The sequence below is a fragment of the Marmota flaviventris genome, chromosome 11, assembly GCF_047511675.1.
Source record: "Marmota flaviventris isolate mMarFla1 chromosome 11, mMarFla1.hap1, whole genome shotgun sequence".
Lineage (NCBI taxonomy): Eukaryota > Metazoa > Chordata > Mammalia > Rodentia > Sciuridae > Marmota > Marmota flaviventris.
Genome location: NC_092508.1, coordinates 35,588,182 through 35,660,270, shown reverse-complemented (window position 1 = coordinate 35,660,270; position 72,089 = coordinate 35,588,182). Strand labels below are relative to the sequence as shown.

The window sequence follows — 72,089 nt, the reverse complement described above, 5'->3', positions numbered from 1 at the left end:
CTAGTGAAATATAATTTTCCCGAGTTCCCCAGAGCTGTTAGTTATTCATGCATTATCCCCTGCACCTTTTACTTTAAATAATTAACCACCCAGACAAAGACTGGATTCTATTCTTTCCTGCATATCTGGGAAGGGAGAAATGGAGCCCTTTGGCTCTTTACTTCAATATTCTCAGGTAAATTCAGGCTAACAAAAAGAGTATTCTGGCCATTGTCTGCAGTTTTACTCACAGCTACATGCTGAATAGAAAAGGGATCAACTACCCACATTTAAAATATTCATAATTATACACTCCATCCTACAAGGAGCACCTGGTTGCCGGCAGATGCCCAGGGAGAACTGCACAGAGCTGTCAGCTCTTACTCTGCTGCGGAATCCAGCCCCTTTAGAGGCAGAACAGTGGAGTTCTGAATATTCAGACTAGATATAAACTTGCAGTGCATATATACAGTGAAGGAGCCCACTCCCTCTCAATCTTTTTACTGGCAATGCATTAGGGATCCTGAACATGCAATAATTAATTTATCTCTTAATATAATGAGAATGATAGGCATGCACATTAGTGGATTAGTCACCTTAAGTCTCACTGCATACAGGCATAAAAATCAGCCTTTGATTATACCATTCAGCATAGTCATGACAAATCGACTGCAGGATAACAGAGAACATGAAGATGATGGAACGTTATGGCTCATGACATGACCCGGAACATGGCTACGCAAGTCTCAGACAATGGATGTTCCACCCCTTCCTTTATGAGACACATCATTTAGTGCAACACTTTTTATTACATCAAAGGAGGCGCTACATAAAAATGTCAGCAGCATCCAGTTGACTCATGGAATTGAGAAGTGTGCATTAGCTGCCGATTTAAATTAATTTTGCTTCTTGAACCATGAAAAATAGTTCTTTGAACAAGAATTCATGATAAATACACATGTGTAAAAGGCCTTTAATCATAATTATTTTAAATACATAAAACACAGTTTAAGACTCTCAGCCTCATTAATTTCTTATGGTATAAAAGAACAAAACAAATGGTAAATGAGAAAAGTATAAGTCATAATTTAAATGTATTATGCATGGTCAGTTAGCTCATTAAATGAAAAGATCCTCTGTAAACTGTGGGCAGAAGATTTCTGAACTACCCAATGACAGAGAGAAATATTACAATTTTCTTGTAGAGAACCAAAATTTTATGACATTGAGATCTTAAAAAGATACTACATAAAATTAAAACAACAGAATTAGAAAAATGGAACTCATCTTGTAACACCTTGGGCTTCCTCTTTCAGATCATTAGTTCTTCTTTTCTCTGTCATATTCCCACATTCCCAAGATGTACCACACAGGCAGAACTGAGTGTCAACTGGCCTGATGTGCAGCCAGACACTGGGCTCTATGTCTACATGTGGGCTCTCCTCCTCTCCTCCGTGCTCTGAATTACTGGAGGGTTTCTCTTCCACTCTCTGAAGCATGTGTGTCTCACCAAGGCCTCTAGCACACCTGACCCTTCTTGGTCTTCTGGTCTGATTAACACCATGTCATCTATATGATGAGTCAATATGATGATGCTCAGATCATTTGATGACTTGGACCCTTCAGATTATGTTATGACAGAGGGAGGGAGAGTTAACATAGTAAGAGCTTGAATGTGTACTGCTGTCTGTTCCAGGTGAATGTAATCTGCTTCTGCTCTGGCTTCTTGCTTCTGCTCCTGGTAAAGATGGGGAAAAACACACTTGCCAGATCTGTGACCACACACCTGATTATTAATAATCAGTAGTATTAATCTGCCAGGTAAAAATCTCTCTGGCATAGCAACTGCAATGGAGACTACTACTTGGTTGAGTTTACAGAAATTTACTACCATCCTCTAAAATCTGATTGGGTTTTTAAGGGGTTGAAAACCATTAGTTTAATGGGAATATCATGAGGATCATTACACCTGCTTTTTAAGGCTTAAGAATGGCACTAATTTTTGTCACTATTTCTAGACAGAACATTGCTTTTTTATTTATTTTCTTGGTTGTGATGGAGAGGTAGAAATGGTTTCAAATGCTTCAACTTGACTTCCCCCTATGATAGTTCTTTTTTTTTTTATACCAGAAATTGAACTCAGGGGCACTCGACCACTGAGTCACATCCCCAGCTCTATTTTGTATCTTATTTAGACACAGAGTCTCACTGAGTTGCTTAGTGCCTTCTTTTGCTGAGACTGGCTTTGAACTCACTATCCTCCTGCCTCAGCCTCCATAGTTTCTGGGATTACAGGGAGTGTGCCACTGAGCCTGGCATGATAGTTCTTAACACTCAAAACAAGGGATCAATGGGAGGTAGTGAGGGGTGCAGTGTATCTTGCTATTCAAGCATGTATATTCCAATGACACATTTGGGGACTGGATGATGACCATTGGGTGGCAGGTTAATGGCCCAGTGCATTCACCATTGGCTGGGCCTCAACAAGGATTCTATTTTATGACTAGCCCCATAGATCCCCACTCTAACAGGAAGGTGATGATAGCCCTTTATCTTCCCAGGAAACAGTGCTCCCTTGGATCCTGTATTCAGCAGTACTCACGAATGTCTGAATATTGCCTATTACCCAGTGTATAGTCATCTGAGTAAATAGCTATTAGGTCCCTTAGGGGAAAATATAGATGAGTCATTGCTACATATAGGTGCCATGGTGTTCATGGTGTTGTAGGTCCTTCCTTCTAGAGATCCAGCTTCTACTTTAGTGGCTCTTAGGTCTGACAACTGGCTCAGATCTAGACAATGGTAAGGAATTGTGACTTTCTGTGGGGGTGCCTGCCCTGAGCTTTGATTTCTTTTAATTGTATAGACTCTGAGATTCCCTTGTTGGTGGTGCATCTGTCTTGCTGTGTTCTATTAACTACCTCCATGGATCTACGTGGGTCATATCACCTACCGTTATGACCTCTGCTCATTTTAATTGCATCACACCTTGCTTCTGAATGTTTGAACACCACCATCGGGTTGCTATAATTTGGGGATCCCATCAGCCCTATTGCAAACAGGAAGTCCAGTTCTCTAATGGCATGGACCTGGCTTACAGAAGACAGCTACTGTTGTGCTTCCCCATGACAGTGGTCCCTCTCTGATGTATGTCTTCTACTTTAGATCAATGGAATGTCCTCTGGACTGTCCTTGGAGCAGTCAAACATGGTCTTCTACAGCTTTTTATAATATAGCCATCTTGCATGTCCTCATTCTTGGCCCTTTTTCACCACAGTAGTTCTGGCTTTTCTGCTTCACTTAGTATGGGTCATAACCTTCTCAACCTTCCAGGAGTCATCTTAGCAGTGTATTAGCATGTGTAAAAGTGGCCTTGTTAGGGTGTTAATCCTGGTCTACTTCAGAGTTCTATTATCAACATTCTGTTCCTCATCCAAGTGCACATTCTATCCTTAGGACTCCATGTTTGAGGCCAGCCTGTGCAATGTGGCACAGACCCTGTCTCAAAATAAAATATAAAAGAGCTGGAGGTATAGTTCAATAGTAGAATGCCTGCCCAGCATGGGTGAAACCCTGGGTTGGATTCCCAATACCACAAAATAAATAAAGCCAGCATCTTGGGGTCCAACTCCAAAATTAGATTAAGTGGCTAGATTATTTGGCCAGGTCCTGCAACTCTTTTGTTTGCTCCTTTTTATATTCGTTCTTTCCTCCCTTAGCATGATCAACACTTCCCTAAACAGATCTTGTGGCGAGGAGAAGTATTGGGGATAAATCCTGAGAGTGCTTTGTTTTGCAAAGGGCTTCTGTGCTGTTTTTAATCAAGGGAAGAGGGGCAGAGTTAATCTTGAACAAGAAGTAGTAGACATGTTTCCCAATTCAGAGAATTCTGAGGAATTGGGGTCTTTTCTTGCCCAACCAGGGCCTGATCTTGACATAACAGATGACATTCTGGAGGTGCGGATCCAATCATTTCTGGAGTTCTATTGTCCCTGGAGTTGTGGTCAAGAGTAGTAAACCTTCAGGACCTTCAGTCTTTTTATATGTTCCTAAGTAATTCCTCTCACATTCATAACACCTCTTAAATTAGTAATTAATAATTCAAAGCCTTTCATTGTCTTTCTATAGTACATGGCATTACACTCAACAACAGTCATTCAATTCCATAATTCTTTTTTTTTTTAGTTGTTGATGGACCTTTATTTTATTTATTTGTATGTGGTGCTGAGAATTGAACCCAGTGTCTCACACATGCTAGGCAAGCGCGTTACCACTGAGCCCCAACCCCAGCCCCAATTCCATCATTCTTACAGTCATACCTCCTTCTGAACCTCACAGACTTTTGAGATATTTAAGAGTTAATTCCCTTCTGTCATTAGCCCATCCATGTGACACTGTTAAAGTTTAACAATTTCAATGCTACAGAATTCTTCAGAACACTGAAGATCTAAGAGTTCTACCTAGGAGCAGCAAGGGTTTTCTTATTGTCAGCTAACCATAGAGGAATGCAGCTCCGAAATCACATTTCCTTGTCTGCTTTCTAAAATCACTTCTGATAACAAATGTTTTAGGTCTAGTCCCCCAAGAAATATATTCTCAGATTGCAATTGATGTCTTGAAGAAAGTTTATTAGAAAACATTCATGGAAGACACCTATAGGTCAGTGGAAAGAGTAAACTTAAGCAGAAGGAAAAGCTGAACACAACATTGAGACAAAAATGACCTCTGCTAATCTCCCATGGAGTTCTTGAGATGGTCTTAAATGGCTTAGTCCTCCAGAGTTGGCCCAAATTGAGGCAATGATGCTCACCTTTGTTCCTTAATCAGTAACTTACCTGGAAATAGATGAAAACTTGAGTGAAGCAATTCCATTAAGGCCAAGGGCAATTCTTGGTGGAGACTCTGTTGCAAACTCTCAACAGCCAACATTCCCAGCAGCTTGGAAAATGAGTGGCTTGAATATGAAGGTGAGTGACTCGCCACAACCAAAGTATTCTCTACATGCCCAGATGTAGATCACAAAACTGAGGCAAAGAGAGTAAAATTAATTTTCCATTGGGCACACAGCCCTTGAGCAATTTGAATCCAGAGATTTCAACCTAGGTGCATATGGATCTAAATCCTCTAGTCTTTCCAATGAATCATGGTGTTTGAAAGGGCACAGTCTGTCTCTGATTAGTTGCCCACCAATTCTGGGGAAATTTCATCTTTGTCCACACATTATTTCCAAAGAGATTTTAATATCCTTTTTTTAGAGAGAAAAGTTGAAGACAGTCTTCAAACAGTAAGTACTGTCAACACTAGGTAGATCCTAGTCTTCCTTTTCTAATCTAGGTATCTGTGCTCATGTTCTGGTTGCTGTCAATAATAATATCACTGAATAAAATCTAGTCATCCTCTACTTTTCCTTTTCTTTCCACAACCTAGTTTAGAAATTAAAAAAAAAAAAAAAGTTTGGGGACATAATAAGGAAATGTAGGCTGGAAAGAAGAGAATGACACTTCTTGAGGACCTGACATGTACCAGCCTCAGTTCTAATCTCTTTTGTATGTTTTCTCCTTTGTTCCCCAAAACAACCCAATGAACTAAGGATAACTTCCAGTTGATAAAGAACTAAGGATCAGAGTAAGTCGTTACAGTAGTAGGATCCCCAAGAGTCACAGCCTCTTGAAATCCTGAGATAATGTAGGAAAGCCAGAAACTAATCCTCCCCAAAGAACTCTAGATTTCCAAGCTATATCTATCACATAAAGAGAGCAAGGGTACAGATGTCTACCCACTGGCTTTAAGAAGCCCATTTTAGCCAAGGCATGCATTTCGGTTTTAACCACATTCCTCTACTACATTCACAGTGCCAACCCTATTGTCAACATTTTCTGTCAAATGGAAAGGAAGCTACCTTTTATCTCATGATGTGTCTTGTCCCACATACTGAAAGTTTCCCACATATGCATGAAATTTAATTAAATATCCAGGCATCATGGGGCCACTTGAGTCTGTGGGAGGCCATCCTCGCACGTGATTCGAGTTACCTCCCTGGCTGGGCGAGAGGAGCTTAAACACAGCTGTGTCTGAGCCTTCCCCACCCTTTCCCAGGTCCGAGGGCTTGTCCGTGCAGAGGCATGCCTGGCCACTGCCCTGAAGACCCAATGGTCGTCCTTGACCTTGGGATGCTGCCCCTCTTAACCTTCATCGGATGGGATTTTCCCTGGAGTTTTTTGTTCCCTAATAAAAGCGCTCTCTCTCTCTCTCTCTCTCTCTCTCTCTCTCTCTCTCTCTTTCTAGTCTCTTCTGTAAACCTCGCCACTACATTAGGTGGCTGGAGGTGGGAGCTAGGAGAAGCCGTCTAGGAGCTGATATTAAAGGTAATGAGAGTCTGTCTCTTTAATTTAAAACTCCCTAGTAATTTCTTATGAACTGAACCTTCTTTCATGAAGCCCACACTGGTCGAGTGGCAGATGAGTCACGCATTCTGTCTCCCATTACCAAAATTGCACACAACCAGTAATTCAGCCAGGCAAGGGCAAACTAGGAGTTGCAAGAACGTATTCTAAGATCAAAGATGCTATACCTACTCCATGGATACATAATGGACTCCACCCAGTATGTGGTTCAGATATTGAGACTGATAATGCCACATATAACACCAAAGATACAGGAAAGTTTGTCATTCATTGTGTTCCTCAGTTTTATCCAGAAAAGCAGAATTAAAAGGATGTGTTTATGTGGATACGTACACACTATTGATAGATGAGAGATCTATTTTAAGGAATTGGTTAACACAATTGTAAAAGTTGGCAAGTTCAAAATCAATAGGGAAGGCCAGCAGGCTAGAGACTGGAGAAGCATTGATACTGCAATTCAAATATAAAGGTGGTCTGCCAGCAGAATTCTTTTTTCCTTAAGAGAAATATTCTTTTTTCCTTAGAAGAGCACTCTTTCAAGGAGATCAGTCTTTTTCTATTAGGGGCTTCCACAGATTGGATGGAGCTCACCCATATTATGGAAGGTAATTGTCTTTGGTTAAAATCTGTTGATTTAAATGTTAATCTCACCACCACCACCCTTTACCTAAAATAACCTTTCACAGACATATCTTGAATAACATTTGACCAAATAACTGGATAGTGTAGTCGGGCCAAGTTAACATATAATGAGGCTTTCTGGAGGAGGAAAGATGGTTCCAAAGAAGACCCCAAAATGGTTCAAGAGAATGTGTAAAGATTCCTCTGTATACACCCAAAGGACTTAAAATCAGCATACTATAGTGACACAGTCACATCAAGTTTATATCAGCTTACTTCACAATAGTTAAGCTATGGAACCAGACTAGGTGCCCTTCAACAGATGAATGAATAATGAACGAATAAAGAAAATATGGTATATATACACAATGGAATATTACTAAGCCATAAAAAAGAATTAAATAATGGTATTTGCTGGTAAATGGATGGAACTGGAGGCTATCATGCTAAATAAAATAAGCCAATCCCAAAACACCAAAGGCCGAATGTTCTCTCTGATATACAGATGCTAACACTCACTAAGGGAGGGGGAAGAATAGAAGTTCAAATGGATTAGACAAAGGGGAATAAAGAGAAAGGAAAGGAATGGGAATAGAAAATACAATAAAATAAATTGGACATAACTTTCCTACATTCATATATGAATACATGACCAATGTAATTCCACATCACGTACAACCAGAAGAATGGAAGTTGTACTCCACATATGTATAATATGACAAAATATGCCCTATATTCATGTGTATCTAAAAAGAGCAAATTAAAAAATGAAAAAAGGACACTTTATAAAAGAGAATGGCTTAGGGATGTTAAGGTGGCAGGGGCTTATATGGTTTGAACTTCCCTTCACCACCAAAGGAGGAAACACCCAGGCTTTCTGACCTGATGTCCAGATATGGGGCATAGGGAGGAGGAGGTGCAACTTGGGAAATGTCAGCAATTGGGTATCAGAATATGGAATCTGACACAAAATGAAATGTAAATTCCCTTCAGTTTAATGAATAAGAAAATATGAGAGAGGTAGGAACTAAGAGGAAGAAATAATACACAACATATATTTAACTTCAGACACCTGCCAATTAAAACAGGAAGTTCAAAACATCTTTGTGGCTCTAACTGAAACTATCACCATTCATAATGGAGAATAACCCAGGATATCACAATCTGCAGGTGGAATATGGACAGGTCTAGACAGTATGGGCGTTATCTCCCTAATACCACAATGATTCTTGTCCTCTCCATCTTGAGAGCATTCGAAAGAGCAAACATCTAATATCCAATGAGCAAAAAAACTTGGGCACGTGGGATAAACAAAGAAAAAGGGACCATCTCCACATAGTGGGATTACCCAGAAATCTCCTGAATATTCTTTTAGGAAAACCTTTTAATATGATTCAAATATCAAAATCTAGTACCCTTCATTCCAAGTGCCTAGGAGCACCTGAGAGAACTTCAGGCCTCTTTAAGCCATTAGGAGACTAAAGATCTGCCTCTGAGGGAGCCAGGAGGGTAGTGGTGTCAACAAGCCTATAGATTAAGTGACAAATCCTATTTTCCCAGCAGAGCAAACTCAGAATGTTCCAAGTAATTCTCCAGGCATGATATATTTCCATTAAAGGCAATGTCCACTGAATGTGGGATTACAAAAAGAAATCATAGATTTTCTAATAAATGCCTCAAACTGCCAAGAATATCTGATTCTTATATTTTTTTTCTTTGTGGCTGAAAATAAATATGTTCATTGCTTTATAGTTTCAGGAAACATTTCAGGAAATTATGACATTCTAATGTAATTGCAAATTCTTATGACAGACAATGAAACTCAATGACTACAATGCTCCTGAGTAAAGAAAGGCTCAGGGTTGCTCTCTCAGTAGACACCAAGTAGCAGGTAAATCTTCACAGACGTTTTTGCCAAGAAGGAGGACTTGGTCATGTGCTATTCCATCAGATTATACTTGAAACATCTGCTTAGTCTTAAAATACCACTCCAAGTTCCACCGTATAAAAATTGGCAGTAAAACATTTAATACAGCCATGTTTTCCTTATTATTTAAGTAAACAGATAGCAAACTGAAATGCCCACTACTATCTACAAATCAGTTACACAGAATGAATGAACACTTCTTTTACATAAATTGGCTAAATCAGCTGGGTAAAAGACTTATTAATATTTGCTCAAGCAAAGTTTTAAGACTAAAATTATGAAGTTCAAGTATTTGCAAATATTCTCACCTCACCCTAAACACCTTCGAACTTGATGGTGTTAGGTGCAGGACAGGCTGAACTAAGTTGTCTGCAGGGCAGGCTGAGGTTAACCCATGCACTCAAACACCCCTCTGTCTGGTTCTTCATCACCTGTTTGCCTCAAGTCTGAACACTCAACCCCACTCAAGGCTGAACACTCCACCTTCACCCATCTGGTGCAACGGAAACCCACATCTGACCCCTGCCCCATCTGCTTGAAGGCAGAAGATGACACCCTTAGCAACTACTGTGTGGTCCAATCACTGTATGCCAACAAGGCAGCTTGCAGACCCAGAGACCCCATTAGATTTTGGCTATAAAAACTCCCTCCTGCTGGGCCCCCCTCTCTTGCTCTCTGTGTCCCTCTCTTGCTTCCGCTCGCCCTTGCTCTCTCTTTCTTCTCTCTTTCTCTCCGCTTTTGCATGGCTACAATAAAGCAATGATCGCTCCAAGTGTTGTGGTCACTTTCCTTTCAGATAGAATCTCACTTCTTTTTGTATTTTTCTTAATTGGTAAGAATGATTATTTCAGATATTAACATGATGTCTAACTGAATTCTAAGTATTACAAGACTATTGGAGTCCACAGTTTCCATTTCTAAGATGCTCCTTCCTATGGCATCTATTTAACAAATATTTACCACATTTCATCAAAGTTAAGGTACACATTTTTCATATTTTAATGTCTCTGAAATCAGAGTGTGCTATTACCCAGGTGTCTGTCTTGAAATGTTATTATATTAGTTTTGTATGGCTACTGCAACAATTGACACAAACTTAATGCCTTAAAATAACACAAATTTATTACATTAGATGCCATTCTGGCATCCAGAAGCTTTAAGTGGGTTTCAGTGGGCTACAATCATGGTATTGGCAGAGCTGCTTTCCCTTATGAAAGTTCTAGGGCATGATCTGTTGCTTCACCTCTTCCAGCTTCCAGAGGCTGCCCCCTTTCCTTGGCTTATGGTCTTCCTCTTCCATCTTCAAAGTCAGCAAGCAAGCTGAATTCTTCTAACACTGATCACTCTGACTTCCTGCTCTGTCTCCTTCTTCTGCACTTAAAGACCCATATGCTCATGTTAGCTGTGTACACATTTTCCTAAATAGCAAAATATTGCAACCATCTTAATTAAATTTAGTAATTTGGCAGGTATCCCCAGGATCTTCATTATAATTTAATATTGTTTCCATTTTTTGGAAAAAAAATAAAATAGCTGGCGTAAACACTAGAAAAGATGATATAAAAAAACTATACCTTTCCAATGGTAATATAAATGCATGCTCAGGAGACCTATAAAAACTTCATATTAAAAAAAATAAAAGCTTTATAGTTAACAAAATTGGCAAGGTAGCTGGTATAAATATCTAAATATCGATGCTTTTCTCCCCCCTTAAGTACCTGCAGATGCAAAATGGGAAAATATTATTGTAGCAGCAAGCAATAAAATACTTCAAATAAATTTTCCAAGAAAAATAGAGGACTTGTATGAAGAAGACATCAAATAAGGTCTGGTAAGTGAAAGGACTATATCAAATTCTTAGTTGAGAACACTTAATTTCATTAAAGTGTCAATTATATCAATGTAATGTCATTTTGATTAGAATTTCAGCAAGGTTTTGTTTTTAGGGGGATTGAGAAGAAGATCAGATACTCTTATATTAACATTTTTGAGGAACTGTGTAAAAACAATTATACTTTGTGTATAGCACAAGAAACAGTGGATAAAAAAATAGTGATTTCATCAGAGATGATATACAAAAGGGCATGGGGATATACTAATGTACAAAGAGATATCATATGCAGGAAGCCATCCATGAGCTGTGTGTGTACTGACCCATATGTGAACTGAGTCATGTTTGAGCCATTAGGCAGGGAAGCCTGGTTTGGGGAACTCCCAACGGGAATCCACTGGTTTGAGAATGCCCCAATTCGCCTGGCACCCTGTCCTAGCTCATGGCTCAGGTGCAAGCATAGCCTCTTGGAAATGGGTGCAATTTGCCAGATGCCAATCAGCCTGTTTACTGCAGGGCCCCTGATACACCAAGAAGCAAGCACTGAAACAAGACTTCTCCCACTGAACCCTTATTCCTGCCTTCTATGTACTTCCCCTTAAATAAAGAATGGGAGCCTTTTTCAGTTGTTGGGTTCCAGCTCCTATTAGGACTGGATGACCCATCAGAGACTCCACTTTTTTGAATTCAATCTCTGGCTCTATCTTAATTTCTTACTGATAATTTCAGACTTTTTATTTTCCCAGGCAGCTCATACCTCCTGGGCAGGAACCTTCTCTGTCGGGGTGCTGGTCACACCATTACTCATAATTTAATAAAAAGATAAAAATCTAGTAAATGGGCAAGGATATGAATAGGTAATTTTTAAGCAAATGCAATCTTTCAACAAAATATTCTTTAAACACATTCAAATTGTTAACCAGAAAATTAACTTATAGTGGGGAAAATGCAAATTACAGTAACAATGAAATTTTACTTTACACTTAGCAGAATGGCAAAAATTAAAGAATTATACATAATTTCCATTCCTGCAAAGACATGGGAAAGATATGCACAAACGCTTAGCATAAATATTATGTGTTAAAGACCTTTTGGAAAGTAATATGGCAACTTCTATGAAAATTTAAAACACATAAAATATCTTTGACCCTGTAATATCAAATTCTTGGACTCTATTCCATAGACATAAGAACACCACCAGTAAGTAAAGACATATGTATTAAAAATGTTGAAGAATTATTCATAGTAGAAAAAAATGGAAACAAATAGGTTAAATAAATTTTGGCCCATGTAGAACACGGAATATTAAGTAGTCATTAAAGGAAATAAATACAAACTACTGTATATCAATTAACTTTTAATTATTTCCATGAAATTCTGCTTGATATTTATATATGTATACATTGGTTTGTATATAATTGTATGAAAATAGATAAAAAATAAAAGGAGACAAATCATTTGTTAAACATCACTAGGATGAGGAAGGAGAAAATGGAATCTGGAACTCAGCAAAAAAAAAAAAAAGAAAAATAAGATTTTACTTTAAGAATGTGAAATGTGATCCAATTATATGCTTATGTAAAGTTATAAACTTGTATGTGTGTATACAAATTTTTTAAAATAGGAAAATGTGAACATCAACTATTGGATTGTGATTGAAAAAACATGCAACTGAATTGAGACCCAGGGGAAAGACAACATCATAAAGCACTACAATTTAGTCACTATGGTAACTTGCAAAGTATTTTTGCAGAGCTGTTCTCACAGCTCCCACACGTACAATCAAAACAAATATGCTAAACACTAAAATTTAAAGAGAATTGGTCATTTTATGTGTTGTATTAACACATTTAATAGTGTCATTGTACATAATGTGAAATTTATGTTAAATCCATATAATATTATGCAGTCAGGCCATCTATTTTTGTTTACTTTGATGACTGTGGTTTCCAAAGGATTAATAGTATAAAGAAAAATTTTGATGCTATGACATAAAGTGATAAGAAATATAAGCAAATATAATGTGCCCCTTTCAAATACATAAGTTCATATATGTGTGTATATACCTATGTGTGTACATACATTTGTATATGCTAGTCTATACTATATTTGCATATACTATCACCTTTTAAATCAGGCCATTTATATAACCTAATTTCCATATGGTACTGAAAGAACTGGCTATGTAACCTCCTTTAGAAGGTAATAAGTAGAAAATGTGAAGTGCTTTCCATTATGATTTTTTTATTTTTCCTCCATTGAATTTTATGTGTTAAAAAATTTCACAGTGAATTTGTTGAAAAGGAAAAATCTAAAAATGGTAGAAGATGGAATTTTGGAAAAATTATATTTTTTCTACCACATTTGATGATGAATCAAATTTCACTGGAATGTTAAGCTCTAAAGCAATGATGCAATAAGATGTCACAAAGTAATAGTTCTTTCAGTAAATTTAAAAATAACTGATATCAGGTTTTAAAGTACTTTGAAGATTATTCCTTATCAGTGATCTTACTTTTCTTCATCTAAACATGGTGTTCCCTTTAAAGTCCCTGCCTCATTCTTCAAACGTTATTTCCTCCTTGGAGAAGCCCTCCCTGAGTCCATATAGCAGAGGAGTTTTTTGCTCATAGCTACTATCCACATTTGCCACAGGTGTGTATACTCTTTTCCCTGCTTGGCTGTGAGCTCCTTGACAAAAAAGCAAGGCATGGTCAGTTCTGTACCTTTTTTTTTTTTTTCGATGTTGATGGGCCTTTATTTTTTCATTTATTTATATGTGGTGCTGAGAATCAAACCCACTGCCTCACACATGCTAGGCAAGTGATCTACCACTGAGCCGCAACCCCAGCTCCATTTCTGTACCTTTTGTGCCTGACTATACACATGCCTACAACTGCCCATTTATGTATTGCTCATTTCCTATTTCTGTGTTCCTGCCCATTTTATGCATTTTTTAATATGATCACACTTCTTGTTGATATGTGTTTCCTATAAAACTACCTTATTTCCCTCTGGTGAATTCTTATCTCTACAGTCCATTTATGCTCAGCACAGAGACTTATCTCCTTCTCATGTCCACGCACCACTTCAAACTGCTCTCTAAATTACTCCATATGGACACATTTTGTATCCAAGGAAAGATCCTAAACAGAAACCATGGGGATGATTTTTTTTTAATTTCCAAATATTTTACTACAAAGCACAAGTAATTTAACCATCAGAGTTGGTTAAATTAAGGAATGGATCTTTTTTTCCATCTTTTTAAAAAGATTTTCATTTTATCTTCAAATAGGTTATAAAATTGATAATTTTCTGACTTGTATTAAGGGATTGGTTGGGAAGCACATGCATAAAAATAAAGACTTCAGAATGCTTCTGGAATCATACAATGGCCAGAGAAGACCCTGCAGAGTGTCCCTGCAAGGACTCAAGTTCCTTCCTGCAACTAGAATCAGATCTTGATGTGGTAGTCATTTATTATTCTGAGTTTTCCTAGCAGACAACTCAACCTTTCTCATTCAATTCAGAACATTAATCTTTGTCACATTTTGCAGATATTCTCATGACCCATTCATGTCGTAGTCCTCTAAGACCCTGATATTCTTGGAGAGTCAACAGCAATGCTGGTACATATGGAATTAACATCTCTAAATACCTATAAGTGTCTCTGTACCCAAAGTTCCCTTAGAAATACAATGAGATGGTCAGAAATGCAAATAATACATGAGGCTAAAAATAATAATAAAGTAGGTGAGGCAAACAATAAGCAATCTAGGCAAGACAAAGGAGAAAAAAATCCAACATATAATTCTTGTCTAGTCCTCAACAGAAATTCTCTGAGAGTTAGTTTCAAATTTCCTGGGAATAGATGAGGTGAGGGACATGACTTGAGAAGCAAATGGAAATAACCTAAACTATATAAAAATATTCATCCTTGTAATAAAAGGTAACAAAAGTGAAAATAAAGTCATAATTTAAAAACATAATAAAATTACAAAAACCAAACTGGAAAACAAAGAGAAGATAAATATATTTTGAAGTTGGGTGCAATGCATTTATATAGATATTTTGCCCTTGACCACAAAATTTTATCCATTCTTTAGATAGTTAGGATTGAATCAGAAACACAATTAAAAGTCTCAGCTAATTTTTTATATAGACATTTTCATTTTTTAAAAAAAGTGGAGTCTAGTATTACAATAAATGCACAGCATACATGAATGAAGGGAAGGTCCAAATGGCTTTTGGACTGATATCCCCGACCCTGAACATATGGCACTGACATCAGGAACTCACCCTTGGGCCAAGACCTGGACCAGCTGTAATGTGAATCTGCTGGAGAAGTGGAGAAAATTCCTGTGTTACATTAAACTCCAGTTTCTTTCCAGACCTATTATTTTAACAGATACTCATTATATGTGTATTTCACTTCATTATCATTTTTTTCCTGTACAAGGTTAGTTCAAAGTGTAGCACCAAAACTTTATAGAAAAGAGTGACATAAAGAGCAGGATCTGCATCTCTAATTATCCTAGTAGAAGATCACTTTTCCATACGTTGATGTTCAAATGAGTCAGCACCCCAGTGGATTCTGACATGTCTTAGATGCATAGAAATACTCTAAATTTCATCATTGAAATTACAGGTGCCCTGAACTGTGTAATGCTGGATGAATAGTAGTGGATATTAATCTTATTAATGTTATCTGAGTACTGGTGTGGAAAAATTGAGAGCTAGAAATTCAATATATTTCTAGTGCTTCTCAGAGGAAATGAGCAATTTTTGTTCATAATAGTGGGCTGGCTACATCTGTTGAGAAGAACCAATGTTCCTAACAAAGTATACAAAAGATTAAAAATATAAAAAGCATTGTGGCCAAAGCAAATATTTCTCATCTGAGGGGAAAAAAGAGTCATGGACTATGTGAGTAAGTGGTGGCCCAAAGATTCCAAGCTTACCAGATAATGGCCACATTTTCACTTATCTGTGGTGGAAACACTTGCAGTCTTCAATGAATCCAACCTGAGGCTAGTAGTCATTTATTATTCTGAGTTTTCCTAGAAGACAACTCAACCTTTCTCATTCAATTAAGAACATTAATCTTCGTCACATTTTGCAGATATTCTCATGACCCATTCATGTCATAGTCCTCTAAGACCCTGATATTCTTGGAGAGTCAACAGCATGTAGGGACTATGTAATCAGATCAACTGGAGGTCACATTCTGGCTCTACCACTGTAAGCCATGTGACCAGAGCAAATCATTTCAGTTGAGCATCAGTGTCCTTAATAGAAAAAAAGAAATAATAAATTTCAACCTGCATTACAAAATGCAAACTGCTCAACCCAATGTCCAATAAATGAGGCACTCAAGAAATGGTAGCTAATAAAATTATATTTCCAGGATGGTATCTGATGGAGAATAAGGAATCCTTTCACCTTAATAATCTTGTTGGTGTCCTTTATTCACTTTGTCAAGTCAAACCCAACAGCCTAATACAAGGTGAATTGAGATGGGGGCGAGGGTTTGCCTGGCTTATTTCAGCTATACTGGCTGCTTTGCTTTCTTCCAATATAAAATCACTCTGTTTTTTCCATCTTGTCTCTGCTCAAAGGGCATCTTATCAATGAAACATTTTCTTTTTTAAAAAATACTTTTAGTTGTAGATGGACACAATACTTTTATTTTATTTATTTTTATGTGGTGCTAAGGATTGAACCCAGTGCCCCACACATACCAGGCAAGCACTCTACCACTGAGCTACAACCTCAGCCCCCAACAAGACCTTTTCTGATCATTACAAAAATGTCCTTCTTATCTTGCTTCACACTTCTACATGACACTTAGCAATACCCATTGGTGCTTCTATTTACTTGTTGATTGGGGGACTGTCTCCTATCACTAGAAAGCAGGTTCCTTGAGGGCAGAGGCTTTGCTTTGTTCACTGCCCATCTCTTCAAACACTGCCCAGCACATAGTAGATCCTCAATAAATATTTATTAAGTAGTTTTTTCAAAAAAATACACTGTTTCCTACTAAGTAATGATATGGAAGTATCAGAAGGCTGTTACCTCTTCCAAACTCCCTGGAGGATCTCCTTCAAGGAGAGGGACCTTCTGTGCGGACCTTCAGGCTGAAAAAAATTTAAGGAATATTTGTGCCTCTAACCTACCAGTGGGCTGTGTGTATCATCACACTTGTCATTCATATTTCTTTTACTTGTTTGGGTGCCATGTCTCTTAATTTCAAATTCTTAGGGAAAAAAAAACTCTGCCATTTCTATATAATTTTGTACAACCATGACATTTTACCTAATTTAGTAAATGCTGACGGGTGATAGATTTTGTTATGTAAAATATGTAGCCCTCTTAATTTGGGACTTAGAGGCTACCTTTACATTCTAGAAATGTACACAACAGTTTTGCAGAAATTATCTATGTCTTCCAGAAATTTATGATATTAAAAAGATACAACAGAGCTAGGTGCAGTGGTGCATGCCTGTAATGGCAGAGGCTCAAGAGGCTGAAACAGGAGGATCACAAGTTCAAGGCCAGCCTCAGCAACTTAGCAAAGCCCTAAGCAACTTAGTGAGACCCTATCTCTAAATAAAAAACAAAAAGGGATAGGGATTGGATGTGGCTCAGTGGTAAACTACCCCTGGGTTAAATCTGAAATAAAATATAAATAAATAAATAAAAAGATACAATAGAACATGCAGATGTGGTTAGGCTTTTAAGATTTTAAATAGGAAGCAAAAAAGTTTTTAATTTTTTATTAGTTATTATTCATTTCTTAATGATCTTACATATGTTTATCATATAATGATAAAAACAATGCAAAATAGCAGAATGGTTAAAGAAAGAGCAGAAAGTTTGCTTCAAATTGCTATTTTCCTGAATATTAAATAATGAACTTAAAAATACTGATAGTCATCAAAATATATCTTCAACTGAAGCATATTTCTCTGCCAAATGGTAGCATAATTGGAGTTAAAATATGTGAACTGTATTTATAACACTCACAAATTATATACTACTTAAAACTGACTTTATTGGATTACAATTAAGAAACTATTGACCTGGACTTTGAGTGCACTTGGTTTTAACTTTCAACAATCAACTCGAGATCAATTGCTTCTTCAAGTCAATATCTAGATTTTAATGGATAATTGAAGATTTCAAAACATATACACATAAGCTGATTAGATGTGATTGGCATAGTCCCTGTTGTAAATTCTAGATCAATGGCAAATTTACTGATATTACAAAATTTGCTCATGCAGTGGTTTCCTTTTGTTAAGAACTACCCTTTAAAAAAAAAAAAAACCCAATCAACCTACACCAAAATGCCCTTTCTGGCTCAGAAAACAAGCATATCTTTCAATGTCTAACCCTTTACAGAGTCATCTGCATCAAACTGTAGGGCTTTATGCCTTCAGCCCTCACGACTGACCCTAAACTGTGAGATCTAAATTTTCACAGTAACATGTTCTCCTTTGCAGCTTCTCAAAGAACTGACCACCAAATCATCCTTATAAGAAAGAAAAACATAAAAGAATCCCACATTTTCTATTATTAAATAGTAGAATCACAACCATAATTATACCAAAAGCATTATTGATATATAATATATATGCTTATAAGTCACACAATAATTTCTAATGAGAAATATAATATTGAATAGTTATAAAGACATTCTTTCAATTTCATTTTCAATATATGCTCATTAGTAATAGTGAAGGATAAATCTCATTTAAGTAGAAACAAATCTCAATATACAGAATGAATGAACCAATTTATACCGCAGGTGAAATTCCACGAGATAATCACATATTTATTCTAAGAAGAAAGCTACATATTCTACTGTCTGGGTAGGAATACCTGAAGTTTCATGCTTCTGAGTGCCTGAACTCATTTTTATTTACAAAAAAAATTCACACACCCAAAATGCTATTTTAAAATCTAAGAAATCTGTTCTGAATCTCATTTTACTATTTAATAGAGCAGCTGAAAAATGACTTAAAGATGTGGCCATATGGTGTGAAAAATCCAGAATCAAGGAAAAGAATGAGATACTGTAAACACGTAAAAAGCAATAAAAGGAGAGATCTCTGAGCTCAGTTACTGAGAATCTGGTGATGGAGACTGTCTCTTATTGATTACATTTGAGGACACTGACTCACTGGTGTTTTCTAAAACATGAATTCTGCATCTCAAGTATCTGAGAGATTCAGCTAAGTCTCTTTCCCTCAGCCTGGAATTGTTTGCACAGAAAGACTCCACAGAATAAATTACTGAGGCTTCCAGCACAGCTCAATTAGCTGAATGAAGCAGGGAGAGAAAAGCTCCAATCTGGTAGCCACAGAATCTGGCATAATTTTTGCTTAAAGAGTTTACAAGTGGATCATGGGGCATTTAAAAGACAGTCTGAATTTCAGAGTAAAGATAACTGCAAGAGGCATGAGGAGCTCAAATGAACACTTTTCCCCAGTGACGCCTCCATAGGAAGTTAGGTGTTTGTATACTCAAGACATTTTATGTGTCTTTATGAGGAATTCTGAGGTTTCCACTCCCATTCACCCTGTCTTACACATAAGATGAGCCAATCTCTCAGTTCCCTAGAAGCTCCAAACAGTTCTTACTTTAACCGTACTTCATGCATGCAACTCAACTTCATGTAACAAAAACATAAGTCAGGTGATAAGTGATTAAACTATCCACACCTAGAGAGTGAATAGTTTGGCCTAGTACCAGGGCTTTGAACTTGGTTATCTGTATGTTAATTTATTTGAAAAAGATTTTCTGACACCAGGTATTGGAATTACCAAGGTTAATAAAACAGTCCCTGTTCTCAAAAGAGTCCAGTTCACAGTCTGGTGGGGGAAAACTGCCTTGCAAACAAAATTTATAATAAATGAGTCAAATACTCCAGCTAAGCTGTGTAAAGTTTTCAGAGAGGGCTCCTCAGTTGGGGAAGTGCTCTGGGTTCTGCTGAGTGACAGTGTACCTATGTCCTCAGAGTCATTTTTTATTTAACTTTGTAGGAGACATACAAATGTCTTAAAGGCCCCAGAGACATTTCCCTCATTTCCTTGAAAGTTCAGTGGACCCTTCCCACCTAAGCCTTCCTCTTAATTCCAGTGGTGAGTGGCAGAGAGGAGATCAGAGAGGGACTTCTGTGAAGGTGGCTTACAGCACACTCAGTCTCTGCCCCTTGGTCCTTCCAAACCACTTGGTGACAGGACAACAATAAAGGAGGAAAAATGCTAACATTCTTAGGGTTTGGTTACATATTAGCAACTGACTGTTGCCCTCAACCATACACAATCCCACACTGAAAAAGTCAGTAGCTGTGGAAGCTGGGAAAACCACAACACAAATGCTGAAAGCCCCATGTTGTACCAGCAGCGTTTTCTTACAAATAGATGACATCCTCGTCAGTAGCAAGTGATGAAAACACAAGGAATGACTGGAAGATAGCAGGGGTGGGCCTGTGAGGGAATCCTGTAGAAAGGGAAGAGAGATTTGCAACAGCTGAGAGGAAATCCTGAGAAGCCAACCTCCAAAATCACTGAACCCACTTTTGGTCCAACATTGCCTCGCCTGCCTGGGGGATTTGGCCTCCTTCCAGTGGCAGTGCCCTCGTGTGCTACACTGAAAATAAAACAAAGGACACCATTCATCATATTTTTCAACAACTGGTTTCTTTTTTAAAGTTTGAAAGAAAAACTTGGCAATCATGAAGCTGAGTTTTTTATTTTTATATATTTTCTTGTTAGTGTCAAAATAAACTAGAGAAGAAAAAAAATAGTCCAATGGTAAGAAAAGGAAAATACACAAACCCGTTCAGAGCTCAGTTGGCCACACACTGCCATCCGACTAACACCAAACCGTGGAATGCATCGCTCTCAAGTTCTCCCAACCCAGAGAGCTGACTGCCTTCTGCTTCTGTAAGATGTGGCTACTTAGGGAAATTCAAATAGGCTCCCAGTGTTAACTATGCTGAATATTTACTTTAATCAAAGTGACATTTCCCAGATGGTGTCATCCAGAAAACCTCATCTGAAATGAGGAGTATAGGAGAATTCAGTTGTACATTCCAGGGAAAATTGAATGCAGGTGTTCCCCCATTTTAAGATGAAAATACAAAACTATGAAACAAATAAGTTTATGACATGAATGTCCCCTCCCTATGGGTATCTGGTACCTGGAATGGGAACCAGCCAAGCCACATGAAGGTGTGAATGTAGAAATGCCATCTTTTGCCTTATCAATTGTATGGCCCTAACACTCCTGGGTGGGTGTTAATTCTGAGACTGAAACTTTTTAATCACCTATTCAAATGGTAATGGTTTGTCATTTTAAAGAGAAAGCTCATGCATACTTGCTTCTAGAATGGTTGATAGATACCTATTTCTTAATATTTATTTTTTAGTTGTAGATGGACATAATAACTTTATTTCATTTGTATGTGGTGCTGAGGTTTGAACCCAGTGCCTCACGTGCGCTAGGTGAGCACTTTACCACTGAGCCACAACCTCAGCCCCCTAGATACCTATTTTTAATCATTAATATTTGAGATATAACTTTCCTGGTATGCAACTTCCCACCCAGATACACTAATTCTTTGTAGTTGCACTAGAGATTTGTTTGAAAAAAAACAGAAATTCTATTTCATATAATTATCATGAGAAAAGAAACAATTCCTTGTATTTATAATTGTATATACTACAACAACACACTTATTCCTGCAGCCCAGAGCTTCTGTTTTGAAGGAGATGACTAAGAACTCCAACCTTTGCTTATAATTTTATGCTTCTAAAACTGGAAAGATTTCCCACAAACTAGTTCCTGGCTCCACACCTCTTTAATCTTGCATCTCCTTTACTTCTTACATACTTCTCATGCTGGGCACCAGAGGACACACTGATTTGTCATACCCCTCCAGTTCTGCTGTGTGCATCACAGCACTGAGTGAGCCATCACTGAGGGTGAAAGTAGTATTTCTGGAAGCCATTCCTATACTAGAAGAGCTGGCAAGTATTTAAGTACACATGGAAGTGACTATGAACCACATAAATATATCCCACTAAAACCTAATTATCCTCAACTCAACTTCTCCTTTATCTAAGTCCAAAAATGTCCATAGCCACTCCCTGAACCAGCTACATAACTTGTGGGGCCCAGTGCAAAATGAAAATGTGAGTCCCCTTTCAAATTACCCAGAATTTCATGACAGTAATGACAGTACACTGAACCAAGCCCAGGACCAAGTGCTACTGCACAGGCTGCAAGGACCCTGACTGCTCCAATACCACCTGTCATGAAACAAAATATAATGAGACAGAGGTGAAAGACACAACAGTTTCAATAAATTGTGCCTAAAATATCTTTCTTTTGCAAATTTAACGAAACCATATAATTATGTGAGCATATTACTAAGACCTATAAACACATTATCCAGATCTTACAAAGTCTTTATACAAATGAGGGTATCTACAGTTTACAAGTCATTAGCATAATAGTAAATCTGCTCCTGTGGAAATATAATAAATGTTCAATAAACACCTGGTGATGACATTTTGTCATCAGTGACTTTACAGCCCAGTCAGAAAAACAAACAAGAGAAGATAAATACAACCCTGCCATGCCTCAATGTCAAAGCCCAAAACCATAACTGCATAAAATGTGGGGATGAGAATTCAAAGTAAAAGATATGACCAACTGTCTACAGTTGCAGCCACTTCTCGGGTATTGGCTGCATAATCCAAATCCATTCTGGTCTTAGCTGCAGTGTGGGCCCCACTTGGAGGCAATTTTCCTCCCTGATTTAAATACTAATGGGGACCACTCTAATCCTGTGGTTGACTTGGCCCTTTAAGGATAGTGGGAGTCATTCCAGGAATCTCTCAATTAGTTAAAGCAAGTTTATGGCTCAACTCAGGGAAATTCAGCTGGGAGAGACCTGAGGGCATGGGTTGCATCTTTCACCTCGCCACTTGGTGAGACAGGATTGTGTCTAGCATTGCAGAGTGCACAATCCTGAGGAGGAAGCACTACAAAACTAATCCAGGGAGAAAGCTATAAAACTAGATGCTGACAGGTTTTCTAGGTATGAGAAGAATGAAATAAATGGGCAACAAAATCAGTAGTTAATAATTATGGAAAAGACAGATCTGGAAGAAATTTTATTTTTATTTATTTATTTTTTTAATATGCTTTAATGAGACATTGCATTTTATTTATTTATTTATTTTATTAGTTGCTCAAGATAATACAATGATCTTGACATATCATACATTTGATTCAAACAGCGTATGAAGAAATTTTAAATGAGGAAAGAATACTGAAGTATTAAGGGGGTGGGAGATCTGAGGTCTGGAAGAAGTCCTGGGATCCTGAGGTGGGGTCTCCTATAAGAGGGGTAGGTAAATCAGTCAAAAGTACAATTTTTAACTGGATTACAAAAAACTAGAGATAAAAGATGCTCAGGCCTAGAAGAGCCCTGGAGTATTGAGGACATGGGTCCAAGAGCATTAGTTAGGGTTAAGGCAGTGGTAGAACCTTTTAGGATACGAAATATGGTAGGAGGGGTCTCCTGGTTGGCCCAGTAGGCTAAAAGAACTTGGACAATTGCATTACTTTATAGTCACTTACACGAGAGGGTTAAGAAAAATCAGGTAATAGTTCCTGATGATTAGTTGGTACTCAATTAAAGACAGATACAAACAGTGATGTCTAAAGGGTTCACTCAAGAATTTTTGGTACCATTTTATCTTCCTTTTATCCTTGCAAAATATTGGAGTGGACACCATGAAGGAAGATGAAGTACTAAACATAATTTTTGGAAAAACATAGTAATATTTATCAATTACCAAAAATCCATTACATGCACCAGAAATGACAGTTTTATAACAATGGGTTACTGTTAAACTACATCATTTTCAATTATTACTTTTTTCAAAGCAGTTAGTCTTTCCTCAGGGAAATACAGGTAAGGAATTAGGAAACAAAAACTGGCTGCAGATGGGATTTGGGGTTTGCTTAGTAAAAGCTGAGAGGATGATATGCAGAAAGGTTGGGTAAGGTATTTGGCTGGGGGCTTCCCACAGCTAAAAGGAATCAGATAGATACCTGACAGATGAAGAAGACTACAAAAGGAAAGACAAGTAACAATTACAGGGATTTAAAAGACAATTTTTAAAATGCATAGTTACATTAGTCTTCATTTTGAATGCTAGAATAAACTCCTACATTAAAAACACTCATTGGAAAACTCTATCCGAAAGGAGGTGCTGGGAAATGAAACTGATCAAATTAAACTCTTCTATTGTGTGCATGCATGTATGACTATCCAACAATAAATATATATCATGTGTGATTATAATATGCCAATAAAAATTAAAATATAAATATTAATTAAAGTTCTAAAAAAAAAGAACCATCAAATGGGTATCACGATGTGTCCCACCCTTACTTCAAGTCAACACTCAGCTCTCTACTAGTTGAAATAGTAAGAATGTCACAGGGAACACAGAATTTGACAAAATTAAAACAGATAAGATAATAAAGTGCTAATGAGAAGAAAAAGAGAGTAACCATCAATGGTGATGCTGTAGTTCCACTGGGAACAATGTTCATTCAGCAAATGTTCTGCCTTCTTCTCCCTGCTCTCTGTTGTTCAGTTGATTGGTTTGTTTCTACAGGACCCACAATGGGCCCAGTCAAAATAAAACAGAAACCACATCTAGTACTTCAAAAGAAATAACGTAAAAACTGCTCAGCAGCTGCTGGAAAACTAAAAAAATAAAAGGACCATGACATTTTAAAATAGCTGCAGCAAGAACTACCCACTACAGCTGAAGAAACAGAGGCTGGTTTCTCAGAGTCCAGGAGGCTCAGTGAAGAGGCCTTCGAGACCCGGGGCTCAGGCCTCTGAGGATAAGGCACTGCTCAGCTCATGCTGGGGTTTCTGAGGATCATGACAAAGCCAATTCTGAAAGTGTCACAAAAAAAAGTTGGAGCCTGGAACCAAGAGCTACCATCAGGGTGAAGAACTACTGCTGAGTTGGGGCTGTCATAGACAGTAACAGCAAAAAGCAAGCCCCCTTCCTTTCTCCAGCCTGCAGCCTTCCCTGTCTGGCACCCCACATATGAGAGCCGAGCAGAAAACTAGTTGGCTAAGAAAAAATGTGGTTTGCAGAGTGCCAACATCAGAAAGCCGAGTTATGGAAGAGTGGGTGCAGAGCTGAGAGACAATAGATTGAACATACACAAGAAAATTGCAGAAAGAGAAATCTGTCCCGTGTTTAGGTCTGTTTCTCACATCTTAACTTATACTAAGCTAATTTGTCTCAAAACATTACAACTAGGGACAAAGAAAGTTGGCAGAATAATCCAAAGACAGTCTGAGTTCCACCCCAGCCATGCTCACTGGCACATTTGCTTACATTTTCAAGAAGCATTCTAAGAGATTGCTGTTATGTCCTAATTGTTCTTACCTACAAAAAATGGGCTCCTTGGAAGCCATGTGCAGCTTGCTTAAAACAATAAGCTTTTCTAACCCCCAAGCACAACGTACTCTGGGAGCATGGTCTGGATGCTTATCAAACAAGTTCCTGGGCCATTCTCTGAAGTCTCTGGGCAAGTACAAACAACAGAGTCAAATAAATGCCTTTAAAAGCAAGGCAGTGGAGCACGTACCCTGTCAGTGAGATCCTCATATTCCCACAGAGTAAACAGTAACATGAGAATATTTATATGAAACAAAACTGTCTATCAAGCCTGCTTTGGCTCAGCCAGAGGGAATGATAAATTCCTTGCAGATCTCTCATAGAGTGGTCCTTTGTTGACCACGGACGCCACTTCCAAGACAGTACAAACCAATTACAGAACAAGGCTTTTCATTATGTCAGGGAATGAAAATATTACCCCCCATTTTGTTTTATTTCACAGTTATATTTTACTTACCCCCCACCCTGGCCTTTTGTTGAAATATTTTAATTTATCATGAGACAAGCCAAATTTAGGTTAGAAACAAATGACACCCCCCACCCACCCATACACACGCAAACAAACCTTATCCCCCTCATAGTCTAGCTTCTTGCTTTCCTTCTCCCTCTTTAAAAAAAAAAAAAAAAAAAAAAAAAAAAAAAAAAAACTCAAAGCTAAAGTTTAAAGTTGGGTAGAACAAAAACACTGAAGAGTTGATTCAAGATAAATTTTATTTGTCCACATGGATGTGGGCCTATCCACAACTGGCACAAGTCATGGGCAAAGTCAGCTGGCAGGAGCGAGAGGTGAAACCAGCTGTGAAGCCACACACCATACAATGTCCACTCTGTGGCAAAATGAATTTTTAAAAGTACTGAAGAAACATGTGTACAAATCTGGTCTGTTTCCAAAGAGACCAATCTGAGGTAAGGTTGACATGAGTCAGGGTAGAGGTTTGCTCACTTGGTCAGGTTTCCTTAATCTGATGGGATAATCCTTCCTGGTTACTGCAGATCCCGCCCAGCTAATTCTGCCAGTTCATGCACAGCAAGAGCTGATGATGCCATGCCCGTCCATGGGAAAACCTCAGCAATCTACAGCTGGTTCAGACTTCCTGGAGTACCATGATGGAAGGATGGGGAATCAGAAGACGAATGAGACAAGAAGTATGATTGTGCTGGTTTTGAAAATTATAATAAAATAGTAAATTATTGTTTTTAAGTAGTTGGATCAAAGGCCAAATTTTATCAACTCTATTTTAAACTAAAACCCCATTCTAAACCAAATTTCATAAGTTAACAGCGGAATCCATCATAATAGATTCAAAAGAGAAAACAGTGCTCATATATTTGTATACATTAATGAATATTAGAAATTGGCCGACTTTTTATTTAGAAACTGTGGATTCAGTGAAATTACCTTATTCAGATGTTTGTCTTTTGTTTTTCTTAACTTTTTTGGAACAAATACATGCTTTTTTTTTCTAACTATGATAATTATATACAATATAAATTTTATCATTTTGATCATTCTTAAATATGTAATTCAGTATAAGTATATCCATATTGTTGTGCAATCACTACCACCATCCATCTCGAGAGATTTTTTTATCTTTTAAAACTGAAACACTATACCTAGTAAGTAAATGTATGGCTACACATAGGTCTCGAGCAAAGCCAGCAGTCTGGAACACAGAGAAAAGAACCTGGAGAGCTTAACCTTGGTAACTGGAAAATTAATCCACCTCTCTTACAACCCCAAAAGAATCAATGGCATCTTATGCTTTTATCCCCTCTCTGCCATTCAATACAGATGACTCCAAACTGAAGAAAAGTTCTAGAATATATTAGCAAAGACTACTACTAATAAGTTTCATTTTTATGTTATAGTTTACAAATGTTTATTGCCCCCAACACAGCTCTTAGTGCAGAAATTAGTTTCCCTGTTTCATAAATAATGAAACTGTGGCTATGTAGGGGATAAGAATAAGGACCAGAACCAAGTCCACCAACCCATTGTTCAGTGCTTATTCTGCTGGGTCACGTGGCTTCTGTCAAAGCAAGGAGGAATGAGGACTTATCATTTCTCTGTCATGACCCATCAGATCTCAATGGACAGCATTTTCCTTCTGCACCAGAGCAACTAATATTCCTTAAATATGAAAAACACACCTAGTCCATCATTTTTTATCTGTGTTGTAATTGTATAGAAAAGAAGATACAAAATCACAATTCTGGAACAGGGCAAATGAAATCAGACTCAAATGTAAGTTAAAAAATATTAGATCATCAGATCCTATAAAAGATTTGAGTTTGACCTCTTTTTAATCCCTTAAAATAGACTTGTATGTTGTGCTCTTTTTAGAGAAGTTCATTATCAGTTTTGCTAAAGAGAATTAGTAGAAAAATTAATTTCTCTGAGATTTAAGAACAGAAAGCATTTATACTAAAATGTTTCAAATACTAAGGATTTATGTAAAACTGTTGGAATCAACAAGTAGCTTCTTTTACTTCACAAAGAAGTAACATGTTTTAGTTTGTTTCAAATAAAATTTCTTCCACTAGTATCTTTCTTTCTGTTTAGAAGTACTCAATTTCTAAACCTTTAGACTTTCCATTTAAATTACAAAAACAATAAACACTTCCTTGAAGTTATGCCCAACACCACCATGCTCTCTCCCTACATAAACAATAAAAACCTGGATAAATCTGGCTTATGGAGTTATCTCTGGGATGAACAATGGGTCGTTCTAAATGTAGCAAAGCCAGAAAGGACAATCATGCTTTGAAAGAAAGATTTTATTTTATAATTGCTCCACTTTTTAATCACTTAGTACATGATTTTCATAAATGCACATTTTAAAAAATTGACTACTCAAAAAAAAAAAAAAAAAAGAGTTGAGTACAGAACTTGGGAATACAGAATTCAGGAAAATCAGGCTGGGAGGGTAGGGCACTTGCCTAGCATGCACAAAGCCCTGGGTTCAGTCCCAGCAATTGTAAAACAAATTGTTCAGGAAAACCAAATTGAGTCTATTGTTGTTGTTGTTGTTATTTCATAAAGGTGGCTCAGCAACTATGGCCACCTTACTCAGGTTATTCAAAATGGCATCTAATGTACTTGACACAGAGCAGGCTCTCACAAAGTTTTGATGGTGACTAGAAACATCACAGGTGATTATGGATGATCTACAAGCATTTGTTATTGTTGTTGAGGAAATAATGCTTCCAATTTTTCAATACGCAGATGCAACCAAGTTCTTTGTATCTTCCTCTGATCTTCATTGATCAAAAGTAAATTTTGCAATGATTGATACGTTTCTTTAAAATTTCAGTGAAGCCTTAGATTGATCACATGAAAACACCTTCCCGAATCTTCCAGAATTCCCCAATATTTTCCTTTATAGCGTATTCAGCACAGTTCTTGCACTCCGGGGGTGTAAATCCAACTAGCGCTCTTCCTATGGTACCAATTCCCTGATTACTTGCCAACTTTTTAACTTGAGCTTCTATGTAATGTGGAGACACATAAGAAAAACGGTCTCCAAGAACACTATAAGTCACATATTGAGAGCCTTCTGAGGTGTCTGTAGTTTCTTGGTTTTCAAAACTCTCTACGTTGCAAGCTATCTCAATTTTCCCTTCATGGGGAAAAGCCATTGCTTGGACACCCTTCAATCCATGTGCACTGGATCCTCGAATGGCATGAGCTATCTCTCTTCCCACAGACAAGTCTTGAGAATCTATTGTAACATTGCAGTTCATCACATATGGGCTGGCACCAACACCTAAATCATTAGAAAAGCATCTTAATAGAGCAGAACAAAGGTCTCACCTCAAAGATTCAATTCTTCAGTCAATTTTAATCAAAAGAGTGTACTTTACTTGGTTTAATTTTAAAAGAATACAAATATTCCTCATTTTAAACTCCAGGATTTTCCAAAGGTCTTTTTTAAAATAATAGGCATTTGAGCTACAAGCAGAGAATTTTATCTACTCTAAAGTAGCAGAGGGATGTTTAATTCCAGAAGAAGTAAGAAGAGCCCAGGCTTTCTAAAATAACAACAGAGAACAGAAAGCACAATTATGAATTCAGTATCATCAGCTATATCAGGCCTTGGCTTTCACTCATCTCCACCGCCATCTCCAGAGACTGGAAGTCAGTGTCACTCCTATGGGTCTCAGAGACAGGAGTAAACCATACTTCTGTACGTGCCACTTTCTTCCCAAATGCCTGCCATCATGGATTAAAATGAACCTCCACACCAAATCTTGATTAGGAAAAAGAGACAACTGAGAAGCAACTAACGGCCTCAGGATTGGGAAGGGCAAATGGACTCTGGTGTCTCAGATGATGTGAGTTTGGAAGGGTTTAGAGTGCCAAAGACATGCTCATGCCCTTCTTTTGCACAAACTATTGCAGGCAACTCTTTCTTCCATCCCCAGCTTCTTAAGAGACTGGGGCTGTCACTGCCAGCCAAAGCCCTGTTACTCTAGAGCTCAGGGGCAAATGTACTGCTTTTCCCTGCCTCAGGGATGGTGTAGCTCACATTACATAAATAGCTCTCCTCTAATTATAGTTTACATTATAAGATGGACAACTTGGTTAAATTAGCATTGGTATAAAAAGCTTAGGTTTGCAGTTTCCTCAATTTGGGGGAACCTTACATTTCTAAAAGCAACGTTGACTACGGATTGATGGGGATAAAAAGCTGACCTCATCTTCAGCATATGACAATTCCTTAGCTACTATTTCAACATTATTTTACTGATATTGCTTTTTCTGGCTACTTTCAAACTTATTGCTTATTATTTCAATATCCATCAGAGAAGTGCTTTCTGTGTTCACTCTCCCCTAGACCCTGGTGGTTTGGGGGCTTTGTTGCCTAGCCTCGCTGCCTCATACTAATAGACATTTTTCAGAAAATCAGCACACGGAAACCACATTTCATCTTTTTCCCACACATGTACATAATGAAACATTTCAACTCCCAAGGCTGGGCCTCTTTCTACTGGGAATTCTGCAGGAATGAATCAGATTACAGTATTTCCCTATAATGCTAATTTCATAAAAATTAAATTTCCTAACAGTCAATACATCTTTCTCTTACAATCTCATACATCAATCATTTACTCTAAATATCTTTTAACTTTTCACAGAGTACAACTAGAATTTTTTGTTGATACTCATTAATAGAAAACATCCAAACACTGTTTTTCTTTCCACTACCCCTCAATAGGTAATGTTATAAATAGTGCCATTTCCTAAGATCTGTTACACACACCTTCTTCTGACTCAGGAAGACATTTTTACCACAGTTCTAACAAACAGGTGCTGCTGAAGAGTATATACACAGGAAAAGTATATACAGAAAAGTATATACATGAGGGGCTGGGGATGTGGCTCAAGGGGTAGTGCACTCGCCTAGCATGCGTGAGGCACTGGGTTCGATTCTCAGCACCACATAAAAATAAAATAAAGATATTGTGTCCACCTAAAACTAAAAAATAAATATTTTTTAAAAAGTATATAAAAGCATACATATTCAAAATATATCCCTAGTCTAGTGTACTTTGCTATTCCATAGCTTTGATAGGCCAAACCAACATTGAGAAATTCACATGAGGCTTGTCAACTTTGGGAAGCAGGTCACTTTCAAAAAATATTCCTTCAGACAGACCCAATAGCCTCATTCCATACTTCTGTGGGACATTACATCTCTACAGACATGGTATTCTTCCTGTATCCACCCTGAAAATTCCAAGGCCTTTTTTTTTAAACCACTATGTGACTAGTAACTGTCCCTTTTTAGTAGAATTTCCAAAGTGATCATCCCTGATAATAAGGTGAACTCACTACTCAAGATAAATCATTAAAGATCGAACAAGTTTAGATGTTAAGAGGTAAGCACAAAGGTTCCATAAAGAATGCATGTATACAGTGCCCTAACCTGATTTACCTGAATAAAATAAACTCTATTTTTAAAATTCTTTCAACAGTGTAAACTTCATTATTTCTTAGAGAAATAAAATGAAACATCAGAAATAATTAAGAGGCAAACAAATAACATAGTCATTTTTTTCACATATGCTCTTGATATGTATATTTTAAATTCTATCAAACCTCATCTACACAAAAATTTTATTTGGTTTTATTGCTATATCTCACTCAGGCAGTGAACAGAGACAGTTAGTGAATCTGAGATGTTGACTTAATCAGGGTGGCAGTTTTCTCTCCAAGGGGTTATGAGGCCATGACCCATTTTTTTTTTTTTTTTCCTCAGGAGGGAGGAGGCAGAGGAAGAAAGAAAGAAAAGAAAATGTCTCTTTCTGCCCAAATTCATGCTTTTCCAATTTCCTCCACTTAATCTTTCCAAGTCAAAACCAATATGGTGATCCAATTATACCGAATCAAATTCTGCATTTAAATCCAGCAGTCCCATTGACCTTATTTAAATGCTAAATTTGATTTTTTATGTTAATTTAAACCTACTAAGAAGGTATTTTAAATGAGAGAGATAATTAATCCCAGCAAATCGAATTTCTAGTTAAATGTCATATAATTAAAGTAATTCCATTTTTTGCTCTAAAATTAGAAACCTGATGTGAAAGTTTGTTTCTCAGTTTGCGGTTTCGCTCCTCTCCTGCCTCCTGCAGATTGGCACTCGGCTGCTCTGGTGGCAGCATGAATCCCCTCACTGCAAGGCTAAAATTCCAATTTTATTCCAACGCAACTGTCACAACGCCCTGAAGCAAGCTAAAACAAGGAAAGAATCTCTGGTATGGTTTCACTTTCCATGTGTTCTTTAATGAAAAATTTATCATTCTAAATATTGGTGTTTACTCCTAGTTAAATACTTTTTTTTAATCAAAAAGAAAAAGAAACTGAGATTCAGTTGCTATTATTTCACAGAGAAATATAACAGGCCTGATGTTCTCCTGACAATTCTGTTATTTTCTGGTGTGGAAACACTGTATTTACCATATACTATATGGCTGGTGATTCAGATATTGTGGAGACCTTATGGTGAACTGATATAGATATAAACCCTTTGTGCCAGATTGTTTAAGCAGGGAAAAAAAAACTCAGATGCACTTAATTAACATCTGATGTGTAGCTTTTGCAAACACAAATGCAATATTTGTGTTTGAGCACTGACAGTAATGACTGTGAACTATGCTATTAATGTCTGGTTTAAAGATGCTTGTGGTAGGACCACGTCTGGAATAACACAAATAAAAAACTGTATTCAGACAAAACAATAGCAAGGAGCCCACTCAAAAAAATGAAAAAGCAGCACTCAGAAGAAATACATGTATTTTTTCCCCTTAAGATCAAAATTATTCTCAAAAATAGTTCCAGACACTTATCATTCTCAATCAATCAAAGGTGAAAAAATTCTATGTATTTCACTCCATAGAAATGAATTTCAGTTTAGGAGGTCAGAAGTTGCTCACGAATATCTTCAGAAGTCCTATTTATTGTATCAAGCCCCTCTTTGGTGGCTAGTATTAACTCATGCACAAGAGGAGGTAATGTTATAGGTACAAATATTTGACAATTTTTGTACTTGAAAAGAGATTATAGATTATAATTTGTAGATTATATCACAGTTTGAGTAAATAGATTCTCTTTGACCAATTCAACTCCCTCATTAATTACTTTTTTTCCTGAAAACCTGCTGGCAGGTTGCTGGGTATAAAACATGAAGAAGGTTAAAATAAGGTAAAATTCTTGCCTAACTGTGGTATTCACTTTAGATTAACAAGCAGAACAAGACATTGGACTTGGACCTCAGGCTCAAAAATATAAACAGTTATTACACCAAAGAAATTAGTTATCATTACATATTGGGACTTTAAATTTTTTTTAGAACATGCACTAAAGAAAAACCACAGCTGAAACTGGACATTTGATGACTAAAGCCATAAAACAAACATAATTGCTAAGTCCAATGCCCCCATAGCAGGAAGAATGCAGGACAGTCATCCATGTAGCTGAACCAACAGAAAGGAAAGCTAAGAGAGAACAGTGCAGTACAGGGATGGGAAGAGCTCCCTGTGGATCTGAATTCAAGTTCCACCTTGACAGGACACTGTCCCTGCTCAGCTGTCCTGCAAATGACTACGATGTATTCCTGCTCCAGGAGGAGGTATAAACCTCAATTTTTAGACCTTAAATCTTTCAGAGTCACAATAATTCAGAAAAGTTTTTTTCAGAACTGGGTACACATTAACGTCATATAATGAAGCCAGACCAGATGAGGGGACCCCCAGGTGACCTGCCTGCTCCCCAGTTTTTCGACTGTATGACAATGCCCTTTTGGAATTCACGCAAAATCTAAGTCATCATGTGTCCATTGTAGATTAAACACTTAGTTGCATACTGAGACCTTCATTTCCATTATCCCAAACAGATTTCTGGTAAAAAAAAAAAAAAAAAAAATCAAAAAAATAATAAAAATAGTCTTCTTAAAATTAGACTTATTTTAAAATTAGGAATTATTTTCAAAGACCAGGAGAATGTTTGGTGTGGTGCAAATTGGATTATTCAATGTCCAGGAAAGTGCCTGATGATGCATTTATTATTTATAGCAGAAAGAAGTAAGCAAGGGAAGCTTCTCAGTAAGCCATTTAAATAACTAACAGAAACTCCTGGTTCCAAGATGTACCAGTTACCTCCCTCTATGATTCCTGAGGCATCAGACGAAACTACAGTTCAAAGAATTTTCCCTGTATTTCTAAACAGTGATGCCAAATCCAGGCCATTCATACAATATATCAGACAGCAATGTTTAAATTATCCCATAAGTGCTTAGGCTTTCTAAATATGTATGTATAAAGTATTTATTTATAGAACTAAAAGTATCAACTATTACTACTTTGCCCTTATTTATGTTCCCCATGAGCTGGCCAACTACAAACTTCTAGAAGGAATTTGGCTGAAAAGATTTTGTGTGTTTGGCACTAACTAAGGGTGTTAACCATCTCTGAGCTCACTTTTTTCTCTTCTGTTTATAATATTCTTCAGGAACTTCAAAACAGAATCCTGTATCCTTATAGATTCTGCTTCCTCTTGGGTACTGTCACTGGCATGTTGACAAATTGTGTTCAGTTGTTAGCATCAGTCATATCTATTAAATTTTTTCAGGAAAAGACAAAAACAATATGTTTAGGTTCTTCTGTTTTGGTGAGTGGAATGGAAAAATATGTTGGAAAACACTGACATAACAAAAAAAGGTTAGAAAAATAGATATAAAGCCATTAAATTTTTTAAAATAAGGGGAAAAATGCTATTACTGGCAATGAAATTCATTGAAAAATTTGGATGAATAACACTTCTACCCTACTGAAACAAGAGTTATAAATTCTATTTCAATGGCTATTACTTCAAAAGATGAAAACAATTTACTTCTTTCTAGATAAAATGTTTCTAAGAAAGAATATGTGCAATTAAGGTAACCTAAGATTTCAGCTGAGTCTTAAATTCCAATGACTATATGTTTTGGTGGATTATTAGAAATGAATTATTCCTTCTTAAAGCATTTTATTTTTCTTCTACTAGCACCCTCCCTGAGCCTCTTAAATAAGGGCTGAATGATGGTCAACTCATAATATTCACGTTTCTTCTGCAAACTCATTTTTTACTTTTGGTCAGCATATCTTGGTGAAAAAAGACATCTGGGAAAAGATTTCTGTTACTTTTCCCTTCTTATCACTAATTATATATCAAATCTAATCTGGATAAATGCATTGAAATGTAGCTTGTATAAAATTAACCACTGATAAGCCTTAATAATTATCCTTCAAGGAAAATGATGGCAATAATCAGAAGATTGATTTAAATATGTCATGAAAATAAGCTGGAAAGTTTAGAAATTTAAAAATGTTTTTCTAATGCATATGTGATATAAATTAAATACATAAACATATGTATTTTACAATACTGAGATCATACTATTTATACCATTTTTTTATGCTTTGGCCTTGACACGGGCTATTCCCTCTGCCTAAATCTCCTCACATCTCCAATGTGGGCTATTGGACTCACTCCTTCCAGTCTGTGTTCCATATACTGATTGTACAATGAGGCCTAAATTGGATCACACATTTTAAAATCATAATTTTTCTCACCGAAGAATTTGTAATGCCCTTGTTCTGTTCCTTTTTTTCCTTCTTTCTTTCTTTTGGCTTTAACACTTATTACTTTTTAAAAAACTATACAATTCATTTATTTATTAAGCTGTTTATTTTCTGTCTGTTTCCTTACTCCTCCCCCAACTACTAAGTTCTTAGAGAGCATATGAATTCTATTTTGCTCACTGATGATAATGCCTGGTAGTTTACTGAATATGTATTTGTTGCATCAATTAACTACAAATTCTCTCTATATTAGATTATATTTTCCATGTCTAAAAATTCTTCTAAAACTTAATTCTGGAGAATATGACATAGCTAATCATTCCCAAATAACAAACATTTACATTGTTTCCAGAATTTGCTCTCATAAATAATGCTTCAATAAATACACTGATGCTTAAGTACTGATACCTTTTATTATCTCCTTAGGATTTATCACTAAAACTGGAATTCCTAAGAGGCAATTTTTAGAGCTCTTGGTACATTTCACAAACTCACTTCCAAAAAGTTTATACCAATTTACACTAGCATTGGCAGAATGAGTGTCTCTAACTACATCATCACCAGTACTAAATATTACCTTTAAAATATCATCTTTAAACATTTTTGTGCCAATTTTGGCATCTTAAAGTTTTAACTTGAGATTTACAGATTTTGATGAAATTCTGCATGTAAATCACAGATAACCATGTGGAATAAAAATAGAGAAAAATCAGAAATCCCCCTGGGTTGTCCATTTCAAATCAAACAATATAAAATAGGTAATGATGGAGTACAGATACTGATTATTCCAACCACAGGTAATCAATCAACAGATCAGACTGGAAGCAATGTTCACCTTGATTTAAACAATTATATAACACATTTGTTCTTGGGAGATTAAATATGAATAGGGATGATATTAGCATTTGGTCTTAAACTCAGATGTGACATACAGATCAGTTTAAAATTCTTCCCAAAACTTATTCTGACAGCACAACAAAAATAAGAATTGATATGTATGCTGAACCTAAGGCTAAAACCAGTTCTGTACTCTAACACCAGAATACCTCTTCCAAACTCTTGTCCACTGACTGTAATCCCAGCCCACCTGGCACTGAGCTGACTACATTTGTGGTATAATTCCTTCAGTCTTTAGGAAGGCTCAAATTAGAAACCAGGAAATAGATTTCTGAAAATTTAGTCATAAAACTTACACATCTCCATTTGTGAGACAAATCATGGAAAAATATGTCAAATTGGCAGAGAGCAATCAGTTTCTTCCTTTTTTCTCTAACAAAATACTGAACAAAAAACATCTATAACAACATTTTTATAAATCTCCACTTTATTGGGAAAGAAAAATAACCCTTTAGTACTACTGTGTTGGGCACTTAACAGACATTATTTCAACTTCACAATATTATAAGGGAGACACTAATACAATGTCCACTTTATAGATGTGGGAATTAAACTTTTCTGAGATTGAGAAACTCTCCAAGGTCACACAGACCAGGATTTGAACTTGGCTTTAAAACCTGTGTATTTCATTGCACAGCTCTAGGTGATCATATGTATTATTTATTTAAGAGCAGAATTCTGGAGTTATGTCTATGTGTAAATGATTCTGAAGGCTTTGGCAGAGCTGTGCCATAAGAAATGTGTATCTTATGTTCATCCTCCTGCTCCTGGGGTATTTGGTATTTTAGTAACTGCTAAGGTATTAGCTAACCACCCAAATCTGACCCAACATGGCTTATTTTGTGACATTTACACAAGATTTTTTAGATGAAAGAATCAAGACTCAAAAGACCCTAGGATAGTGGAGTGCAGGTAACAGGGTCAGGACTTTGCTTTTTCTAAGGTAATCCCTATAGAATGAGGTGGGGGGTGAAGGCCAGAATGTCAAAGGGAGGCAAAAGTTGATAAGATCCAGGGGAAACAAATACCTTTCTCTCTGGTATTTCTGCTCTCTTGTTCTAGAATCCCATTGTCTAGAAAAGCTTTGCTCCAGGGTGCCGCTAGAACGGACTTGCAGCTGTAAGCACCAACTTGGTCATGCTAGATGCCCAAGTACTGAAATATCTTCCTACCAGCTAGAAGGAACCTTGACCTAAGTCCGCACTCCCTGTATCTCCCGAGTATCTTCATCACACTGGGGACACAGATCCACAGTCAGAAGAGATGGGGCCTCTAGGATCCTGACACCAGATCTGCATCCATTCTTAGTCTCAGAGGTCATGTTGCAGGGTTTGCTATATATCTTTGATATTCTCCCTGGGTGCCCCATCAAATACCTGACAAGAGCTTCAGTAAGGCTCACTAGTAAGCTTATGAGTGCCTAGTATGGAACAGAACTGAAAAAAGATCCTCATCAGGTACAAGGAGAAGCCACTAATGTAAGTAACTCTCCTATCATTATAAGGGCCTGACCAAACAAGGGGTTCTCAGGATGCTATTATCATGAATAGAAAAAAAAAAAACAGAACAGAGCTAAGACCACACTTAGAACCTGTTACACCACATCTTCGGGCAGGTGCAGCTCCCAGGTCAGGCTCAAGAGCACTGAAATCCCTCCTTGTGAACCAGCCCAGCTGCTTCCTTCTCTGAACAAGACTGCGCTTCTTAGGCAGGTCTGCTTCACCAAAGAGAAACACACTGCAGCCAGGAACGTGCAGGACCAGGTCCTTAGCGAGGCCTATAGCATGAGAAATATTAACAAAATCAGGCCCAATAAAATAAGAGAAAGTATTTAATTTTTGCTATGGTAGTAAAATGAAATTAACAAAAAAATTATCACTTTAACCACTTCTTAGTGTACACTTCAGTGGCATTAAGTTGCATACTGTCGTGCAGCCATGACCACTAATACATAGAATTCATACAAACTAAAAAAATCAAAGTTTGAGCATAATTAATTTTCCCTCTACATTAGTCCCATATAAATGTTTTCCTCTAAGCAAGGAAGCTTGAATTTCTAACCCATTACAAATCTAATTTCACAAAGAAAATGTATCACTTAGATTAACAAAATCAGGGCTTTCAATTTTGAACACTTTTACAATAGTCCCAATTTGTATATGTTATGAGGAGATATAAAAAGTTAAAAGCACAACAGCTAGATCTTCATTGTCTAATATGGTAGCCCCTGGCTACATATGCTATTTAATTTTAATTTTTGTTAATTGAAGTTAACTAAAATTTAAAATTAGGGGTTTTTAGTTGTACTTGCCACATTTCAAGTGCTCAATAACTGAAGCTCATGGTCTTCATATGGATCATTAATGTCATCACTGAAAGTGTCATTGGATAGCTCTGGGAAGATACTCTGTAAGGAATCCTAATACATAAACATAATTGGAGGCTACTTCAAAAGATAGAACATTTTCAATCTTCCTTTACCATTCTTTTAAACATTTGGATTCTCTGTACCTGACTTAATCTTCTTAATGCACAATGAAGAATTTTTCTCCTGTTTTTTCTAGATTTCTAGGTCCTTCAGAGGACCTGTGCTTACAGCTATCACATCTTTCCAAGGGGCTAATTACAGTCCACTGGCAGCAAGTATAGCAAAAGCATACATCTTTCTGTCTGATAATGTAAAATGTAGGTACTTAGGGACTTTGGGTACAGGCCTTCAGGGCAGCAGGAAAGTGGGACTTCTTTATTTGGAGGTACTTCATGGGCCATCAGAGTTGAGATAGGGACTCTGTCCACAATAAGCACAGGAACCTTCCCAACAACAATTTTAGGATTTGTTATTTGTCCATTTGTTTCTAGTGTAGACTGCCTTGTTGATGGAAGGAATGAAATGTGAATGACACTAAAAAAAAAAAAAAGGTTTTGTACAACTAAAGGCACAAAAAATCTTGGGAAATGTTCTTTAAGTCAGCAGAGACTGCAGCATTGAAAGCCCATGATGTTGTAGACACCATGAAGCTCAAAAAAAAAATCTCCTAAATTTATTTTAGCTTAAGTCATTTGTGCTTCTTTAACATCACTTAAGATACTAAAGGGCCACAGTTCCTAGGGGAAGGAATGGGGACAGAAGCCAGGGACACAGTCAACTGAGGTTAAGGAATTACAAAATAATGTTTAAGCACTTAGCTAAATTGTTCCTCAAATCTGGAATGGCAGTGGGAAGGAGGAGGTAAGAGAAATGGGAGAACATAAGGAGAATTAAAATGTTAAGTCATCTGAACATCTGACCACTATCCAAATGTTTCTGGTCACGTATATCTGCTCCAACCAAAACTTAAGAATGACTCACACTTTGGCTGCTACAGTAGCCTAAAGCATAAAATACAATGCCTCAGAGTCTCTCCCACTAAATACTCTAACACGTTTTCTGGCTTTGACCATCCAGGTCAGCACCTTTATCTGGAGCTATAATTCTGGAGTACTGTCTATGTTTATATAGCCCAGAATATCTGCTAAGGAGTATTCCTGAAGCTTGGCTTCTAAAGGGCAAAGCACTGGGACATATTTGCAGTAGCAACCCCTACCTGTCAGCAACTGGTGGGGATTGAGGTCAGGGGTAGAAGAAATAACATATGCATTTAGGCCAGGATTGAATACCATAGGGTTGAACACCATTGCTGCTCCTTAATAGCTATTAGGATCTTAAACAATTGACTTGACATCTCTGAGTGTGAATTTCTCTGTCTGTAAAATGGAAAAGAAAAATAGCTCCCTCTGAAGCACTAAAACATTATCTAGAATTTTGTCAATTAAAAGATAAAATAAATGTTTATCCTGCTTTTCCTGTATGAATAGTATTTCAAAGAAGTCAGAGGGCCCAAATTGATGAGGAAAAAAATTTAAATATTTTTAAAACCCAAGGAATAAACATAGAAGTAATGATAGAATCAGAAAACCAGCATTTTGCACCCAAAGAGTCAAATTGCTTTAGCTAAAGATTAGCAGTGGGTAAAAATCTCCTGAAAAGTCCACTAGGAACTTTACAATGGCAGACAAAGGCAATTTTTGTTTGCATCACCAGAAGTGATATAATCAGACATGGTAGCCTACAGATAGGATGCAGTATGAAGCACACAGCCTACCTTTGAAAAATTCTTGCCCAAAATATTAAACTTCAGACCAATCAAGTCTCTAAAGCTAACTTATATACAGGAAATGTGAAGGATGAAATTAAATTAAATTACACTTAACATTTAAATACACTATAAAGAAGCAGACAGAACTAGAATGTGAAAATTTTATAGGACAACTGAGAGAGAAAAAACTGGAAGGAGATTGGTCTTAGATTAAGAGATTTAGAGACAAAACGATCAATGTGATGTGTGAACCACATTAGATCCAGAATCAAGTAAACCCACCACAGAATGATGTTTGCCTAGATTATATACTGGGTGTTGGAAGGTATCAAAGAATTATAATTTTCTTGGATGTGATAATGATACTGTGATTATATAAGAAAATATTTATATTGCAAAGAATATGAATTATGTAGGGAGTAAAAAAACATGATCTTTAGAATTTGCTTTAAAAATATTTAATAAAACCAAAGGAGAAAAAAAGAGGAAGATTAAAGGAGTGGAAAAAATGATGAAAAATAAAGAAAAAAGAAACAGGTCTTTGAATGGATAGAGAGATTAAGGCTGGATGATTTCAGAAAAGCATCTAGCTCAATGCCTGATCCACAGCAGTCAATCAGTAAACACTAGCTTCCTTTTCCTTCTTCAAGGTACACCCCTGTTCTGGACTGTGAATTGTGAAAACTCTGAATATCCCCCTAGACTGGCATATTCCTATTTTCCAAAAATACCCAGATATTTTAACAACACCCCTCTTCCATGTTTTCTAATGAAGCAAGAACATGATATATTTCATTATTCTCCTTACCATAAAGAAACAACCAGGGCTAAAATGATATTTAGGCAGTATAATAAACTCTTCACACCCAAGGAAATAAATAACATTTGTGTTCTTAATGATTTCAACCTTGAGGGCCTACAGCAGGTAGATATTTGGAATTTTGCTGAAAAGCAAAGTTAGACAGATTGCATTTCAAAGAAATATATTTATTCAGATGATTGTTTATTACCAAGTTATTTTATTTGTGGTATACACTGTATATTCAAAACAACTAGTTTTAATTTTATCATGTGGTTTTCTCAATGTGCCTATGTATAACTTACACCTTTTTTCAAATATCCACATCATACAAATCAAATTGCCTCCTTAAAGAAGATAAAATTTATAACTACTTCAAGGTCAAGTCTGTGGGAAACCCAGTCTCCTCAGCCTTTAGGTAAGTGGTGGTATTATTCCAAGCAACAGTTCTGTGCACCTTTGCTGAAAATCCACTGATGATTGTAGCTCTCTAAGCTGTTCATCCCACCTCCCCCTGCAGCAGAATCAGATGTTTCCAAGCAGGGACTCCAGAACTAATCCCCACTTCATATCTATGCTCTCATCCCACTGGAATTCATTTCTTCCCCTTAGAAGTTCATGTGATATCTTAGAGCTCTTATTAATTTTTATCAATAGCAACCCATCTAATCTGTTTATATTACATAGTTAATTGTGAGATTTTGCGTCCAGTTCTAAGTTCCACACTCCCTGAAGAAAATAGCTATAATTTCTCACTAACCATTTGTTAAACCAAATAAACTGCCTTTGATTCCAGAGCAGACAGAAATGAGAGTAAAAGGTCATTATGGTAATGAACGAGAACTGAGTACACATATCCTAGTTAGAAACTATGACACCAACTTTCCACCATTGTGTTCCCATTGATGTGCTGCTCAGTGGTCTGATCTACAGCAGTCAAAGCTACTTGTACCTGGGATACTGGATCCACTTGGTCTTGTCAGACAGAGGATACTTTTGAATCTCTTGTTCAGAAGGAATACAATGCCAACAGATAGTCTAGAACTAGGCAAAACAAAACTGCAGCTTCCTAAATTGCTTGGTATTAAAAGACTGATTTTATGAGTTTCTCTTCCATTTTTAACAAGTTTTTCCCACCACTTAGTAGTTCTAATCTTTCCATTTTCTCTGGTTGTATTTTGAAATGGCTGATTTGATGACAATACTCTCCCCCCATATGTATGCCTTCATGATTGGTTGGCCTTACAGACTGAAAAAAAAATGATTTTTGAACATTTCCATACATGTATATTTAGCACTTTTAATTCTAACTTTAAAGACTAAAAGTCAGTTATATTCCTCTTTGCAAAGAAGAATCAATGCAATGAGATATTTCTCAATCCAATGAGAAGTGTAAGCCTCATATTCTTAATATGAATGTCTTCTAAGTCTATGATAGATATAAGTGGCTGAAATATGCAATCGTAAAAAAAAAGGACATGAAGACAATAGTTAAGAATTTGCTTAATTAAATGTACCTGCCTGTCATACTTCAGCAGCCCACATTTCATATTGATAGTGGTATTTAATGCTATTCTTTTTCCTTCTGCTTTTGTTTCTTTCAGTAGCACTTTAGTCCTACTGGTATAAAGAGACTTGAAATTTAACTGTTAAACAGAATTGCAATTCAGCAGCTCAAGGAACATAACTTATAAGCTTAGTCTTCGCTTAGTCTTTGAACATTCTTGATACCAGCCAAAATGCACAACTTTGAAAGAAACCTCAAGTCTGTCACTCGCTTTCTCTAGGAATAAATCTCTTTCCTCTGATCTGATGCACGAATATGTGGTTTGTCATTATTATTCTTAAACAGAACTCCAGTGATCCTCGAAAAAAGTATCAAATCTTCATAAGCACATAAGAGTATTTTCCAACCTCTTGCACCTCAGACTCAAATCAAGTAGAGGGAAAAAAAAAAGCACAAAATCTAAAAATTAAACTGGGTGCTAGACTTGAAATCTTATAAGCATCCTCTAGTTTTAGTATAGCTCTCTTAATATAGCCAAGTTTTTTGTTTAGTTGATTTTTTTATTTATGTATTTTTTAATGAGAAGGGGGGAAATTCTCTTTCAGAAGTGATAAAAAATCTCTCAGATGGTGAAACAGATAGCCCTAAAAAGTTTTTGCCTAAATCCATACACATACCTAAAATAAAACTGGCCGATTAATCTTGCTATAGTAGTTTAAAAAGAGTGGCATTTGAAAATACAGTATAGCAGTGATGCTACACTGTCTAATTAAGTGCAGACTAGGAAAAATTATTCTTAGTTTAGTGTATGGAAGGGGGGTGGTGAAAATTTCTCTCTTTGCAATTCAAAATTATTTTAAAGATAGAACATTTCTTTTCCAATGTCTTCATTAAACAGAGCTGTTAAGAATTGTCTCCCAACCATCCCCAAAGACTACAAAGCTAACCAGTATTCACCCCATATGCTCGGCTTTGAAGTGTGAAGCTGTGACCATCCCACTAGACTTTTACACCACCATCAAAGCCATCTCATTACGCCCAGTGCTGAGAGTTAAAGCGCGGGGCCGTACCCGCTCCAACACAAACACTGCATTAACAAAGCAACCACAATATTCCTCCCCCACATCGCTAGAACTTGAAGAAATTTTTACCATATGTACACATGCACGAGATACAAAAATTTATTGTGCTAGAACATCACTGAGAAGTACATTAAACATGCTGACTAGAACTGGATGTTATTCTAAAGGACTGGAAAAATATAAAATGCAGCTGATCTTTACGATGAAAGAGCAGAAACATTAGGCTGAAATATGAGATCAAGTGCAATTCCTAAATTGCATTTCGACTGACACATTCTGTTGCCTGTTCTTTCTTGAAGTAGCAGAAAATCACTTAAGGGGGAAGCAGAACTCTATTGCACATCACTGGATGCTACTGTTTACTTTGTCATGAATCATTTCAAAAAGACAAATGAGGTTAGATATAATGATGTACTGATAGCAACATTTATGATTCAAAATGCTTGCATCTCTGAATTGTCCATTTATTATTGGTATGGCCGTAAAAAATAAAATGCAAAGAAAAAATGTATCAACTATTATAGTAATGAGGTCTGGATAAGCACTTGATTGATCTTCATGTTAAAAAATATTTTTAAATGTTTAAACCTACCAATTTCATTCCTTTGTATCTGCTCTAGCAAAAGTCTTGCATTTATGCACAAGAGCTATTCATGTATATTCATTGCTGCATTATTGGTACCAGGAAAAATTGGAAACAATCTGAATGTTCACAATCAAGAAAATAGGTAAATGTGATATATTCATACTATGATAACTATGCAGCAGTTAAAAGGAACGAGCTAGATCTATATGTAATTCTATGGATAGATTTCCAAGATATCTTACTGAATGAAAAATGTATAGTCTGATACCATTTGTAATACAAACATACACAAGCAATTCTATGTTGGATTTATGGGTATATGGTAAGCCCTCCATATTGAAAATATATTCTGTATCTGCAGTTTCAACCAACCATGGATCAAAAACTGCATCTGTATTGAACATACACAAACTTTTCTCCTTGTCATTCCCTAAACAATACAATAACTATTTACATATCATTTGTTTTGTACTTGGTGCTATAAGTAATCTAGAGATAAACTGAAATATATAGGAGGATGTCCATAGGTTATATGCAAATACTATGCCGTGTTATATAACAGAAGAGAGCATATGCAGATTTTGTTATCTACAAGGGGTTCTGGAACCAATCCCCAGTAGATAATGAGGGACAACTATACATAGATAAGCCAGTAAAAGCCTGGGGAAAATTCTGGATTGAGGGATACTATACTTAACTATAATTTGGCAAGTGCTGATTCAGGAAACTAGGAATGAGAGTGGTGATCAGAGGTGAATTCAAATGAAAAACTAGGAACTATCCTCTGTCTTCATTATAAAGAGAAGAATTATGTGTCCCAACTCCTAACATCCAATATACTTTCATGGAGATATTGATATAGATAAAGGTATTCATAAAAGTAAATGGTATATTAAGACTTTGGAGCATATTATATATACATGTATATATATACATATATATATATATATATATATATATATATACACATATATATACACATATATATACATATATATGTATATATATACATATATATATGCAATATATAGCATATTATATGTATGTATATATATATATGTTTATATATGTATATACATATATATACACACACAGTATTTTTCCAGGAAGCTTATTATTTCTTTATAGGACATAATGCTGATGTTTTTACTACTTTCTGGTATGGTATCATTTATTTAGAGAATAGCATTTTCCTGAATGACTTATTTAATTTATACTGTACTCAGTAACTTATTTTAATTTGTTCTATGGTCTAATTATTTCATGTACAGATTTCATGGCCCCTGCTTTGTTGTGGGAGGATATTCTATTATACTTCTCTGAGTCACAAAAGCATTTCCTATGGGAAACAGAAGCATAACAAGCATTCCGATACTGTGTGGATATTCACAAACACCTCTCCATTTATCTTCTCTGAGATAGATGCTGAATATCATTTTGCAAATAAGAACTGATATGGGATAAGCTATTTGCTACAAAACTCAGAATTTTAAAGCTGAAAGCACTCTGGACACCTCCTGCTCAAGTGGTTTTTAACATCTTGACTTGTAATCTCTTTTCTCAAAATGAACCTTATTTGGAATATTGATACATAAAACAGACAGGGATCCCCCCCCACCAGTCTTTATGGTGAAAGGGAATAGCTTGGGCCCCAACTGTTCAGCACTCCTCTCCATAGGCCATACAGGATCACTGAAAATAATGATAGACAGAGTACCACAGAGGTCTTAAATATAGTCATTTCTTATAACCATTCTCATAGGATCTTATCATTCTCCCTTTTATAGATACAAAAAAATAAAAAAGACTGTAAAAGAGACTAAAAAAAAATTCCTAAAAAGCCAGTTGACAAATAAAGGATTTGAACTCATGTTGTTCACTCCCTAAATTCTTATTTTACCTTCTTACCATTTGGCTTTCCTGTCTAGATACTCAACATGATATCATTGGTTAATTCAGGATGATCAGAAATTTACAGGCAGGTATCCATTTATATATAAGGGGTGGATGGGAATGGTATCAGGCCTGTCACTTCCTAATATTGCTTTCCCCATTAATAATCTCTTGCTTTCTTTGGGGGATTATAGAAAAGCCACCTCAAAGAATAGTTCAGGCAGAACATGGCAGAGCCTTGGGGATGACCAGAACCCTCTCTGATGGAAAACTGTATGCATTCAGCTTGGCATGACTGCAAGCATCTTGAGTGGCAACGACCATGAATGTCCCAGAGCAACTCTAGTTAGTGTTTTCCTGCACAATTTCTCTGCTCACTATAAATTGACAAAACTATTAGAGTGGTAGGTAGAACTTGACAATCAGACCCTGGCACCAGGAAGGTGCCTGACTCTTTGATATCAGCTTAAAATAAACCAGGCTTGGGCGAAGACATGGAAGAGAGCATCCACAGATTTTGGTATCCACCAAGAGGTTCTGGAACCAATCCCCAGTAGATAATGAGGGACAACTGTACACAGATAAGCAAGTAAAAGCATGGGGAAATTCTTGTTTGAAGGATACTATATACTATAACTTGGCAGGGGCCTATTCAGGAAACTAGGGATGAGATGGTGATCAGAGGTAAATTTTAACCTTACTTACAATACTTAAAATGTTTTAAAAAGAATTTAGAAAATTTCTATGCAATTCTAATAAATATACGGTTGTGACTATTCTTTGTTCTGCTGCTGTCTTAATGGAAAACTAACCAATATACATGCCCCTCCTTCTAACACAAATTGTGGGAATCCACTTGTATTTGCTGCTGCTCAGGACCACACTGTGTTAGTAAGTCCCCCAATAAATGTACTCTGTGCAATCCTAGCTGTGTCTTCCTTGGGTTTAACAGCACCCTGGGGCCAGGTAGTTCTGGAACAAAAACATAGCAGTAATGTATAAACAGCCCTCAACCCAAAACCTACTGCCTATAGCAAAGAGTTAATTTGACTTTTCCACTCATTCTGTGCTCCCCCAAATAGCAAGCATATGGCTCACATGAGTTTGTTTGTTTTCCTTGTGTGTGCTTGGCTCCTAAGCATCTTCCTGGCCAATGCCACTGGCTATAGACAATAATCACCATCTCTCAGTATTCTCAAACCCAGCTCTACCTCAAGAGTCAAGTCCCGCCCTCTCCCTTCTAGTGGCTCCTCTCCTCTCCACTAATTTTTAGGCAATGCCTATTTCTATGTATTCCACTCTGACCTTTTTTAATATCCTTTGAGAGAAAAATCTTACCCAGAGTTGATGTTTACTTCTACAAGGAGACAGTTCAGCTTGTTTTGCTCTCTGTTACAAGTTGAACTGTTTCCCCCCAAATTCATATGTTGAAGTCCCATCCTCTAGAATCTCAGAATGTGACCTGATTTGGGGATAGGGTAATTGCAGATGTATTTAATTAAGATGAGATCATGCTGGAGTAGGTTGGGCCCCTAACCCAATATGACTGGTGTCCTCATAAAAACGAGAAATCTGGACACAGATAATATACAGGAAGAATGCCATGTGAACATGAAGCAAGTCATGTACAAGCCAAGATGGAACAGAACCTTCCTCAGCCCTCAGAAGGAACCAATACTTCTTACACCCTGATCTCAGACTCCCAGACTCCAGAACTATGAGACAATAAATTTCTATGAAGTCCCCTAGTCTGGGATACTTTGTTACCCCAGTCCTAGTAACTTAAAACACTAGCCTTTCTCCCTCCCAATTTTCATCCCCTGCTGGGGAGTCTGAGAGAGAAACTGGGTATGTATGGGCCTGCCTCCAAAGCTCCTGCGTTAATGCAGGAATGCTCAGAGGTGAAATGATTGGACTGCGAGAGCTGTAACCTAATCAATCCATCTTAATTTGAATGGCAGTTTCAAATTCAGGAAAAGACAAGTGAACTATTTATTATGACCTCTTCTCAAGCCCCACTCCAGAACTCTAATCTCCCTGGGGGCAGCAAGTGAGAGACCTCCCTCTTTCTCTGTTGTCTAATTCTGTTGCCATGATATAAAACTTAAACCCTGCTTTCCCAAGGCCTCTGTTTTTGACTGTCGGAAATTCAAACATGATCACTGATTGCTACTTCCTCATTCTCATTAAGCAGACAACTCAAGTGGTAATGCATATGCTATGGAGGAAAGACAAGCATAAGTAATATCTTGAGATACTGTCTTACTATATATTTGATTAGGTAAAACTAGAGGTGGATTATTTACTATATGTAATTTTAATAGTCACATAATAAATCATAAAACATTTAATGATTCTAAAGTTATTATATATCATAAAATTATAACATTTGCTGCTGTCATTATGATTATCACATTCTTGAGTCTTTTGAAAAGCATACCCTTACTCCACCAATAGAGACCAGGTTGATGGGTAGATGGTTGCATAAGGGTGTGGAGGACTTGGGTTTATGTTCTTCATCTTCTAGGCCTTCAATACCATTAACATTATGTCATTGTTTCAGAATTTTCTAATGCAAATGGCATTGATGCTGGAAGTCTCTATAAATTCTAGGAAGGAGAGGTATGAAGGAAAAAGAATTCAGGAAAAAAAGTATCTCCAAGATTAGGGGATCTGGGCTTAAAAAGTTAGCTTAGTATTCAGTTACCTGCTACAGACCTAGTAGGTCCACATTCTCTAACATACCTCAGCAGCTGCATAAAGTATATTTGTGAGTGCTGTATGCACCTATAGAAAACCAGAAGTGTAAGGCCCCTGCATCTTAAGTGCCTCAAGGCTCCTTTGCCAGTAGGTGGTGAATGTTTAATGTCTCCCATAGTGACTTATCATACAATTCTGAGTATTCCACAAGACCCTTTTCCTAGTGAAGTATTTGTCACAAGTTGTGGGGGAAGCTCCCAACTTTTTTATGTGACTTCTGGACTAGATAACAATTACAAGAAGTGTACAGTTCATCAACAAATATTTCTAGCATTCCATCAATTACAAGAAGTGTATAGTTCATCCACAAAGATTTCTTGCATTCCATCTCTTCATCCCAATGAGGAGATTCTTATAGGACATTTATTCTTGTCACTATTTTAATCAAACTTATTCAGTAAGTATGAAGAATGAGATAGGAAATGAAGAAAAGCTAGTCCCATGGTATATTATCACAGCTGGCAGCAACTGGGAGTTGATCCTGCTGAAATGAGCCTCAGAACTCTCCATCTCAAGGATGAAAGAGGAGAGCATTTAGCTACCAGCTCAGTCCTCCCATGGGTCAAGGGTTTTTCAATGGAGTGTTAACTTGCTGGTGCTTCAGGTTGCAGCAAAGCCAACATTAGAAAAGACTGTAGCCCTTTCAAGTATAGTTGCATTCATCCAGTATTTTGGTCTGGGACAATTAGGTTAGTTCATTCCAAGTCTCCCATCTAGCCTTTACCTTCCTCATTAGACCTGTTTTACAGTGAAAGATATGATCCTCTTACATTTACTAAGGCTATAGTAATACATATTTGTGAATAATTTGATAACTCTCCTTTATGATTGAGATGTCCTAAAGGAACTGGAAATCAATCTTCATGGTTTAAGTACTTTGCTAAAGCACAATACCTCTTTTTTCAGCTTTTTATATGGTGGCAGTATCCTATCATTCTCAAACTAAATGCTAGGCCCTAAGTATATTTATATCTGTAAAATCTACTATTGTTTTTATACCATGGCAATGAAGTGTGTAGCAGTGTCGATGGTGCTAAAACTATATCAGAATCCAGCACCTAAACTGACTAATCTCAAACAAATTCAATACTGTTTTATGAGACAATCTCCATAGCAACTGGAGAATCAGAGTAGAAAATTCTTGAAGTGAAAAGTTGCTCCTGATTTGCCAGATCAGCCCATGTTTTGACAATCTGTAATGAGGTAATCAAAGGGTCTCAAGACTACCATACAAGTGTTGACACTCTGTGAATCTGTCATGGCACATGTCCTCTAAGTCATAAAAACACTCAAAAAAATCTACAAGACTGATAATTGTAATCAAATTCATTAATGTTTTATATATTTGAAATGAAATAAAAAATAAAAATCAAACACACAAGAGTTATTTTTTCATTTGTATAACTTTAACTAGCACTTGATCTTTCCCATCTCCTAAATAATAACCTCAATTTATATGGAGGGCAGAAACATCATTTCATTTGATCAATAACATTAATGACATTAAAAACTACTGCCCCGTCATTTATAAAACTCATAGCTATGGTTCAGACTTTTTAAGCTGAACATTCTGAGCCTACATAGAAAGTAGGCACATTTTCACTAGGAAATCACAGGGAGAATTTGCCTAAACACCTTTTGCCTAACACCTCTCTTCTAACACTCAAGCTTCCTCATGAAAGTTGGTTTGCAGGCAAAAGGGTCATGTGACAGAGACACTGGCTCCTGCATGTGGAACAGTGAGTAAAGGAAGCATGGAAGTCCAGAGAAAACCACATGGAGAATTATACCAAACTTAGAGAAGTCCAGAAATACAGACAAAATACCTTCAAAGCTGAGTAAAAGTTAAAGAGTGTTCCTAAACATTTATCAATGATTCCAAATTCATAATTAAAATCACCAAGAATTAAAGAAGTAAAAATTTCAGACAAAGATGGAAGTGTACATCTATATGTTTCTTTCATTTCTACCAAAACCACCAAGAGAAAGATAGTAAAGAGACTTATGTTTAAAGCATTTACTCAAACAGAAAATGAAAGAGGAGGCAATAGCATTGGAAGTTGGAAAGAATAAATGAGTGGTAGATGACTTAGCAGAACTGAGGCAGCAAAAGAGACAGCAGAGAAACAACCTGACTTACATGACGAACACCTGGAAACAGAACTTGTAGGACGAAGTGTGTTTAAGGGCAGTTAGGTCCCACCCAAGCTCCACACAGACAGGCAGCTGCCTTAACTCTTCCCAAAGAGGTGAAACCACAGGTATCTGGCTGGGAAGTATGGAGGGCACAGTAGAGGCACGTGTGATTCATGAAAAGCAAGGAATTAGGAGACATTTACAAAGCTAAGAACTTTGGGGTCTTCTTTCAGGACACTGGCTGTTCCTCTACATTCTGGACTAAAGACTAGAAGATCCTTCTGTAGGGAATTTCAACAGCCCAGGAGAAAGACCAAAATAACACTTGTATGGGAGTTCCCCAGAGAAACACTGGCTCACCCTACACCTGAAACCCAATATACATACTAAAAGTATACACTTAGTCTTTTGGTGTTCACTCAGAGTACCTTCAAATACTAAGAGGGATCAAAAGACATCTAAGGAAAACAGAAGAAAAACAAGTACATTGGGGTTGGGGGACTACTGACACTACACAAGAAAAAAATGCCCAAATTATCCTTTGTTAATGTATGCATGAGATAAGGCCAGGACATTATATTAACAAACTAAATAGGACATTCAGAGAATAAACAAGTGCTCGTGAAAATTAATATAGAAGAAATGAAAAATTTATTGAAGGCTTGAGAAATAAAGTAAAGAAATACTCCAGAAAGTACAGCAAAAATATAAACAGATATAAAATAAGAGAAAATAAAAGAAATGTCGATTAGTAGAAAAATTCTACTATAAAAAAGGGCTTCCTATCCCCCAAAACCAAGGCTGAATGTTCTCTTTGATATGTGGATGCTAACTCACCATAAAAGGTGCTCGGGTCGGGGGGGTGAGGTTATGTGCAGAGGGAAGAATAGAAATTTAGTGGATTAGACAAAAGGGAATGAAAGGAAGGGAGAGGGGCTTGGAATAAGAAAGACAGTAGAATGAATCAGACGTAACTTTCCTATGTTCTTATATGAATGTACAACCAGTGTAATTCCACATCATGTACAACCACAAAAATGGGAAATTACAGTCCATGTACATATGATATGTAAAAATACATTCTCCGAGTTGTCGATAACTAAAAAGAACAAATAAAAATTACAAAATAAATATAATAGGGCTTCCAGAAATAACTGAGAAAAGAAATCATCAATGAGATAATTTAAGAAAATTGTCCAGCATTACAGAACCAGTTTCAAGGATAAAAAGGGTCTGCTAAGTATCTAGCATAATAAATGAAAAATGACCAACACAAAGGTACATCACAGAAATTTCAGAACATGAGGAACAAAATCTCATAAGCTTCGAGACAAATGCTAGGTCACATACAAAGGATCAGGAATCCTAAAGATTTCAGAAGACTCATCAGCAACATGGAAATAAGAACTCATTGACACAATGTCTCCAAAATAAAGTTATTCTAATAAGAATTCTTTACCTAGCCAAACTAACAATAAAGAGTGATGATAGAATACTGGCATTTCAAACATGCAAGATCTCAAAAGTGTACTTTTGAATACTCACATTTTTTTCTGCAAAAGAAAATAGAAGATATAATCCACGGGGGGGGGGGGGAGTGTTAGAAGGGGCATAAACTAAGAAAGAAAAAGAGGGAAAAAAAATGTGATTCACACTCAGGAATCAGGGTATCTAATGCGGAGAAAGACAAAGGGAGATCCCATAATGACAATATTCTTAAAGCACTGAGGGCAACTGGTCCTAATTAGAACAGGTCAGAGAGTTCTATTTAAGAAGATGAAATTGATAGGACTGTTCTATCTGAATGCATGGAGAAATATATTTATTGACAGAGAATTTGGGGTTGAACCAGTGACAAGTATAGCCATGTATTGCTTGTTGGGGATATATTCTGAGATATGCATCATTAGATGTATTATTTACACAAATCTAAGTGGCATAGCCTAGTAACACAACTATAGGGCACATACATAGCACTGTTTCTGCAGTCTGTCATTGACTGAAACATCATTATACAGTGCATGACTGCATATAAAATACCAAGTAAACAAATCATCAAAATGATAATGATCAACTCCAGCAAAAAGAAAGTTATGCAAAAAGGGTAAAATAATAATAAAAGTATGCACAATTCATTGTGAATAAGGTTTACACTAAATATTAATCCAAATTTTGATATACAAAGAGGAGAGAAGATTAGGAAATGTGTGTGTGTGTGTGTGTGTGTGTGTGTGTGTGTGTGTGTGTGTGTAGGGGAGAGGAGGGGAGAGTTAGAGGAAACTAAATTCTCATCTTCTTCAGCGAGAAGTCAATAGTAAGCCTAAAGCAGAAAAACCAAGAAGTACCAATATAAGTATGATATTAAGACATATGGACTTTAATCTTTTTTTTAAAGAGAGAGAGAGAAAATTTTTTTTAATATTTATTTTTTAGTTTTCGGCATATGCAACATCTTTGTTTGTATGTGGTGCTGAGGATCGAACCCGGGCCGCACGCATGCCAGGCAAGCGCGCCACCGCTTGAGCCACATCCCCAGCCCCAAATCTTCAATAATAAGATAAAGAGTTGAAAATACTTGGCTCTGAGAGAAGGAAACTGAAGTGATGTGGGTAGGGAATAGGGGAGGTACTTAAGAGTTTTTTAAATAAACCCTATAAAATATTTTATTTTTAGCCACATGTACAATTTTGATTTAAAAAAAAATCAGGAAAGGGAGGGAAGAAAGAAAATAAAGGGAAAGAGAGCAGGAGGAGGGGAAAAATGTTAGGGACATAATAGAGATCAACATTAGATATAACCTAATAGATTGAATTGTGGGTTTTTATATAAAATGAAAGTCAAAGTCCAAAATATTGGGAAAAAAAATCTATAAGCTTTAAATAAATATAGACCCTCCCTCTATATATGTATATACATACATACAAAATATATAATACATACATTTCATCTGGGTTTTAAACTGTAAATCCATAGCCAAATGACAGCATGCAACATGTGTATCATGTTATTTAAGTTCCCATTCTTTCACTGTTTGTAAGGGAGGGATGACACCATTATACTACTCCTTTCTTTCCTATCCTCCAACCTCCTATGGATCTGCTTATTCTCTATTAGCTTAAGCCAGTATCATCCTCCCAAACTGGTCCACCTGCTTCTCTACTCTGCCATTCTCAATCATATTCATCTTCCTATCATGCAGGCAAGATGATCTTTCTAAATTCAAAGTCAATCAGACCATTTCCTTGCTGAAAATACTGCCATAGCTCCCACTGCCTTTAGGACAAGTGTGAACTCTTCAACCTGGCCTCCAAAGCTTCATAACGTGGCTTCTTGAGCCTCGTTTCTTAACATTTCCAAGAAGGTCTTTCCCATCCTCCACTCTCTTTAAGCTCTGGACAGTTACACTGAAGTCTGCACATCTTTGAATTCAGTCTGTTCTCACTTTTGCATCGCTTTTCCCTTTATTCTACAAGTTCTCCAACAAAACACTTTATGCAAAATTATGTGTGTGTTTCTGTTATGCACACACAAAAGCACAAGCATAAAAACTTACAAATAATGTTAATAGAATATATAAGTTCATTTAACCCCAATTTTGGACCTAATTTAAGAAACCCTTTGTTAAGGTATAAGTAGGCTCACAGGAGAATTTCTGCATACAAAGCATATGTGAGGCGCACATATCAATATTAACTGTTTTTCATGTCACCAGAATGTTCTATGCTGTGCTTTGTCCCATAGAAAGTTAACTAAATTATCTGAAAGTTGGTTTCCCTGGAAATGGGTTACTCTAGTGAAAAACATCCCCTCACTGTTCTGAAAACAGCAGGATCCTAGAATGTGAATAGTTCTGCCTCATAAGAATGCCTGAGCATGCAGTTACAGAAAAAAAAAAAAAAACTTAAAAAAATTTGGATGATATTAGATGAACAGCTGTGTAGAAGGGGGAAAGTAAAAATAAAAACTGAATGTTGGAGCATCAAAATAGTAACCATGTACAGTATATGACTGTTTTTAATCAGATGAAGATTGAAGCTATTACATTTCAAATCAAATGTTATAAATTAGTTCAAGAATGCAGCTGAGCTCTCATTTAATTAGAAATGTCCATGTTTAAATCATGAGGTACAGTAGCTGCCAATGAAGCAAAAGGGCAAGGGAAGGGAGAAATACTGTGTCCAGACCCTCTGGTTCTCCACCGTCTCCTACACACAGCAGAAACATCTGGGGGGAAGGGGGAACTAGTCCTGATGTAAGGAAGAACTTCATGTACTAGCTAATTTGAGAGTTAATGTAATTGCCTATAATTGTTTTGAAGACAATTAAAATCATTATTCTGGTCTGGACAATTCTAAGCTCTTCATTTCTGTGTGAAACATATTTTCTTCCATGCTGAATTTTAACTCTTTCTTGGATCAAAAGTAAAGCAAATTTGGGGCCAAGATTTGCTTGGGAAAATCACTGCTTAGCTGTCAGGTCACATTAAAAAGCAGCACCCCAGTGAGGTTGTCCCTTTGGAAACAAGTCTCCTTTCCTATTTCTGGGATTTGATGTAGCTCAACTGAAGTCCAAATCGACATCCCAAATGTTAGACAATTTACTATTAAATAAAAATGAGACAACATCATAGAGGGATTTTTGAGGTCATACAGAGAAGAATGCAATTATCCTTAGGCGGGCTTTTCCCCAAAGGTTATGAGCCTCTGCATCTCGTAATTAACCACGGTGCAGCGAGACAGTCCAGGCAAAAGGTCTTTCTTTTCTCCCAATTTGCCGAATTCAAAAGCACCTCAAGTGACACAGCTCACATTTTCCAAATTAAACTTGGCCCTAGGGCTGAAATCAGGCACATGACAGATCAGCTCTACAGAAAATCTTAAAGAGAAAGTTGTGCATAGGGGAAAAAGGAGGAGGGGGAATCAGAGGGAAAAGGGGTAGTAGTTTACATTTAAGTGGTTTTTCAACCTCACCATTACCCCTGCTCAAGAAAATAGGACACAGATGGGCAAAACAAGCCATCATTCTGTCCTGAGAGTCAAAGAAACTCATTAGAAACGACTATTGTTTCCTCACAATCTATTGTGAATTTGTAAGAAACAAAATTATTGATTTTTTTTCTTTGCTACATCCCACAGTGGCTACTGATCCCTAATGTCATGGCATGGAAAGTGGAAGGTTGAGTCCCAAAGACAGTGTGCCACTGCACCCTAACACTTGTTGACACAATTCTTCAAGGCTGACTTTTCCCAGGGAGTTGAGAAGTGATTAGCTTTTCATTGTCACAGACTGTTTGGGTTTGTAAAAACAGTTTCCAACAGGAATAATAACCCAAAACTTTCTCTTACTTCTGGCTACAGCTCCACACTCATCCACTCCAACACCAGAGAGAGGGTAAATGGGGATCAGGTCCACTGCTCCCAGGCAAGGGTGGACTCCCTCTTGAACCTCCATGTCTATGGCTCGGAAGGCCTCCAAACAGGCAGCCAGAACACAACTGCCTAAAAATATGAAATTGTAAAAAAAAAACATCATTAAACTTTCAATTGTTTCTAAAGAAGAAGTTATGATTTTATTGTTCCACTAGCTGTTCTTCTTTTGTAATCTGTACTAAAGGTTTGTTTTCCATCAAAATAAATAACTGAAAAATAAAAGATTCAACATTTCCCCTCACCCCACCTCTCAACCATCAAATAACTTCATATTTCTTCCCAAAAGCTGAAGAATTATGCACAGTTTATTGGTCTTAAACAATTGTTACTTTCTTATAATAGGTAACTTTTATTTTCTTCAATTAATCTGATAAAATTCCTTTTAATTTCCGGAATGATTTTTAAGTAATTATATTAAAATATAGAAAAAAATTCATAAAACTTTAGAAGCATAGTTTTGTTCTTATCTAGTAATTAATTGAATTATTATATCTAATACATATTATAGACACCTGAGAGTTTTGTTATTATTCTGAGTTTCCATTAGCCATACAATATGATCATTTCCACTGAGAAAAAAGAAGATTTTACATCTTATGTTATGATTAACAGTCAAGATAATCAGTTTTATGCTTGCAGGAAGTTAGTGGTCAGCTCTTCAAACTTCAAGAAAACATACTTTTGAAAGAAAGACAATCTTCCAAGTTGAAGATAAGTTTATTTGAAAATATTGTGGGTCCTTTACCAGGCAATATTAATATAACATGTGGGCTGGGGATATAGCTCAGTTGGTAGAGTGCTTGTCCTGTATGCACAAGACCCTGGGTTCAATCCCCAGCACCACACACACACACACAAAAAAAAAAGATAACATGAACTTTTGTTCACAATTGTGATTCTTCAAATTCAAAAAGTTGTCCTACCAAACCCTATACCATCCCTATGAGACATGGAGCCCATTTCGTTTTAACCGATGGTTCAACTGAAGATTTCAGGCTACCAACCCAAAACACAACTGCTTAGTATATTTCATTCTATTGGTGTCAACTTGAGTGACATCAGGCTGACTTTAAAACTATTACTACATAGGTTAAACCCTGAATGTATTAACCACAAAAGACAGGTGATCATCTTCAGCAAAAGGATGTTACTAAATCTTAGGCCAAAAGGTCCACTGTAATAAAGCAGAAACAGAAAGTTTTCAATATGTACTCAAAGAAAGGATAAAATGAAAATTGGGGGTAGATGCCTCACTGAAAGGAAGGAAGTATTCAAATTTACACAGGAAATCAGTAATTAAGGAAGACACCTGAAGCCTACCCTTCACCAAAAAAGATAAATATGTAAAAACAAATTAAACTCTTACCCAACTTATCAACAGAAGCTGCAATTGTAATAACTGATCTGTTGTAGTCTTGATCAGAAAATATATTGAGCACTGATGCTTCAGGATGTTTCTGCCCTGTAAAGATAATGTCAAAAAAATGCATAATTTTTTTTCTATAATGAATCTTTATACTTACATTCTTCTGATATAATTAAATTTAGTCTGGTGGAAAAAAAATCTGGGATGGGAGCTTTGAGACACTGTAAGAATGAAATCATGAGTAGTGATGTCTACTTCTTACAGCATCTTACAGTATAACCAGACAGCTAAGCTCAGACATAAGTGTTTGATGTCTGAGAGACATTTGCTTGGACTTGTTAAATGAATTTGCAGAAGTTTTCTTAACTCATCTAAGAGGGTATTCCCTGTGATCAATGGTAAAATTGTATCATTCTAAATTTTCCCCTTATCAAGCTTATCTTCTAGGCCTTGTCAATATTTCCTTCCAAAATACAGAAACCAAATTGTCTGGTCAGGAAGTGAAACATGGAAAAACTAGGACAGGCCAATTAATGCATAGATCAGAGGTCTCTAGTGTGCATACACCTGTCCATTAGAATCTGTTCTGACTCCACCATCTCCTTTCTAGAGGCCACCAACAGCTTTCAGATGTTAATGACTTCCAGCTTTTGGTGGCTTATGACTCACTTGAATGTGTAACCTGGAGGAGAAAGCTGCCATACCCTGGTATGGCAGCCGTACATAAATTCAAGTTATTTTTGAAGTTTACAAGCCTGGCCCAGGCTCCTTAAAACTCCCCCTAAAGCCTACAAAAGCAAATTCAAAGTGAAGGACAAAAGTTTTTAGGCAGTAATTAAACCTTTAGCTACGCTATTATACCTTGTCCCCCTGTCTCCTGGCAGCTTAACAACTAATCTTTTCAGAGAAAAGGAAAAAGAAGTTACACCCAGGAACTACAGCTTACAGCAGCCCTACACTATTAATTTTAATAGCATGAGAAGATAAACATATGTCACTTACTTAGAGTCAAACAAGCACCTATAGAGAGCCCTGCCCTGGTGTAGGTCTAAAATTTATAACTCAGGTTCCTTTACCTAAGACCTTTTTGGGTCATTTAAATGTGCTCACATTGCTTAATGAGAAAAAAAAAATAAAGTTTATATAGTTTTATTCCACTCGCTTAAAAGTAAATGCCTTTAAATTATTTGTAAAACTACAGGTTCACTTTCTTAACTAGTGCTACCTGCCCTGCATTTTTTAAACTACAAAAGGTGAGACAAGAACAAAATCATGCAACCTCCTATTTTATCTAGTTTTTCAACATAATTTAGCTCCTGGGAAAAAAAAAGAAATGATTTTTTTTTTCTCATCCTAAATCATCTTCTGAAAGGCTTTTATTCTCAGTTTCATATGATTCAATTGAATCAAATGCTGAAAGAATGAAACACTCTCTCCTGCAATTTCTTAAGCACGCATATAGGGAAAAAATGAGTGCTGGCAGGAGGAGCTGTCAGTATGAATCTCAGCGGAAGTAAATTGTTTGGGATTTGTAATGGAGTATAATAGCTATAATTCCATTTGAGCGGCTGCCACTAATAAGCTGATAAAAACTGTGAGTTGAGACCCAGGCATCCATCAGTGTGTGTCTTCCACAAATGTCTCTTACATTCACTCAATCAGAGACACAGGTAACCCACTCCCATTAGATGTACTGTTTCTGACAATGAAGAGCCTAAGCTGGCTCTTTCCCACAAAGAGCGTGCAAAAAACAGCTGCACACAGACTCCAAAGGGGTTTTTAAATCAGCAATTATCAGGAATTTTCAGAGACATTTCCCGCTCCTCAAAGTTGTAAGACAGTAACTTAAATGTGCTCCTAGTTATGGATGGGTTGGGGAGAAACACTTCTTTCTCATGAAAACCACATCAAAAATGACAATCATAAATCAAAATGTACTGTTGCAAATGCTTTAGGACTGTGACCCTAATGCTCACCTGTTGCCAAAAGGCTACTGACTTAGTAAAAAAAGCATTTATATTTAAATAATTGTAAGTTTGTAAGTACCATGGCTTATATGTAAAAGCACAAATAAATGGTATCTAAATCATGTGTCATCACATGAACATTTTATGAAGGGTGAAAAAAAAAACATAGCAGTATCTCTCATAGTAATATGGTCCTAGGAAGTATGGAGGCTTGTTTCTATGTTTATTTTGAGGTTATTTATTTATTTGTACCAGGGATTGAATCCAGGGGCACTTAACCACTGAACCACATCCCCAGCCCTTTTTTGTATTTTATTTAGAGACAGGGTCTCATTGAGTTGCTTAGAGCCTCACTAGGTTGCTGAGCCTGGCTTTGAACACAAGATTCTCCTGTCTCAGCTTCTCAAACTGCTGGGATTATAGGCCACCATGTCCAGCAGAGTCTTCTATCACCAAATTTCTGAGTGACCTTATCTGCATCACTTAAAGACAACTGCCTAATAGTTTTTTTCCCAGAGAATGGATTAGAAATAATAATACTGTAAGGCTCTGCTGGCAGGAGTGCTTTGAAGGTGGTTCATCTTTGGCCAGTTTATTTTCTATTTAATCTGCTAAATAAAAATCATAATGTATTACTATGTTATTTTATTAATGATCAAATAAAAGGTCCATGAGAGAAGCATTAAGCTTTTATGTAAATCTGTCCTGAACAATTCACATCTCAGAGAATCATGCAAACATGAAGAGGTACATTCCTGAATGTATGCAGACATTTAAAAAGAATATCTGTGCACATCTGAGTAAGTGATTTATCTCAGTAGCCTGCAGTTGCTTCAGAGGAAGCTGTAACAGCTCAAGACCAAAGGCAGAATTCTAGAAAGAAAGTAGATGTTGAGTACAAAAATGACTGTATCATCGAAACACTGCAATATCCATTTCAACTGTTTGTTGTTCCTACCATTTTTTTCAAGAGCTACTTTTGCTATGTTCTCAACAATGTATTTTCTTCTGGCTTCTGAAATGTTTAGTAAGCAGACAGCCAAACGGGACCCCAGTCTGGAGGAGGACATGATTTTTCTGGAATAAAAAAAAAAAAAAAAAAAATCCTTTATTTCAGTCTCTAGACATCATTCATATTTTCATGTTCATTAACCATAAAAATCACATCTTTTTAGAAACCTGGCAGTCAGAATGTGAACACTTCACTATTTCACATTCCTAGAAAACATTTAAAGGAAAAATTTTCAGAATCCCATGTGCATCATTCATATGAACATGGTCACACAATTATGAACATATGAACATAGTAACAACCCTGAAAATGCCTGGCAAATTAGTCTGGACTCTGTTATATAAAGGAAACTTTCTCATTCACTTAGGCATGATCTTCCTTAGCTTATCCCTTTTTTCCAAGCCTGTAATATTTAACAAATAGGCAGGATCCTTTTATAAAACTAGAAAAACTAGACTTACTAGGGAAATGCAGAAATGGGGAATGAGGAAGACTAGTATTATTTAATATGACAATTTTTGTAAAAACTGTTCTTGTTGAAAAAAACAAAACGCATATCCACAGGTCAGGCCATGGGCATTATACAGTCAAGAGGCCCATTTGGACTCTATGAATGACAACTATTTGATTAACTAAGATCCTCCTTGTTCTTTGACCTCCAAAGTTTCTACATCAGTTTAAAATTTTTTCACAGGACTGTACTTTGAACCAAAAGATGATGCAGATTCTGGTACATGTGACTCAATAATGCCAAAAATGTGATTGATCTTTTGTTGAAAATGGCTCAATTACACAAGTTTTAGAGGTTGCATTGATTCTAGTACTCTAAATGGCATTTGTCAACTAATCTTTTCACACTTCAAACAACGACTTTATGATCTAAAGGAATTAAAACACCTCAAAATATAAGAACACAATTCCTCTTTTCAAGATCTGGTCGTCATAATGTTGGCCTCTTTTAAATATCAAAACTAAAAGTTAATGCAGCCTTCACGAATTCATCTGACAAATTTTTGATGAGGGTCATTTTGTGTCCTGGAAATGTCTCCATGTGACAACACTACAGAGAATGGTGTTCAACCCTGAAACAAAACAAATTTAAAATAAAAGAGCTCTGGTACAAATAATGATCTCTCCACAAATAAATGTGCTGTTTTCTGTTCACTAAGATTGTTGGCCTAATCATCTAAACCTAGAAGGATGCAGCACTTTGAGGTTAGTTGAAGTTTGCAGGCAGATTTTCATATTTTGACCATCAGCTCATCAATGCAAATTCATAAAAATAGGATCATTAGGTTCTTCTAGACATTAATAACATTGTTGTAATCGAGCAGCTCAGACCTCTCCCCTTTCTGTGTAAACAAAAACTTGCTTTACACAAGGGGTGTGGGCGTCTTCTGGTTTTCATTTGTTTTCAGTGTGTTTATGTAGCTTAATTGTCTCATCAGGCACTTTCCCAACATAATTATGCTTTTTAACAAATGGTGTTTATGGCAACCCCTAACAGTGCAAAAGAAAGGATTAGTTTCATCCTCTCATTCCACAGTTTGATTCCCTGTGGACAGCTAAATCACACAAAGATGGTGTTAGGAAAATCTACCTTCACTGCAAAAAGTGAAATGTGCGCCAATACAAGGCGTTCCGACAGTTTCCTCTAAGAAAGTGACCCAAATGCAACCCCTCGCCCCATCCACTTCGTGGTTTGGGATAAGGAGATCCCAGCCCGCCCGCCTCTCAGTCACTCTCTGGCGACTTCCGGTGATAGACCGAAAGCTGTCCCAAGATGAACTAGCAGGGCAAATCCAAATGAAGCAGTCCTCCACGGATACTCCAAATCCCCCGCCTTGGGCACAAGCACCTCCGCACCGGAGGCCGGCGGAGGGCGCCGGAGCGCGATCTCCGGACCAGAGCCCCCGCGAAGACCACGTGTGCGGTCCTGCCTGGCTCCGGAGCGGAGCGTCCCAGGGTCAGGCAGGCCGAAGGGTAACCCTCGTGGCTGAGCGGCCGCCGATAAGGCCCGCGGCCGGCTGCCCGGGTGGGGCTCCGGGGCCCACAGACACGCTGCCGCTAGGGAGTCCGGAGGGGAACCGACCTGCGCCCGAGGGCAGCGGGGAGCACTGCCGCCGAACCGGAATCGCCGCGCGTGCCCGCCGCGCAGCCTCAGCCGCGGCTCCGCCTCCCCGGCGCCCCGGGGCGCTCCACCCCGCAGCATACCGCCCCGCAGCTCCGCGTCCCTCCCGCCCCGACGCCGAGGAACGCGACTGCCAGGGAACCCGCGCTTCTCGGAATTACACGATTCTGTCTTGCAAGTGGGCGACTGTAAAAGGGCATTAGGATCTAAGGATGAGGTCTTTACCCATTGATCGCACACCAGCAGGGGGCTCTTCGCTGGTTCCCTAAGGAGGAACACACACAACTTCTTTGTGGTACGTTCCCTCCCTCCCGAGACTGACTTCCCCGAGCGCCGGTGACTGAGAACTGATTCCACCCCCGGACAAAAGCAGCACTTGTACGTCCCCATTTAGTCAGTTACAGGGAATGTGAACCACGCTTACGCATTTCTTTTTTTCTTTTTTCTAGGCTAGTCAACCTTGAAAACACATTTCTCTTCCAAAAAAAATCAGGACCTGTTTTGGGTTGTTTTCATTTTTTATTTATTTTTTTAATGTAGCCAGGATTAAATGTCATCATTTTGATCCAATTTCGCTCCTCAAGTGAAATAATCACTAAATAGCACTTGGACGGAATAAATTAATTTTTAAATCTATTTTTTAAATTTTCTAATTATAATTTTTAAACACAGATTTGAGGAAATTAACATTTTTGTGGACATTTGGTTTCTAGCCTAATGTGGCATAAAAATAAGTAACATGACGAGTGTTAAAAAAAATCAGGTTCACGATGCTTCTCACATCATCATCATTGTACTTAGATGTCACAACAGTATTATGTGCGATTATGTCAGATCCAGCCTTCTCCATCTCAGAGTGTTGGCAGGTAGGAGGGTTGTTGGCAAGAGGAGGGGTGTTAACCTCAGGATCCTGGATTCATTCCAAGGCTGGTAATTACATTCTGCCAGCCAAAATTCATCCCATAATTTTAATTGGATAAATCCTTTCTGGCCTAAGCTACTGCTATGCCTGTCAAACTGTTGCCACATTTCACCCCAGAGGTGTCTGTGTTTTAGTTGCAAGAATCAGTCCCTTTGAGGTTGGCTTATCAGTTTAAATCCTCAAAGTGCTTTGGGATGCTTTGGAATTAAAAATATATTTAGGTATTTTTTAAAATATTGAATCTGCATAGAAATGCATGCAATAGATATGCCTAAGAACTGATACCCATCTAATGTCAGCATTCACTAATTTGGGGAGCTTTTCAGCCAGATTCATGTCCCTCAATGTCTTTGTGTTTCCTGTTGAAAGATTGTCTTGCCTATGGCTTTAGCTTCCATTTTCAAAAAAGTAACCACAGTGTCCAAAGTTTCCTTCCATGGTGGGACAAAAAACTGAGGCCTCTTTATTTCACCTTTCTAAACAATCAAATGATAAAACTGCTTTTTAACAGGAGACAGGATTGGTAGCATTACATGTGGTCTTATATCCCTCCAGGGAAAACCATGTGACACCTAGGGCTTCTAACTAGCAGTAGCAACTGCCAAAAGAAAAGTGTCTTCCTGCATCTCCTAATCCTCTCTGTGAGAAACTCTCTCATACAGGATGACTGGGGCACTAACATTCTGGAAGCGTCTCTTCACCATTTTGCTCACTTAAAACACAAATGGGTAGAAAGCAGGGCCCAGTGTTCTTTGTGGAAGGCAGCATTTGTCTCCTGCCTGAGGACCACAGCATGTTTTTGGAAAAGACAAGACAGATACCAGTGCTTCCTGTGAGAAGTTTAGCAATAAGATTGAAATTATTAGTTGTGCTCTTCAAGAGTAGAAAGATGGGCTGGGGATGTGGCTCAAGCGGTAGCGCGCTCGCCTGGCATGTGTGTGCCCCGGGTTCTATCCTCAGCACCACATACAAACAAAGATGTTGTGTCCGCCGAAAACTAAAAAAAATAAAATAAAATATTAAAAATTTTCTCTCTCTCTCTCTCAAAAAAAAAAAAAAACATGCATCATGAAAAAGAAAAAAAAGAGTAGAAAGATATCACTGGTGTTAGGTTAGCTCTACCACATGGAATCCCCCCCAGATCCTTATTTACAAGAGCTTTATGTTACATGAATAACATGCCCATATTGTCTCTTGTTTTTATTAAACTTAATAATCTTTGGAGGGATATTCAACCTTTTGAGTTAATGAATTACACTGACTCCGAACAACACTTGCTATATCTACCTTCTGGGCATTAGTGCTTTTGCTCTTTATGATTCCTGTCCAGAAGCAAAGAAGCACTGGAGTAAAGAAAAGCTAAAACTTCCCAAGTGTCAGTTACATCAATAGGCATCTGCTGCTTTCCCACTGGTTTCCTTAGAGAATACTTTACTCCCTCCTTTTCACTTTTGTGAGGGGGGAAGAAGTTAGGTCTTCTAGGAGCTTTTTCCTGGCCTATGTGATCTGAGGAGGATAAAAGAGTCTCCACAAATGTACCTGAGCCAGGGAGTTGACTGAGCAGGACTAGGATTAGGGTGAGATAAGTAAGGAGCTCAGCCTACCCTGGGTGCAAAATCCAACTGGGCGCCAAAAACCTCAGTGATGCAATAGTTTTTAAAATCAGAAATTCATGCAAAATAAGAAACGTGGTGACAAAGTACCAAGATTTTCAATAAAGATAGGTTCCTCCCTGATCTTGTTCCTCAACTGAGCCTCACCCTGATCTCAGCCCCATGGTTGTGTTCCCCTTTGTGCCAGTTTATTTTGGATTGCAGGACTAAGAGGAAACTGACCCACTCCATTCTGCCTAAAACCAAATATGTCAAGGTAAAACTTTCCAGACCAATGGAGACATATAGTTTATAATCTGTTCAAGAGTTTCTAGACTGCCATAAATTGGAAGCAGTCAACTGATTTCCAAAGAAGAGAAACTCCCATTAGAATAAGTAAAAGAATCAACTTTACTTACCTGATACATTTCAGTACATGGTAACTGGATTTCCTATCATGCTGAAATTTTGAAATGTTTTGAAGAATATCTTTAATTAATATTATATATCTATGTTCATATTCTAGCATTTTTCAGAGTTCAGGAGAACCTGAGTAGAAAATTACTGTTGAAAAGACAAAATTCCCTGATGTAACTTTTTTTTTTCAGAGATTTCACTTTCATCATTTTTTGCACTAAATCAGATTTCATTTCTACCATCTTCTTTCTTGTGAGTTTAAATTATTTCATGTGATATTATGAAATATATGTTCTATTAGTCATTAGCTAAAATAGCAATTGGGTTTCATTGTTGCCATTTTTACTGTAGTGGTGGAAGCTGTGCTATTCATTTATTTTAAATGAATAAAAATAACTTGATGTCCAGAAAGATGTTACAGTTACTACTAGAAACACCTCCATTACTCATATATATATATGACTTAATTATGAAAAATGATATCTAGCTACTTTTGTCTTAATGAAGGAGCAGGGGAAACTCCACACAATTTCCAGAATTAACTGTTTTTCACTTTAATATTCTGGAAATGTCTTTACCTTTATAGATTGTGCAATGGATTACCTTTGCACAATTCCTCTGGTCTACTGAGCTCTGTCATGAAAAACTAGTAGAGAAGAATGTCAGCATACTGATTGGCTTAAATTGAAATTACTTGTTATATATCCTATTCATGAACAGCTGGAACATCTCAGGTAACAAGCCAAAAGTTAAATTCTATCATCTGCCCATCTCTTAATTCATTCCTTGCCTTACCTTCCACATGGTCATTTGGTTACCCTTTCCTTTATTATGGAACCAGACATCGAATAAAATGTTTTTTTTTTATTACTGTTAGTTATAGTGCAGATGAAAAGCAATTCCTAAAATAGACATTGAATTTTTGCTGAAAATTTGTTTTAATTTATGGGACTACACTTAGACTATTTCTAAATTTACAAAATGTATCATTGTATTCAGAAAACTGCTGGGAATGGTTAGACATCGTCCTCTGAATTTTTGTTGCATTGCGAGGTTTTATAAAGAAATATTTACTTAAAAATTCCAACCAATGGCTGGTGACTGCCAGCTTTCATTAAGAAAGATGATACATGTCATAGCAGTCAGTAGCATCCAGTCATGCTCTGAACTTATAGGTAACTTTGTACTATTGTTGATGCTGCTATTTAATTCTCATAGGTATATACAAATGAATATCAACTGTTATTGACACCAAAATGGTAAGGAATATACTGTGTGCACAGAAATCAGCCACCCTGAACAGAAGCAGTCTTGTCCTCATTCCGATCTGTGTTCAGAGGCATCCCTTGTTTTGAAAGGGAGCCTTTCTGGAAAGGCTTTTACTACATATCTTAATGTTTGTCTTTTACTACATATCTTAATGTTTGAGGATACTTAACTTTTAAAAATGTACCTTTTATCACATGTAAATAGAAAATATCAAATTTCTTGGGAAGGAATGGAAAAGGTGAATACTTTGGTGCTGATGTTTTTAATGTTTTCTGTATCCTACCTTGTGCTTCTCAGACATTATTCAACTCTTAAGTTGGAATTCTATGCTCATAGAAACATTTGAAAATAAAAATTCCTAGGCCCTCCGGCAGAAGGGATTTAGAGATCATCTGATAGCTCCTCAAAACCCTTCATTCAAGTGATGCCTCACCTAAAGCAATAAAGATGGAAGCAGAGCTTCTAAGGGACCAGGTGGTGAGGGTAAGCAGTTGGGGTGTCCCTGCAGTTCAATATTTTCCCCACTTCTACTTTTTCCAAGGCCCTTTCCTGAACCCTAAGGTGCCTTTGAAAACCACAGAATTTTTCTTTGGCCTTAAACCCTTTTTAATAATCTGATAGAATGTTTTCATCTTTTAAAGATTAACTCTGGGGCTGGGGTTATAGCTCAGTGGAAGAGTACTTGCCTAGCATGTGTGAAGCACTGGATTCAATTATCAGCACCACATATAAATAAAATAAAGGTCCACCAATAACTAAAAAGAAAGATTAACCCTATATCTTGAAATGAGGGCCATAATGTGGTCTCAAAATGTAAGTGCTGTAGAAAATCCACATTACTTTGTAATTATTGGATGGGTTTTAATAATTCATCTGATGGAAAATAAATATGAATTGCTATTCAAATCTAAATGACCCATCAAAATTTTTAATTAATATTCAAGAAAATGTGAAGCAGAAACCAGAAGGATAAAGGTTTAGGGGAAGGAGGAAGAAGGATTTAAAAAGATGCAATCAAATAGAATAGACAATTATAGTTCAGACAACAAGCAAGGATGAAAGTGGTTAAGTTACTGTATCATTAACTAGTTTGGAAGACTGTAATACAGCCCTTCCCTTCCCAGTGCCTCCATCACTTTCAACATCAGTATTTTTAATTCATTTATTTCGGATAAGAGGATGGCAGTGTTCCTTAAGGGAGATTTCTGGGGTTTCTGTATTTTGTTTAGATATGGAGCCTGTTTTTGTTTTCTGCACTGTACCCCCTTCCTTTTTTTCTTTTTTGTCATGTTATGCCATTCAATATTTTGATAAGAAATTTTGAATGACTGCAGAATTGTGTGCAGGAGTGGTTTCAGACTCCCATATATTAAAGCTGAATTTAAATTACAAATACAAAAATATGTAATGGAAAATATACAATGAAAATGTTTTGTAAATCAGAAATAAATTATATCAGACATTCATTTGATCACTACTAATTTTACTCAAAATTCACACAATTGTTAATAGGTAGGTTTTCTTCATTTATTAATGGGAGACAAACTCTCCAAACTTTTATTTTTCTAAAACATGAATACTTTTGAAATAGTTATTCAAATTACAAAATAAATGTTAAACTACTTAAATCTAATTAAGTCTACAACTTATTGATAAAAGTACAAGTAGTAGAAAAGATTGAAGAAAATATGTTTTAAGAATTTATCCTGAGGGCAAACTCAATTAGTTATTTACTAATTGACAATAATAAACCAATTGGAGAACTGTGTATTCTGCAGAACTACTTGATCTTTTGATCTTCACAAGTATGTGCAGCCTTAAAACAAGCACCAAATATATTCATAGAATATATTTTATTCATTTTAATGAAAGTAAATGTGACAAAATAATTTTGTATATTGAAAATATATGATCTTTTCAGTATGATCTTTATAGAGAGGATTTTTAATGACAGTTGCAATAATAAATCTAATTGTAATATTTAATGTATCTAATGAATTGAATTTATAATTACAAAACAAAGTTTTAAAGCTAAAAGAAAATCTGACATGGATCTCATCAAACAATTAAAGGTGTAAAACTCAAACCTAAATAGGGTAAGTAATTGTCACATGTCTAATATCATTTTTCTACTTTAAATTTTAAGTATCTGGAGAATGAAGTTCAAGTACCTTCCCAGAGTGGCCCTGTTCAATTTTTGTTTTGGAGGGGTGGTTCTCTTTCCTTTTCCCATCTTTCTTACTCATTATCTTAAAAGTACATGCTTATCAAACACACTTTGACTATTATATGCCTTTGGCTTTGTTTTGTGCTTTGCTCAAAATGTTATCTTCTACCTTCACCCACCTTCTCAATAAACAACCCCCAGCCAGTGAAGCCTTCCTGAATTCTATCCTTTTCCCTACGATTCCCTGCATTCTTTCCTTGTTCCCAGAATGTCTTACACTTGGGAATGAAACACTGGTCACTTCATATGTTGTTACATTATTTCATAACCATCTCTCCCATTATATTTAATAGGAATACTATAATTCTTGTTTTAAAAAATCTCTGGAGCTTAGTACAGATTTGAATTAGATACTTTATAAAAATTTGTGGAAGGAATGTATTAATGGACTAATGGGCAGATAACTATATACATAAATGAATGAATGTGGAGGAATTAATGAATGAAAAAATCAAGGAGATGAAATTAAGTAGGTTGGGATTCTCAACCTTGGCATTACTGTTATCTTAGGGCTGAGTAATCCTTTGTTGTGGGAGGCTGTCCTTTTCATCCTAGTATATTTATCAGCATCCCTGGTCTCTACCTACTAGAAGCCAATAGCAACTCCCTCACTTATCCTCCCAGTTGTAGCTACCAAAATGTTGCCAGACATTGCCAAATATCCAACCTGGGGCAAAAATGTTCCTGGCTAAGAACTCCTGGCATGGGTAAAAGGATAAGAGGATGTAGTTCAGGTTGAGAGCAGGGATTAGAAATCTGGTCTCTGTTTCAGTCTAACACTTTTCTTATGATTTAGACTTACTGAGATCCAAATTCAATTCTTAATTTTATCACAAAATATTATTGTTTTATTTTGTGGTGCTAGCTCTCAAAAATATTCTTAAAACCTGAGGTCAAAAACAAAATTAAATTAAAAATATAATTTATGTATACAGTCTGTAGAAAGCAGCATTAGGAGTAAAGGCATGCCTTCCTTATATTGACTTATCCATTTTAAAAATAGTATTTATCTGTAGTTGATGTTATAAATGATACTTAGTTGACCCTGCCTAAAAGTTTGTTCCTAGAAGCTGTGTAGTTTTAAACATTTTTCTAAATGCCACTTTATAGCACCATCTTGTGGATCTTAGAGGAATTCATTGATTTCAGTTTAAAATATCTAGCTATTTCTCCACAAAGAGAGTGAAAGAGAACAGAGAAACTATTTTTAAAAACGAAAATACATTTTGCTTATTGAAATGTTCTACGAGACTCTGAATTAGGGACACAGGGAAATTTTACTTCAATTTTGGTATTCAGTCAAGATTTACTAACTGACTTCAAGTACAGCTTACCCTTTGGCCTTTGGAAAGTCAAATTACCACATACCTATGTCATTATCGTCACATCTGCATTGCATAAATTATCATCATGTACAGGAAAGCAAGGAAATGCCAACCAGGAAGGTCATCCTCATGTACTGTTTAAAATTAGAACATTCATCTTGAATGTACAGATATGACTTAGAATTACAATTTCCTTCTCTGCTAGCAGTATTAAAAAGCAAAGTGATACAAAATTAGGGAAGATTATGAAAGTTGATAACGTTATACAGAAAATACAAGAATCTTTAAACTGTTAAATTGAGAAACAGGTATATATATATATATATATATGGAGGGGGAGGTGAATAAATAGTACAAATGTCCCTGTGCCATCATGATGTCAAACTTTTAAAATTTTATTGCTAATATTATAAAAATATAATTGAAACTGATTTATTATTTATAGGAAGTTCATTCTATGATGATACCTCCAATTAGTCTCTGGAAAACGTTGATCTAATACTTAACCATTTGGTATTTGGCCTCATTAGGTATTTGATATGCCTCTATTCTAAATCTGAAAGTAAAGTAAAATGTAAAGGAGATGATCCCAAACATAATGGATTTGAAGTGTCTTCCTCTTTTTGAAACGTGAAATTTTCCCTTCTAATTTAAAAGAGAATATTCATCACAAAATAGCAGGATCATCATATACTAAAGGCAGTATGGGAAGCCTGTGTAGGATTTCTGATGTGGAAAAAGCATCTCTAACAGATGTACTTAAAATCTAATTTTATAGGCCAAATATTCAAATAATTAAAATTCTTATTTGTTTTTTCCATCCTGATAAACAATCTCCTTGTCTTGTCCATGAGATAAGCTTCCCAGAGCCAAATACAAAGATTCAGCAAAAATTATGTTCCTTAATCATCTCCTTTGTTCACCTTTTCAAATAGAAACATCAAGACCTGTCAACCAGTTTCAGCCCGGGGCATGTAGGTATTTAAGCTCCATTCTTTTATAAAATAAGATACCATTATTTTACGAAATGGTGAGAAAGCAAGGGTAGTTAAATACAGAATGTTTTCTACAGTAACTTTCACATGATAGCACAGTAGATGACTTTGCCTGTCTATATGGTTGAAAATAGATGCCCAGAGGTGGACTAGGTCAGCAGTCTAACCACTAGAGCAGTAGTTGTAATGGTATTTAGCTCTATTTAACCCCACATTGCCTTTGTAAGAAGGCAATCACTGC

At 36.7% G+C, this 72,089-nt stretch overlaps 1 protein-coding gene across 5 annotated transcripts; it reads right to left on the bottom strand.

Annotated features, from left to right (window-relative positions):
- Positions 1 to 28,041: 28,041 nt before the first annotated feature.
- Positions 28,042 to 63,355, bottom strand: Ftcdnl1 (formiminotransferase cyclodeaminase N-terminal like). Of its 5 annotated transcripts, none has more exons than XM_071618954.1 (6): positions 63,327 to 63,355; positions 60,917 to 61,035; positions 57,992 to 58,087; positions 56,542 to 56,694; positions 37,889 to 38,074; positions 28,042 to 29,045 (listed from the first exon to the last, which is right to left on the bottom strand). In XM_071618954.1, the coding sequence occupies exons 2-6, from the start codon at positions 61,026 to 61,028 to the stop codon at positions 28,609 to 28,611; spliced, it is 984 nt and encodes a 327-aa protein (XP_071475055.1). In that variant the 5' UTR covers positions 61,029 to 61,035; positions 63,327 to 63,355; the 3' UTR covers positions 28,042 to 28,608. The 5 variants fall into 5 exon arrangements, with proteins under 5 accessions (XP_071475055.1, XP_027780816.1, XP_071475056.1 ...); XM_027925015.2 differs by lacking the exon at positions 63,327 to 63,355 and adding an exon at positions 63,063 to 63,147; XM_071618956.1 differs by lacking the exon at positions 63,327 to 63,355 and adding an exon at positions 63,063 to 63,147 and having other exon boundaries at positions 28,809 to 29,045; positions 37,882 to 38,074.
- Between the last annotated feature and the right edge of the window lie 8,734 nt (positions 63,356 to 72,089).

Bases quoted from the DNA above. Each gene is read 5' to 3' on its own strand.
- Ftcdnl1 (XM_071618954.1), bottom strand. From the start codon at position 61,028: ATGTCCTCCTCCAGACTGGGGTCCCGTTTGGCTGTCTGCTTACTAAAC. The intron at 58,088-60,916 runs GTAGGAACAACA...TTATCTTTACAG, and splicing joins AGTAGCTCTTGAAAAAAATG to GGCAGAAACATCCTGAAGCA. The intron at 56,695-57,991 runs GTAAGAGTTTAA...TCATATTTTTAG, and splicing joins AGCTTCTGTTGATAAGTTGG to GCAGTTGTGTTCTGGCTGCC.